At 35.9% G+C, this 72,089-nt stretch overlaps 1 pseudogene across 1 annotated transcript; it reads right to left on the bottom strand.

Moving 5' to 3' along the window:
* Window positions 1–33,945: 33,945 nt before the first annotated feature.
* On the bottom strand, window positions 33,946–55,001 carry LOC145807334 (carboxyl-terminal-processing peptidase 3, chloroplastic-like; annotated as a pseudogene). Its single transcript, XR_014350320.1, has 13 exons — window positions 54,847–55,001; window positions 53,855–53,987; window positions 53,602–53,683; window positions 52,487–52,677; window positions 49,974–50,052; window positions 49,041–49,129; window positions 48,708–48,743; window positions 48,414–48,533; window positions 48,254–48,306; window positions 45,926–45,959; window positions 45,649–45,798; window positions 45,316–45,423; window positions 33,946–34,569 (listed from the first exon to the last, which is right to left on the bottom strand). The product of XR_014350320.1 is annotated as a carboxyl-terminal-processing peptidase 3, chloroplastic-like (transcript).
* Window positions 55,002–72,089: the final 17,088 nt, after the last annotated feature.

Below are 72,089 nucleotides of genomic sequence, written 5' to 3'. Positions count from 1 at the left end.
TTCTATAAAAGGGAGGCCCTCTCTCCCTTCTCTAGGGTCAAAAAAATTGCTTGGAGTTATACATATATCATCTATCTCTATCTTGCTCTTTCTCTTCAAACTTGTGCTTGAAAGTGCCTGTTCTTCACACTTTTGCACACAAACACATAGTGAAACACCATACTCTTGTTGCTGAGGCACCTTGAAGCTGGTTTTGGTGTTTTTGGATTGGTTTTGGTTCAAAAAAGCTGTTGGAGTTCCTTTCTTGAAGTTGTTCTACAAGGGTGAGTCACTAGCACTCTTTTAAGCTTTGTGTTCATTGCTTACTAGACCCTATTTTCATGCTTATTTTGACTTAACTCTCAACTGTAAAAAGCTCTGATTTTTAGTACTTAACATGTTTGTTTAGCTCTCTTTGGTGTTGGGGGTGATCTACTCCCTTGCATGCCTTATTTGCTAAGCTTTTGAGCCATCCCTTTAGGCTTTTGTTTTAGCCTTTGCATGACCTTTCTACCACTGAATTCCAGAGGAATTTTAGTGGTGGAGAGTGTGTTTTGAGGTCTTAAATAGGAGGGGGTTGTCCCCCTTCCTCTTATCTTGTTTGCTTGTATTTGTGGCTCACCAAGTTAGCATATTTTTCTACCTCTTTGAGGCTCCATTTCAGCATGTATTAGGCCTTTTTTTGCCATGATATAACACTGTTTTGGCTTGGTTTGATCACATCATGCATGCTCCTTGCACTTGTAGTGCAAATCCTCTCACTAGCCTAACATACATCATGCTTTGGACCATCATTCTAGCATGTTTTGGCTTAACTCCAAGAAGTTTTTGGCCATTTTTTACCATGATTAAAGTCTGATTTATGTTGTTTTGGTCATGCATGCCATGCTTTGTTTAGCCATAGTTCATTCATGCTCACTAGCTTTGAGTTTCCAAGCCACTAGCATGCATTACTTGGACTATTCACATGATTTAGCATCATTTGGTACATTATTTCAGTGCATGTAGTGTGGTCATACCCTCTCATATGTCACTCTTTCAATGCTTTGGAGAGGCTGTGCTTTATGCCCTAAGTATGAGCCTTTGTGTATGCTATCTTGCCTAGGCTTTTGGGCCACCATTTCAGTATGTATTTGGTTCTATTTTGCCATGATACAACTTTGTTTTTGGTTGTTCAGAGAATCCATCATTTGCTTCTTACACTTGTAGTGTAAGTCCTCTTTGCTAGCCTTGCATGCCTAATGAGTGAGCTTATTATTCTAGCATGTGTTGACTTGGTATTAACCCATTTTTGGTGTTATCTTGACATGCCATAACTCTAATTTTTGTTGGTGAAGTCATCTCATTCTTGGTTTTGGTAGGTGTAGTGTAATCCTCCTTATTGGCCTTGTATACTCCATGCATCATGCCCTTCATGCTAGCTTGTTTTGGCTTTGCTCCATGCATGTTTTAGCATCATTTTGGCATGTTCTAGGACTATTTTGGGTTGTATTGGCCATATGCTTCATGTATTGCATAGCTATAGTGGAAGTGCCTATGCTAGTTTCAAGCTTTGGGCCTCCTAGCATGCTTCATTTGTGACATGTGCATGATTTGGGATCATCTACCATGTTATTTCAAAGCATATAGCATTTCCATATTCTTACTTCTTCTACTCTTAATTTGTGTTTGAGAGTTGAGCATTAATGCCTTGTTTGTGACCTAGCTTGTATGCATGCATGCCTAGACTTTTGAGCTCCTATCTCAACATGTTTTGGTCTTTGTTTTGACCTATTTGAGCTCTGTTTGTGGCTGGTTCATCCATTTGTGCCATGCATTACATGCCTCTTGTGTAGTCTCATTCATTAGCTTTCATGATTAAGGGTTCTTGCATGCTGTACTTGAGATGTTTGCTTGCCATGACATCATTTCACATGATATTTCAGTGCATATAGTGTTGTCACACTTCCATGTTTGTTACTTCTTCATTATGTTTGAGAGTTTTGTTCTTATGCTTAGTTGATGGGCCCTTACATGAGCATGTGTTCTTGGCCCTTTTGTGCCTTAGTTTTGATGCATTTTGGCCACTGTTTTGGGCATGATTGAGGTCTGTCCATATTCGGTTTAAGTCCATTGAGCATGTGGTTTGAATGTTGTTGCATGCTTGTTGCATTGCATGTTGTTGCATGCTTGTTGTTTGCATTGTTGTTGCATTGCATGATATTTGCATGCTTGTTGCATTGCATTGTGTGTGCATGCCTTGCATTATGTTTGGAATTTTGTGCATGCATTGCATTGTGTTTGGATAGGGTGTTAGTCCAAACACGAGAAACGAGGGACGTTTCATACTTGAAGTGATGAAACGTGCCTCATTTCTCGGTCGCCAACCCTCTTGATCATGCGTGATAGAGGTTAAGGCTTTATGTGTTTATTTGTGCATTCATTTACATTGAAATGTGCAAGCTTGGCTTCTCGGCCATCATGCATTGTGATGCTCGGTTGGTGGCCGAGAGTCGAGAACCGCACTCCCTTTAGCTCATGAAATGATAGGGAGGGTGGTTGTGCACACATACCTTGCAAATACATTGTTGTGCCCCTTCTTGTTCTTTGTTGTAGCAAACTGGAAGTGTGCAGAATTTTCTGGTCGGCAGACCACAATAAGTGGCTGGCCGATCACTTTTTCTGGTCTGTAGCAAAGGTAGGTGGTCGGCAGGTGGTCTACACCACCAATAAGTGGTCGACAATGCTCCTGGAGGTCTCCATGTTGGAGTAGAAGCTATCTGGAGCTTTGTGCAGTGATCTGAAATCAATTGCAAACAGAGGCAAGTTGGGGCATCGCGATGGATTTCCGAACGAGGCGACCGAGCATGCATGCACTTCTCACCCTGAGGATAGCTCTTTACTACTTTAATTAGCTGTTTTTCTTAGATAGCTAATACCTTGGTTTTGTACTTAAGTAGTTGATGCGTTTAGCTACTCATTTGTATTCAATTAGCTAGTGTAGTTAGCTAATTAGCTTGTTTTGTAATAATTAGTTAATTTGTTAGTTAATTAGTTTACTTGTAATAATTAGTTTAATTAGCTTAGATTAGCTAGTTAGCTCAATATTCGGACCCTCCATCGAGAGGGCCAACTATTGTAATAAACGTGCGTGTGTGTGATGCATGTCTTCCAACCCCCATTTCTTTCCCCCTTTTACTTACCCGCCTTCGATGGTTAGTGTAGGGTCATGTTTCAATTAGCATACTTATGATTTGCATACGTGCATCCATACATCTGTTTTGCATGCACCGGGCTCGGCACATCATACAAACTGCATTGTATTTCAATACCAATTTGAATACGTGTTATCAAGTTGCATTCACATGACATTCTAGATAGCCTAGCCTATTTTAGTTGCATTAGGCATCTTAACTTAACTAGGATCATGCATTGATTACTAACTAGCTTCTTTTTTGGCTCGGAGTACTAGGTAAGCTTTTATGCTTTAGCATCCTTGCATGTGTGTAAGTGTTGCCATGATTAGCATGCTTGCCATGAGGCTAACTGCTTAAGTGTATAATTGCATGAATGCCTGTGGGTGGAGGCTTGATTGCTTGAATTGGAACAATTCATCAAATGCGAGTTTTAAGCCCACTTTGCGGAGTGGCAAAATCACGTTGTTTTCTAAGCCCACTTAAGGGTGGCAAATCCACGACTTAGCCTACTTGCGAGTAGCAACTTCAAATCATTTTTCAAACAAACAAACATGAGATGTTTTGTTCCAACTTGAGCGATTGAGTCTATACTTGTATGTTGTGCGCATCACATAGTAAGCTAGTTAATAAATTGGAATAAGAACACATGTGTATTCAAAAACAACATATCATGTTAGTAGAAGCCGATCCTTTGATCGGGCAAGCGGGGGTGCTCATTTCAGGACCTTTCCCTCTCGTACCCAAGTTCCTGAGCTGAGGCAACTTTGGTGATTACAGACACATGGCCTTAGGCACGAGTCAGGGTTTCTTAAATTATCCAAAACAAAATATTTAGGTGGCGACTCTGAAATCTGGCAAAGCAGTCCATGTTTGGCGCTTTTTGATTAAAATCGATTTTCCAAAACGATTTGCCGGATTTGGACTCTTTGGTGATTTATCAGTCTTACATTGCACTTTGTGAGATTAGATTCAGAACTGTGACATGAGTCCGAACTGTAGTAGCTAGAACAACAATTTGTGCCGTCACACATGGAGCGGAGTTCAGGGCAGTCTACAGCAAGATTGAAGAGTTTTAGGGTTTTTTTTTTTGTTGGGAAAATTGAAAGAGATTTTGGACTATGATCTGATAACTATCAAGTATTAATGTTCTACAAAGAGTTTCATTATGTTTTCTCCAGCTATGCAAGCTTTTGGGCATGAAATTTGTGTTTCAAAACTCAAAACTCATTTGTGGGAAGCCTAGAATTTGACCACTTCGCTCAAGCGATGAAGTCGTCGCTTGAGCGCACTTTGCATGCTCCCAATATTTTTGCAGACCTTTGAAGTTGGCTCAAGTGACCAAGTGTGCGCTCGAGCTAACCTAACCTAATCTAACTTTGCATTGCACTTGGCTTGAGCGACCGAGTGATAGCTCGAGCCCACTTTGACACCATCCAATACTTTTGCAGTCAGGCCACACCGATAGAGCGACCAAAGATGCGCTCGAGCGAACACCCTGTTTTTAACAAATTTTGACAAACACTTCCATGTGCATATTTTCATCATCATACTCTCTTAGGCATTCTTAAGCATTGTTTAGACATCTTTAGTCATGGAATAAGCTAGAAACACACTTAAGAGAATTGAATTAAGATATAATACTTGATTGTTTATGTGTACTTCAATGTGTATCTTTGTTATGTGTTTGGTGTAGGTGGTCACCCAAAGCCTATATCAGTACCAGCCCGCTGTGAGTAGTATCTTTGTAAAGATATGTTCAAATGTATTTTGAATTACTTATAGAACAATATTTTGAAATGTTATTTTGAGTGAATGGTTGAATGTCTTATTTGAAAGGTAATCATGGCATCCTTTAGTGAGGTCCTCAGTTGGGGGGAAACAATACCATGGCCTTTCGTTATTTGTTTGTAGAGATCTCTGATGTTGACCCCGTGTGGTCCCTTTGCTTGACCTATATGGTCCATTCATTTAGAACTACATGGTTCATTCGTTGACCATGATGGCCCCTTTGATTTAGGCTTGATTGGCCCATTTGGTTTGCTCTATTGGATGAACCACGTATGGGATATGATTCATGAATTTTTGTTATGTCAAATGCGTGATTATGATTCGTTTCGAAACTTATAAGTTATGCTTTGAACTATGCTAGACCTCAATCATTTAACCTCTTTACACTAATATTACTCACTGGGTTTTAGCTCACCTTTCTCCCTTATATATATATATATATATACGTAAGTGAGCAACTGGAACGTCAAGTCTAGTGATGCCTCGAGAGTCCACCTTTTTGTGAAGCTACTTTTGGAGTCCCTTCGTGATGAGGCGTACTTGGACTCAAGTGGAGCCAAGCCTTCTCAACCCTTTTGTTTTATTTTGTTTTTGTTATTTGGACACTTGTTTTGAATGGATGTTATGTATAAGAGTTTAAAGATGTTATGATGCAACTATGTACTTATGAATCTACGTATGAAGGTTGAAGTCTTAACTATTTATAAAATTTGCATATATGCACTGCTCAATGGACGTAATTATATTTTTATTATTGCTTCTGCTAAGCCTTGTTACTTATTAATGATTGTTAGATTTGTCTTTGAGGCTGAGTAATCTAGGATTATTGGTTGGTCGTGGCCTCAACCTCTAGGGGCAAGTTTGGGTCGTAACGGATTGGTATCAGGGCACGAGTTATGCCTCACTCACTAATCCATTTAAGCAATAAGGTGTCTAGAAAAGATTTAAAGATTGCATCCATATGCATTTTAGTACAAGAACAAAGTGACTTTTGTAAATTGTATACATGAATATGTGTTCATACATTATGTTTATTATAATATCAAGTTTATATAGATAACGGTGAGAACAAGAGCGGATGAACTGGAGGAATCTACCTTCACCCGACTTGACCGAATGGAGAGAATGATACATGATATGGCCAAAAGCTTAAGAGAATAACAACAATGGCAACAACAATAACAACCACCCCCACCTCTAATGCCTATACCACTACCAGTGCAGAATCACCAAGCAGATGACTGAACTATCTCACTCACCAAAGAGTTCAAAATGACCACCCTATTCTATGGGGGAGTGGAACCGCTTAAGGCTGAAGCTTGAGTCTTAGGGATCGAGAAGTTGTTTGAAGTGTTCCCATGCATGGAAATGCAGAAAGTTCTATTGGCCGCATTCACTTTAGAGGATGTGGCAAGGAGATGGTGGATGTTGATTTGGGATGATAACAAGGAAATTAGATAGGCTCGATTTTTGGAGATTTTCTACGAAAAATACTTTCCACAGTGTATTCGGGATAAGGTGTCGGAATTTGAGGGGTTAAAGTAAGGAAACAAGACAGTGGCAGAATATGAGGCTCAATTACTAAACTGGCATAGTTTGCGCCACATATGGTCGACACGGACTACAAAAATTCTAAAAAATTTGAAAGAGGCCTTCGTGATTCAATTTTAGAAAAGGTTAATGTGTTGAAACTATCGAAGTATGTTGATGTTCTAGATAGGGCACTTATGTCAGAAACAAACATGGCCACTAGTAATTGAAACTTTGAATGAAAGAACAAGAGGCATAATTTTAATATGAACAAAGGGGCAACATCAGCAATGACTAAGAAAGCAAAATCGGGATATTCTAGTAGCTCAAACCAAAGTGGTAACTCGGCACCTACTTGTCCAGATTGTGGAAGAAATCACCGAAGTGCATGCTATCAGACTATAGGGGCTTGTTTTCAATGCAGAAAGATGGGAAACATGGTGAGGGAACATCCAAAACCACGACATGGTGGTAATTGGGGTGCTACAAGTTCAACTGGATCTGTACTGACATTAAGGGCTAATGTAACACCAACTGCAACGAGAGACAATCAAAGGCAAGGAAGAGTTTTTGCACTCATTCTAGGGGACACCCAAAATACAGAGACTGTGGTTTCAGGTACACTCTCTACTTATGGACAAAGTGCATATGTGTTGATCAATTCAAGGTCTGCACATTCTTTTGTTTCTATGCTATTTGCTCATAAATTGAATAGACCTTCGGAAACTTTGACATATGTGTTATATGTGTCATCGCCATCGGGAGGATCTATGTTGTGATCTTTTGTTTACCCTGCATGTGAAATTTTGCTTGAGAATGCCATCTTGTACGTTGATTTATCGCCTCTGGACATGACTCATTTTGATATGATTTTGGGTATGGACTGGCTATCCAAATACTATGCAACTATTGACTGTGCCTCTAAACCAGTAATATTCCGACCTCTAGGACAAAATGAGTTTTATTTTGAAAGAAAGAGTGTAGTTCCCCCACTATACTTAATTTCTACAATGAAGGCTCATAAATTGATTAACAAGGGATGCCAAGGGTATTTGTATTGCATATTGAGTGTTCAAACTACAGATACTACCTTAGATAATATTCCAGTAGAAAAATATTTTTCTGATGCGTTTCCAAAAGAATTGTTAGGACAATTAATTGATAGGGAGATTGAGTTTGTGATTGATGTGGTACCGAGTACTCAACCAATATCCAAAACTCCATGTTGCATGTCAACTGCTGAAATAAAAGAATTAAAAGTTTAGTTACAAGAATTACTTGATAAGGGGTTCATTTGGCCGAGCATATCACCGTGGGGAGCATCTGTATTGTTCATGAAAAGGAATGATGGAACACTTTGCCTATACATTGACTACCGAGAGTTGAATGAGGTAACCATTAAGAACAAATATCCTTTACCTCAGATTGACGATTTGTTTGATCAGTTACAGGGGGCCTAGGTGTTTTCAAAACTTGACTTGAGATCGGGATACAATCAATTGAAAGTTAGGACTGAGGACATTGAGAAAACTGCCTTCTGAACCAGATATAAACATTATGAATTTTTAGTCATGCCTTTTGGAGTCACCAATGCACCTGCAACTTTCATGGATTTAATGAATCACATCTTTAAACCATTCTTAGATAAATTTGTTGTTGTATTCATCAATGACATTTTGATTCATTCAAAGAGTAAAAAAGAACATGAACAATATCTAGGAGTAATTCTTCAAACACTCAGGGAGAAACAATGGTATGGGAAATCTAAGAAATGTGAGTTTTGGTTGAATGAAGTTACATTTTTTGGACATGTCATTAACAAAGATGGTATATCTGTAGATCCACATAAAATTGAAACAATTGTTAATTGGTTTACTCTGACTAATAAAATAGAAGTCCGAAGTTTCGTGGGTTTACTATCGAAGATTTGTTAAAGACTTTTCCAAGATTGCCATATTATTAACTCAATTAACTCGAAAGGGAGAGCCATTTGAATGGATGGATCAAAGGGGATTGGCATTCCAAGAATTGAAAATAAGACTAACCATTGCCCTAGTCCTTACTTTACCATCAGGTACTGAAGGGTTTGAAATTTTTAGTGATGTGTCTCACAAAGGTTTGGGTTGTGTTTTAATGTAGAATGGAAAAGTAATAGCTTACTCGTCCTGACAGCTAAAACCACATGAGAATAATTACCCGACACATGATTTAGAACTTGCTGCCGTGGTATTTGCATTGAAGATATGGCGCCATTACCTTTATGGAGCAAAATGTGAAGTGTATACGAACCACAGAAGCTTGAAGTATTTCTTTACACAGAAAGAATTGAACATACGTCAAAGGAGGTGGCTCGAATTGATCAAATATTATGATTTGCAGATTCAATATCATCTGGGTAAGGCTAATATTGTAGATGATGCACTTAGTATAAAGAATGTGAGGACTTTGGCATGCTTGCTTGTAGACCGAAGGGAACTTTGGAAAGATCTAGACAGACTCGACATAGAAGTTGTGCTTCATGGGCATGATAGTTTTTGGTTGCAATGCCTGCAAAATAGGCAATCATCGAAGAAATCAAACAAAAACAAAGAGAAGATCACTTTTTCAAGAAACTGTGATGAATTTGAGAGTAAAACCAGACTGGGGTTCACCATTGAAGATCAAGTGTTGAAGTTTTAGGGAAGCTTTTGTGTTTCTAATGATGTAGAATTGAAAAGAAGAATTTTGGAGGAAGCCCACAAGTCAATGTTTGTTATACATCCAGGAAATACCAAGATTTGAAACAAATGTATTGGTGGCCCAACATGAAGAGGGAAATTGTCGATTTAATCTCCAAATGCCTCCAGTGCCAACAAGTTAAAGCTGAACACCAAAACCGGCAGGTTTACTTCAATCCCTTCTTATTCCAGAATGGAAATGGAAGCACATAACCATGGACTTCATCGTTGGCTTACCTCGTACGTCTAGAGGTATGAATTCTATATGGGTTATTGTTAATAGATTAACAAAACTGCTCACTTTCTTCCCGTAAAGACTACTTTCAATGCTTATAGACTAGCTATTATTTACGTTGATGAGATTATCCGCCTATATGGGATTTTAGTATCTATTATTTCATATAGGGATCCTAAATTTGTTTCTAGATTTTGGCAAAGTCTTCAAAGAGCAATGGGCATAGAGTTGAGATTCAACATTGCCTTTCATCCACAAATTGAGAGAACTATCCAAACACTAGAAGATATAATTCGTATCTGTGTCTTGGAATTTCAAGGCAGTTGGGAAACTTATTTGCCATTGGCTGAGTTTGCATACAACAACAGTTTCCAAGCTAGTATCAACGTGGCATCATATAAGGCATTGTATGGTAGGAAGTATAGGTCTCCGAATTGTTGGACAAAGGTTGGGGATAGGGCTTTATATGGGTATGAACTTGTGCAAAAGACAACTAAAAAGATAAAGATCATTTAACAGTGGCTTAAGACTACTCAAAGCCGACAGAAAAGCAATGCAGATCAGAGAAGAAAGGATTTGGAATATGAAGCGGGTGATCATATGTTTATTAGAGTCACACCAATGAAAGGGCAAACGAGATTTAGTAGAAAAGGAAAATTGACTCCACGCTACATCAGGTCATTTTAGATTCTAGAGAGACTTGGCCCAGTTGCCTACCGAGTCACCTTTTTACTAGGAATGGAACAGGTGCATAATGTGTTTCACATATTAATGCTTCGCGGTTATCTTCAAGATCCACTTTATGTGATAGACAACCACCGGATAGCCTTAAATGATGATATGAAATACGGAGAATGGCCAGTACAGATCATTAATCGACAAATGAAACAACTGAGAAATAGATCAATTCCAATGGTAAAGGTAGAGTGGAAAAAAAAACACTACGAACAAGAGGCTACTTGGGAGAAAGATGATGAAATGCAACAATGGTACCCACATCTATTTCCAAATGGAGGTAACTAAGTTTGGAGGACCAAACTTTCTAAGGAGGGGAGATTGTGACGAACCCGACGTACATTTGCATAATTATGCGTTTAAATTGTGCTTATCTATTTGTTTATGGAATATCTATTAGAGTATCGACTTTAGAATTATAGAGATACAGAAACCAAAATTGACTAGTTCAATAGGCTAAATATATGGAATTATAGGGTAAGTTTGATTAAAATTTCATTCGCATTAAAATAATTAGAATTGATTTGGATTAATTAGGCTTAAGTTAGATTAATTAGCCTTAATCCTATTTAATTAGCCTAGCCTAATCAAGCCTATATATATGTCATATAAGCTTAATGAACTCATTTCTCATCATCCTTGAGCTGAAAATTTATAAAGAGAGTTGAGAGCTCAACTTCTAAGAGAGAAGAAGAAGAAGAATGGTGGAGTTAAGAGGGAATTTGAGAGGATTAAGCAATCAAACCTTCAATTCAAGCTCTAGGTATGGAATTTAACCATAATTCTTGCAAATAATTCATGTAGGAGTTGGGTTCATGTAATAATAAGAGTAATATCCATGTAATTGACAATAAGATGAAAGAATCAACTTGATTATGGAAGAAATGAGCTAATTGTGCACATGTATGCATAATTCATCATCCTTAGACTTAATTTTCAACAAAATCATTACATGCATGAAGTTATATGTGCTATGTTTGGAGATCCTTCATGATTTCACACTCACCATCATCTATGAACATGTTTTGAAAAGGAAAGAGTTGAATTCATTACATGTATGGCAAGATTGAAGAGTTTTAGGTTTTTTTTTTTTTTTTGGGAAAATTGAAAGAGATTTTGGACTAGGATCTGATAACTGTCAAGTATTAATGTTCTACAAAGATTTCATTATGTTTTCTCCAGCTATGCAAGCTTTTGGGCATGAAATTTGTGTTTCAAAACTCAAAACTCATTTATGGGAAGCCTAGAATTCGACCACTTCGCTCAAGCGATGAAGTCGTCGCTTGAGCGCACTTTGCATGCTCCCAATATTTTTGTAGACCTTTGAAGTTGGCTCGAGTGACCAAGTGTGCACTCGAGCTAACCCAACTTTGCATTGCACTTGGCTCAAGCGACTAAGCGATAGCTCGAGTCCACTTTGACGCCATTCAATACTTTTGTAGTCAGGCCACACCACTGGAGCGACCAAAGGTGTGCTCGAGCAAACACCCTATTTTCATCAAATTTTGACAAACACTTTCATGTGTATATTTTCATCATCATACTCTCTTAGGCATTCTTAGGCATTATTGAGACATCCTTAGTCATGGAATAAGCTAGAAACACACTTAAGAGAATTGAATTAAGATACAATACTTGATTACTTATGTGTACTTCATTGTGTATCTTTGTTATGTGTTTTATGTAGGTCACCTGAAGCCTATACAATACTAGCCCACTATGAGTAGTATATTTGTAAAGATATGCTCAAATATATTTTGAATTACTTCAATAACGTTATTTTGAAATGTTATTTTGAGTGAATGATTGAATATCTTATTTGAAAGGTAATCGTGGTGTAATGCCTTGATATTACATCACAATTTTCGATGCTAATACAAGGACCTTAGAGTCAACAGCATAAATCAAGCATTTAATAATCAATTATGTGACTCAAAAGTTCTCTCTTTCCCCTTGAACTATTCATGCGATTACAACGTTGTTTTAATACATTAATAAATAAAAAAAAAATTATAATAGTTTAAAGCTTAAGAGATAATACAAACAAAATGCCCAATGGGCTTACATCTTTTGAAAGATTTTCCTAGAGTACACAAAAGATGGAACTCCAACTCTACATAAAAGTAGCCCAAGGATTTATCACATAACATAAGTAGGAGTTTCTGTGTGACGATCCCACCACATATAATATTTGGCATTTAATTAATTAAAGAGATTTGGATTTTAATTAGTCATTATTCTGATTTAATTTGAAATTTATGAGAATTATGGAATCTGATTCGTATGTGATTCTATTAAGAATTTATATTGGAATTGAAAATTGAACATCTAAATGGCTTAAAGAGGTAAAATTGATGAGTTGAATCAGTTTAATTTCAAGTATTGGACCATAAGGAAGTTTAATTAAATATTCAATTCAGTTTAGTAAAATTGATATGTGATTAATTGGGTCCGAGTTGGGGTTAATTAAGTTATGAGGTAGTTATGAGGATTGAGAATTTTAATTATTATGAATTAAATTTGCTTATGACATGTCCAATTTGAATATGTAATTTATTGACAAGAATTTTGGGTGTGATATGAAATTGAAGGCCTTAATGATTTGGGAAACCAAAATTGATGATGGCAATAAATTTAATTTGATATTTGGAGTCTTTTGAGAGTTCAATTAAAAATCTGATTCAAACTAATAAAAATTAAATATAATTAATTGAGCTTTAATTGGGATTAATCAGGTTAATTTAGTTACGTGGGAATTATGATTAATTAAGCTAATGGATAGCTAGTGTTTAATCTAATCTTAATCGTAAAATAAAATGATGGAGTAAAATTAAGAAAGTTCTAGAAAGATTGGGTAGGGAGTTGTTTTGTTGTGTTGGAGAAATCCTATATATGAGAAGTAGTGGTTTCATTTATTTATTATTGAAGACTTAGAAGGAGAGTGTGTGCGCATTGTGTATTCATTTGTGATGAAAAAAACAGAGAGAGAGAGAGAGAGAGAGAGTTCATGTTTGCTAGGAGACTCAAGGAGAAAAACAAAGAAGAGTGAAGTATTGAAGAGTTCAATAACTTATCAAGAAATTCAGCCATTGAAAACTTAAGGTAAGAAATTGAAACTTAAATTTTATAGATAATTTAGTTAAAAGCTAAAATTAAGAAGTAATTAAATTCAATTTCATGTAATTAAAAAGAAATTAGTAAGAAGATGAAGAAAATTGAGGTAGGTTTAAGATTATAGAATAAATTTGGAAATTAATTATTTTGGGTTTAATTTTTGTAGTCATGCATAAGTTTGAGTCTCATTTTTACATGCATGTAATTTGGAGAAATTAAAGAATTAATTCATGAACATGGTTAAGATTAATAAACATGGAAATAATTGTAAGAATTATTCCAATTGAGCTTGGGTTTGGAAACCTTGATATATATATATAAGATGTATATTTGCATACACCATGAGTTTGGAAAGGATTTGAGCCATTCAAGTTCATATTTTGAAGAGAAAAAGAAAAAAAAAATTATAAAAATCAAGTTTAATGAAATTTTGAGTTAATCCTAAAGTTAAATAAGGTTTTGATTTTATTATGAAAATTAGGAATCAGTTTGATTTTGATTTTTAATCTATGTATGTAATTTAATTTAAAAGATTTATCAATTTAAACATATTTTGGAACATCTATGATCATAAATTAAGTTTTCGATTAAAAATTGAGTGAAAGAGATTGATTTTGTAATTCATCATTTAAGTTTGATTTTTGTTATTTATCATGAAATTGGATTCCATCTTTACATACACAATAGGTTTTGAAGATTTAATTCATGTTTTAAAGGAAGAAGAAAAAAAGTTTGGAAAAATTATAAGTTTATGAACATTAAGTTTAATTTTGAAATTAAAGGAGTTTCAATGTAAATAATTTGAAATTGATCATATATTTAGGTTTTCTGAAGTGTTTTCATATTTTTAATCAAGCCATGCAAGACCCCAAGTTTTGAAAATGTGTTTGGAAACTATTTTTGTTGATTTTTGAAACCTAGAATTTTTTAGACTGCTTGAGCAGTATGGTCACCGCTCGAGCACACTTTACGAGCTCCCATCATTTTTGCAGACTGTGCAGTCCGCTTGAGTGACCAAGTGGTGGCTCGAGCAATCAAGCCTCTTCAGCATGTTTTTGGAAAATTTCATCTTGTTCATATTTTCATCCTTATCTTTTCTTGAGCATTCCTAGGCATTGAATTATGACTCACTGAGGATTAATAAGTTAAGAACCAACATAAGTTAATTGATTATGAAGCAAAGTAAGAAATCAGTTTATTTGAAAAGAAGAATAAGTAAAGTAAGAATACGTGAAATAAGAATTCGGTTTATTTGTGAAGAAACGAATAAGACAAGTTATATGTGATCAAGAGAGTAATATTGTGTTTCGATATGTTCTTAGACCGCTCAAGCGATATAGTCACCACTCAAGCGCACTTTACGAGCTCCTAGCATTTTTGCAGACTGTGCAGTTCGCTTGAGCGACCAAGTGGTGGCTCGAGCAATCAAGCCTCTTCAGCATGTTTTTGTAAAATTTCATCTTGTTCATATTTTCATCCTTATATTTTCTTGAGCATTCCTAGGCATTGAATTATGACTCATTGAGGATTAATAAGTTAAGAACCAACATAAGTTAATTGATTATGAAGCAAAGTAAGAAATCAGTTTATTTGAAAAGAAAGAATAAGTAAAGTAAGAATACATGAAATAAGAATTCAGTTTATTTAGGAAGAAATAATAAGAGAAGTTATATGTGATCAAGAGAGTAATATTGCGTTTCGATATGTTTGTTTGTGAACTTTGTGTAGGTTGGGAGTCCGATGAATTATATTCGAGTCAATCCCACTATGAGTAATATATCTATAAAGATATGTTCGAAAAGTATTTTGTAAATTGTTACATGAATCATGTTTATGAAATGTTATTTTATATGCATGAATGAATGTCTCTTTTTGAAATGTATTTGTGGCATCCATTAAAAAGCCTTCGCTTGGAGGAAACAATACCATGGCCCTTTATTTGATAAGGCCGTTGCCTAGGGGAAATAATACCAAGGCCCTTTGTTATATGAGTACAAAGATCTCTGATGTTGGCCCGAGTGGTCCCTTTGCTTGACCTATAGGGTCCCTTTGCTTAGACTCATGTGGTCCCTTTGTTGACCTTAATGGCCCCTTTGATGTATGCTTCCAGGCCCTTTGCTTTGTTAACCTTCACGGTCCCTTTGATTGTACCCTTGGGCCCTTCGTATTCGACTGGATGTACCACATATAATGTTTTGTTAATGGAATCGATATAGAAAAGGCTTTGTTTGATTTAGATATATGTTTCATTTGAAAAAGTATGGATTTCGATACGATAAATGATCGTTTTGAAAATGAAGTTATATGATATTTGGAAACGTAAAAATATGGCAAATACTTTGTTTTGAAAATGATATAAGATTCACTTTGGAAATTGTAAGACATGCTTTTAAATTGTTATGGACTTCATTCATTAACCTCTTTATTTTGGTATTACTCACTGGGCTTTAACTCACCCCTCTCCCTTATGTATATGTAGGCGAGCAATTGGAAGATCAACATTAGAGTTTGCTTCGGAGTTTGCCCATTCGCGTAAAGCCACCCAAGAGTGCCTTCGTGTTAAGGCTTTAAATTTATTTTGTCAAGCTTGCTAAGCTTTTTATTTTGTTAGAAGTCTCATATGTAGTGTGTGAGATGTTTAAGATTTGTATATGTATATATTAAAAATGTGTCTGAATGTTTTAAATATTTCGGTTCAACATGTACGCATAGCTCAATGGACAATATCATTTTGTTTTGCTTTCACTTCAGGCCCCGATATTAATTAAATATTTTTGAAAATTTGTCTTGAAGGCCTAATTACTGGCTGGTCATGGCCTAAACCTTCAGGGGCAGGTTTGGGGCTGTGACACTCCGCACTCCCATCTACAATTACTCCTCAATGTTAGTCACTTCGGTGGCACATCCACATCATTCCCTGAAAGGTTGTTAGTTTTGAGGTGAGCAATAGCTCAATAAGAAATTCCATTAACAAATTATAATTAATTAAGATACATATGATCATGCTATGCAATAGATGCAAAAACCCATGTCCAATCCTTTATGAAAACCATGGAGATCAAATTAAAAAAAAAAAATCATGAAAAATTTATTTCTTTTCAAAATCGCGGGGTATAAATATGTCATTATGTCCAGAATAAAATCCATAAGCTACAAGTACAATATATATATATATATATATACACATAGAAGTATCTCAAAATATAATCCCACATTTGCCGACTCCAAACATGGTGGGACGTTGGGCACCCAAGACCTCATTTCTCCACATTTGCCTCCTCCAGAAACAGTAGGCTCGTGAACACCCAAAATCATGTTTTCCACATTTGCCGACTCTAAAAATGGCTAGCTCATTGGCACCCAAAAATCCTTCACACATTTGTTTGGCGATATGCATAAGACAGGGCAATTAGGCACCTTGACTCCCCACGTAGGTACCAAAATACATAACTCAAACCAAAGACCCGACTCATGACTTGGCCTCATACACTATTTAACTCCCTCCACATGTTCCAAACATCAACAATTCCAAGCCTTGTATAAATAATGAATGTATATGATGCATGGTTTTACAAATCTCAATTTCTCTAAGGTGGTTTCAATTTACAACAATCCAACAATTTAAACATTTCCAATTAGGGTAATTTTCCAAGTCATATATACCCATCATCATTTCAAGATGTTGAGATAAAAGTTTCCAACATTTCATGTTCCTACATTAGAACCAAATCAATCTATCAAATTTCATGATTAGAAGACCAATTGAACCAAATCCCCTTTATTGAGCCAATTTGAAAGCTAAGGTTTTAAGAAATTTGGGGCTTTTCCATTTCAAAGCATTTAAAATTCAATTCTCATCACCCATAACATAATCATCAACACAAAATATAAACTCTTTAAGTATTTCATAAGAGATGTCCCCTTTTTGGTCAAACCCATTAAATAACACACCACTCTTCACACAACAAGATATCTATATAGATACAATGAAAATACCACATATTTATCTCAAATCAAAGATATAATGAGTTAAAAGTACCCTTACCTCATGATTTATGACAAAAGATGAATACCTAACTTCAAACTTGAAGAAATGAGAAAACAATCGGTAGGACTTTTGATCTAGGCTTGTTCTATAACCCCCTTTGAAGATCTAAGGCAGATCTTGGTTGAAATCAAGGGAATCAAGTGTTTAGGGACTAGGGTTTCGGAAATGGGTGACAGAGAGAGAGAGAGAGAGAGAGAGAAAAAAAAAGATATGGAAAAAGTGAGTAAAAAAGCGTTTGGATCGACTTTTAGGTGTACTGTCCCGAACAGACCGCTCGAGCTAACTTTACACCACTCAAGCGGCAAACGCAGGGTCTTAGAAGTTTTGTAAAGCTATAGTGAAAATACTGGGAGTCTTATTTCTACGCTTGAGTGACCACTTCACTGCTCGAGCGGTATTGCTTGCAAATAGAAAGATATTAAGAGCTTCATATCTCCACTCGAGCGACCTATATACCACTCGAGTGGTGTCCCAAAATAGATCGTTAGACGTGGCATCCTTTAGTGAGGCCCTTGCCTGGGGGAAAAAATACCATAGCCCTTCGTTATTTGTTTACAAAGATCTCTGATGTTAACCCGTGTGGTCCTTTTGCTTGACCTATATGGTCTATTCATTTAGTACATGGTCCCTTCGTTGATCGTGATGGTCCCTTTGATTTAGGCTTGATTGGCCCCTTTGCTTTGGTCTATTGGATGTACCACGTATGGGATTTGATTCATGAATTTTTGTTATGTCAAATGCGTGATTATGATTCGTTTCAAAACTTATAAGTTATGCTTTGAACTGTGCTATACTTCAATCATTTAACCTTTTATATTGATATTACTCACTGGGCTTTAACTCGCCCCTCTTATATATATATATATATATATATATATGTAAGTGAGCAATTGGAACGTCAAGTCTAGTGATGCCTCGGGAGTCCACCCTCTTTGTGAAGCTACTTTTGGAGTGCCTCCATGATGGGGCATACTTGGACTCAAGTGGAGCCAAGCCTTGTCAACCCTTCTATTTTATTTTGTTTTTGTTATTTGGAGACTTGTTTTGAATGAATGTTATGTATAAGAGTTTAAAAATGTTGTGATATAACTATGTACTTATGAATCTATGTATGAAGGTTGAAGTCTTAACTATAATTAAAATTTGCATATATGCACTGCTCAATGGACGTAATTATATTTTTGTTATTGCTTCCGCTAAGCCTCGTTATTTATTAATGATTGTTTGATTTGTTTTTTAGGCCAAGTTATCTGGGATTACTGGTTGGTCTTGGTTTAAATCTCTAGGGGCGGGTTTGGGTCGTGACAACATGAGTGGTGTGCAGAGTTACCCGATAAACTACAACACCCATTTCATCCAAAGCACCCACTTCTATTGGTCATAAATTTTCATCTAAAAAGTGGATTAGTTTGCAATTTGATTAAATTCCATTATAATATGTACAACTTTTGCCTCGATATTACATGTGCATCCCTACTATGCACAATCAGACATGAAGCTCACAAGCACGCCCTTTTCATGTGATTTTTTTGTTCAATTCGGGTTCGTTGTATGTGATCCTTGCAAATTCAATCTATGCATTAGGTGTACCCTTTTGCCAGGTATGGTTAAGCATAGATAAGACGAACATCCATTCATCCTCACTTATTTCCTCATCAAAGACAAGGCAGAGGATGAGTATTGATGTGAGATTTTCAAGGAAGAAATTAGCTCAAAATACTGGTTTTATCACTATGGCAAATTGCGACTAGTATCTTCATACAAAATGCATCTATCCTGTTGATCAGTATTCAAATGTCAAGTATCGAGCCACCTTTAACATTGAAGATCACCTGCACCTTCTCACTTTTGTTTGAAGTCCTAAGGACAACTCTTCTTGTGGACGTTGTGATCAACCTTTCCAAACTAATTTTATTATGGCCTTGGTAAAATACAATATATATAGGTAATACTTTTCTCATAAGAAATCCATGAAAACTTTCAAAGAAAATTCTTTCATTCATTTCAGTATCATTCTAGGATGGTTTTTCAAAAGTTCTTTCAAGAATCCCTTGTTAACATGAGTTACAGGTCAACCATACAGAAACCAATCATTCTACCATAATTCACACCAAGCCATCACCCCATCATAACCCACCTAAAATGAATCAACTCATTCTCAGCTGGTCAACTTTGCACAATTAAACTATTCATTTCGCATTATCACAATCACACATATAATCTCATTATAATTGTTTCACATAAATCCAAATAGAAACTGGCTCCATTACCAAACCACATCCTCACACCACACACTTTTCCAAGCGCTACTTTGGAAGGAAAGTGGAACCTCTGTTAAACACCATGCTTTACCAATCACGAGCTGGAAGGAATGTGGAACCTCACGCTTTACTGGGCACTACTCTAGAAGGAAGGTGGAACCTCTATTAAGCGTCACGCTTTACCAGTCACGGGCCAGAAGGAAACGGACCCTCAACATATCTCAACAGACCACACGCTTTACCAGGTGCTACTCTAGAAGGAAGGTAGAATCTTTATTAAGTGCCACGCTTTACCAATCATAAGCTGGAAGGAAATAGACCCTTATTCCAATATCACCATCCATCAATTTATCACGTTATTTATTATTACAATTCCGACAAGGCCAACAACACCATTCATTATTTTCCATCACACATTAATCTAACAACACATCCACCATAAGCATAAAGGTTATCTTTAGAAACAATCACTATTCTTGTTTTCCATTTTTCTCAATACTTCTCCACATTAACATCAAATTTTAATATTCAATTATGCAACATAATTATTTTCATACACTTCTCAAATTGTATTGATTAAATTTCTAGATTTTAATTTTCCAAGCACAACCTTTATATCCTATGATTATTCAAGCAAAAATTTTAGTCTCATTACAAGTACTAATTTATTCCAATCATACTCTCAATTTCATGAAATGAAAGGTAATTAAGGAAATTTCTCATATTTAAGTAAATCCATAACTAGGGTTAAACTAAATTTTAGGACTTTTAATCTTAAATTTCATATTTTAACTACTCCACACTTTCATCATCCTTTTCAATTCCACACGTAATCTCCATAAATTGAAAACCCTAGCTTCCTTTGCATGTGTTTAGAAAAGTCTCTTCAAAATGAGATTTTTATGCAATAGAAATTTACCATCCATCTATCTATGAGAGTATATTATTGAGAAGTAAAGAAAATCCCTACCTTAAGCAAGAAGAGGAAGAACCCAAAATTCCAACTTCAATGAAAATGCCATTCACTCGAATGGATAGAAAGCCCTCGACATGCTATTCGTTTTGATATAAGGAACGTGGGGTAGAAAATGAAAGAAAATAAATGAAACCCAAGATTGAAAGCTTGAAACCCACAACAATGATGGAAAAGAGGAAGAAGAGAGAGAAGAAGCAATAGAGAATAAAGAAAAAGTGGACCAAATGTGACTTTTAAATGTGCTGAATTTGGACACTTCACTCAAGCGACCAATCCTTCACTCGAGCAAACAATATGAACTCCCAAAAGTTCAGACCAGATAAGGTAAACCGCTCGAGCGAACATCGTCAACTCTCAGAATCTCAGACTTGCAAAAGACTGGGAGCTTCATGAGACCGCTTGAGTGACCAGTCTATCGCTTGAGCAATGAGAAAAAGAAAAAGAAATTTCTGGAGTGCTACAATAGACAATGAAATTTGATGGTTGTTTACCATAATAGTTGAGATGGATTGACATTATTTCCTATATATACATATTCAACAGCATTAGTTATAGAATCTGCTACCTAAGGAGAAGAATGAGTTAGAAGTCGACTAAAGAGAATATTTTTAGCTAACTCAACAATGTTCTTATTATTTTGGTTTCTCTTATTTTTTATCTAGCTATGTTCTTGTTGGAAAATAATGATTTTTTGACAACTTTAATTCGAAATTAAAGTGAGAGATCCAACCGCTGGTTGAGGTGGATCTAAGTGCTTTTGTATTCTCTTAAGTGAGAAGGTTACAATACAGAAATAATGAGTCAAAACCATTGAGTTTTGAATGAGAATTGTCTCACAAAGTGGGTATCAATAAAAGTTGGGCTTAGATTTAGACTTAGTCTTGATTTAGACTGGGCATAGACTTGTTCTTGTGCTTATGCATGTGCTAGGTTTGGTCTTGGACTTGGTGTTGGACTTAATCTTGAGCATAGGCTAAGTTGTGCTATGTTGGACTTAACTTATGCATGTGTTTGAGATTGGGCTTTGTGACCCAATACCTGTATCCATTTTGTGACCCATCTAGTTTAATTCTCAAAACTTATGCATTATATACACATTATGATTTATATAATGTTTTTGGAGTTTTGAACATTTGTAACTCTAACCCTAATGGCTAAAGTTGATGGCCTTGGTTAATGGGATTTGATGGCCATTATGATGATAGCCTTCATGGCTAGAGACTACCCTACTTGTATAAATTTAGGCATTTCCCCTCCAACTTGAGAATATAATTTTTGGAGAGATATAATTTTTTGAGAGATTTTTTTTATGGAAAATGATATGGTGTTTTGAGATAAAAAAGTTGGAGATGGTTTTTACACCAAAGGAAAAATTTTCCTATCTTCTTTGCTAGTTCCTACTTTGGTTCTTATTAGAAAAAGAGTGCTGCCATTATCAAATTCGCCGAAGCTATTCAGAAGGTGCTTCTGCATTAGCTGGTTTTGACCGTCGTATCTTGGGAGAAAGATGCTAGTGTACCTCCAGGACCCATCGAGAGAAGGTGAATCTATTTTAAAAAAAACTGTGATATCACACAGGTTTTGGTTTACTTTTTTTCTTATCATTTGTTCTTTAATTTTTCAGAATTTAATTTACCTCAATGAGTTCTAATATTTAGTTATCCATGTTAATAATTTGTTCTATTAGTAATATAATATAATTCATTTTTGTAATTTTAGTTGTGTAGTTTATTCAGTATTTCATTCTTTAATAAAAAAAATAAATTGTTTTGTCATTCTATTTAATTTATTTGATATATTTTTCTTGTATTATTATGAAAAAATACCAATAATCTTAAAACATATTTTTATACATAGTTTTGATAAAATAATTTAGTTTTTATTTTAAGTTATTCTAGTAACTCTTGGAATTAAAATTAATTTAATTTCCTAGAGTTATTGGATTGTTTTGAGTTGTTTATTTCTAATAATATATTCATGCAATTTATTTGATATTAATTAGTTGTTATTGCATGCGTTAATTAATTGTTAATGCTTAAGTTGTTAGGAGTTTAAAAAATAAAATAAGAATTTTATTTCTTAAGATTCTTACTAATTTATTTGATTTGTTTGTTAGTTATTTTCTTCTGTAGTTAACATTCTCTATAGATTTACCTAAACGCGAAAGGAGGATATATAATATGAACAAATAAAATAAATTGGAATTAGTAAGTGGGATTACTAATTTTTGTTTTGAACAGGATAACCTAAGCATGCATAAGACTTTTGGATCTTCAAATTTTTGGACATATTTGTGAGTTTAATCATTCACTTTAATATGGAGAATTATTTTGGATTTATTTTGTACTGTTTCAAAAGTTTTTTTATATTTAATTTGATTAATTAAATTATGGGAAAATCAAAGTGTTGGAATTCGTGTTGTGAGAATTTCAAGAGATTTGTCTAGTCAAAAGGTTTTCCATGGTATAAAATATCTCCAAACAAGTTTTTTTTAGGAGAAAATTTAGTAAAACAATTTCGATTTTTCTATATAATGGTCTTATTTATGAGCTTGCTTATGATTTATGTTGTATTATCACATGGTCGTATAGCTTGGTATTGTAATGATATTAACTCTTATTCATTTTTTGGTTGTATCGATTGTGAGTTCTTTCATGTCTTGATTTGTAATAAGGAAATTACTCTAAAATATTTTTGTATTCATAGAATTATAAGTGAAAGTTTAACTTTATTGCTATATATATTTGATTATAGTTGCATGGTTGAAATACCAACATTATGACAATAATATTCCTATATATATAATTGATTTATAGCCATGCAACTCATGATATTCTCATAACTGTAATGCATCTATAGCCGTTTGAATTACACATTGCAAGTTATAGCTGAAATTACTTATGTAATATTCATTTTATTGGTTCATTAACTCATCTTATATCTAAGTGTATATATAAACAGTGAGATTTAGCGACAATGAGGATAGAGTTTTGTAATGTGTTTAATATAAAGATAAGCTTTACAGATAGAGAAGTATATTCTTGGCTAAACAAATGATTCTGAACACAATCGTGAACTCTGTTTTTGCAAATTTGGATAATTTATAATTTTAATAGTTGTATCTCAATTTGTAGTAGTTTTAATTTCTAATTTGTAATAGCTTCACTATAGTGAAAGGAAAAGAGGAAGAGAAATTATCAACTTTTGAGTTTAGAGAAAGTCTTCGGAATTAATTTTATTATTCCTAAAGTGTTTTGGTTTTCTATAATAGAAACCAAATTTTAGCCTTGGCTAAAGTGTATTTCTTATTTGTATTTAGAAATGACATCTGAAATGGATTTGGTTTCAAACCTTTGGGGTTTGAGAAAATCTTTAGGTTTAATCTATTTATTCCTAAAGTGTTAGAAAACCAAATTTGGAGAAATTCTTTGGTTATAATTTGATTATTTCAGAAGTATTTTGGTTTTGGGAAAAGAAACCAAAATTTTAGCATTAGCTAAAATATTTTTGATTTTTCTTCAGAAATAACGAGCTTGGTTCCAGGAGTACCGGTTAACTTTATGATTGGTGTAATTCTGGTAGCAATTTTTATTTGCTTAGAAATTGGTTTTTAACCCGGTTTATTCCCTGGAAACTTAATTCTGAATTTGTTTCCTATTGACAATGAGTCAATAAGCTCTTGAAATTTTTGTCTAAGGTTAATTGGGTTTTAAGTGAGATCGTTGTGACCCCTCCAGTCTTCCTGGAAACTGTCCTGACTTTGTTTGATTTTGAAGTTAGTGGTGAGATTAGTTTTGAATTAAATTTCAGTTTTTGAGATTTCCTAGGTTCATTTGGTTTCTGAAGAAACGAAATAATTGAAATTCTATTGTAGTTTTCATAAATAGTTTCAAAGGTGACAATAAAAAATGTTGTTCCACTTGATAATGTTAAGCATTGCGAGGTTCTTAAAGGAAGATCAAGAGAGATCAAGGGTGATTAGAGGAAATCATAAGATTGTATGATAATATCTCTGAATTAATCAAGGCAAGTATATGTTATCCTTGTGTTAATTTTAGCACATGCGATTGGTATGTGACTTTGCTTAAAAGCAAAGAGGAGACAACCCGTTAAGGTACATGATTATATTTTTAAATTTTTACAATTCAGAATATATTCTTGAATTGGTGGCTCCTAGTGAGTGCAAGATCACTTATCACAGAGATAGGAAATTGGTGGTTCCTAGGAGCTGTTAGACCACTAGCTACACAGTTATGAGATTGTGGTTCCTAGTAATAAATAGATTACTGATTACATGTTAAGACGTGATGGTTTTTAGTAGTGGAGAGGCTACTGATCATATGTCAAGACATGATGATTCCTAGTAATAAAATAGTTTATTGATCATATGTCAGGACGTTGTGATTCTTAGTACTGAAGTGACTACTGATCACAAGTCAAAACATTGTGATTTCTAGTAGTAGAATGTCTACTGACCACATGCTGAGAAATTAGTGATTCCTAATGATAAGTGTAATAACCCGACTCTCATATGCTTTAAGTCCCTAATTATATGTGTGATTATATGTGTGCTTATGTGTTTGATGTGAAATTACATGTTTACATGTGTGAATTACATTATATGTGTGATTATATATGTGCTTATGTGTTTGAAATGAAATTACATGTTTACATATGTGAATTACATGCTTATGGAATTGTATCTGCCGGTTATAAGAAAACCTATAGAAATTAAGACCTTTGGACTGAAAATTGAAAGTTAGAGGCGCGATAAACCGAAATCAACTTTACATTTATGATTAGCATGATTTTTAGGACATAATATAAAGTTTTGTAAAATTTTGATTCGTAATGAATTAATTAGATTTATTTGGGCTCAACCCTTAGATAAACTTGACTTAGGCTAAAATAAGTTTAACTCTTAGATATATACTTGAGCCTTAGTGTTAAGACTTAGACTCAAACACAAAATATCTCCTAGAAAGACCTTCTAGAGGAAGAAGGAAGAGAAAAGAGAGAAAAAGAAGAGAATTCAACATAGGAGCTTGGAGATTGAAGAAATTGAAAGAGGATTCAAAGAATTAGCTCAAGGTAAGAGTAAATCAACTAAACTACTCTAAATCTTTCTTCAATTAGTTAAAATCAAGCCGTAAGATGAAGCTTCTACACTCATAAAAGTTAGGGTTTTTGAGTTATGATCTTGCTTGAACCAATATCATGGAATTAACATAGATTCCTTTCATTTGTTTGATTTGAGAGTTGATTCCTTTATTTTTAGTTTGACTTGAGTTGGATTGTGAGAAATTGTTATCTAATCTTGAGTCTTTGCATGCCTTGCACTTATGTAAGCATATACACACATATATCACATGTAAAGATGGGAAAAATTAAGGAAATATGGAGATTAGGGTTTTATATGGAAAATTAAAGTTATGATCTAATTGGGCTTGAATGACATGCTTAGCATGTTCATATATCATGTTTTTGAAGTGAAATTTCTTAAATTGGGCCTTAGAAATGCATTTGGAAAGCTTGAGTTTGATAGATTTTTGGATTGCACAACAGAGCCCAGAATCGCACGTGTGGGGCTCATAGCCGCACGTGCGAAAAACAGGGCAGGCAAAACCGAACATTCTGAAATTAAAAGCACATGCGGGCCGCACATGTGGCACCTTTTCCGCACGTGCGGTGGAGATCTTCCGTATGTGCGGGAAGCAGGGAGAAAGACTACTACATTTTGTTCATCTTTTCAACCCTTTGAACCTATTAATGTGTGTATTTACTACCTCCGAAATACTTAAAGATAAATAGAACTTGAATGAAATGGAAAAATGAGTAAAGAGAAGAAGCTAAGAAAGAATGAATTGCTTATCAAGTTGTGTGTGTGTAATGTATAGGTCACTCGTCGGAAGGGACCATTGCATGACCAAATCACTTTGAGTAATAATAGTGTAACGATATATTATAACTTATGTATTTTCGATTGTGAATGGCATACTTTATGTAAATTGTGTTTTGATTGGAATGATTGAGCATTTGACAACAATGGCATATGAAATAGACCTAAGGTCGTTCTGTTTTTGTTATGTCTGATGGGTCTGAGGCCATTATGTCTAATATGGATTACTTATGACATGTGGCCCTAAGGCCGAGGGAGATGGAGGCATGTTGATGTTCTATCTACCCTATGATGTTCAGAACAGCTGTTGACATGCCTAGGGCTGTTCCGTCTTGTGTTGGGCCCAAGGCCGTTCTGGAATGTAACTATGAATATGTACATGTTATATATATTCTTCAAGACATATGCACATTCATATGAACCTCCTTACAATATTATTACTCACTGAACCCTACTCACTACATATTTATATATTTATGTAGGTGATCTGCTCGGAGGCCAGCCCTAGGTCAGCTTCAGGAGTCTTTTTGGTGGACCTGTTTTGTTAAGCCTCCAAAATGGAGCCTTTTTGTCTTTTGGGGGCTTGCTTTTGACGTTACATTTTGTTAAGGCTTTGGTTACTTTTATTGGACACTTTGTTAATATGTAATTTTTGGATTGCTAACTCCTTGTATATCCCTACATGACTCGTACTTGCATGTATGGACTGTGTATGTGAACTTTCTATATGCGACATGATGTTTAAAATCCTGGCATATAAGCATTGCTCAATGGACGTTCTGTTATTTTATTTTCTTCCGCTTAGGCCCCATTATTATTAATTCTTTGTAATCCATCTGAGGCTGTAGGTAATCAAGAGATTACTGATCGGTCATGATCCAAACTTTTAGAAGCGGATTTGGGTCGTGACAATAAGACTACTAGCCATGTTATGAAGTTCCAAATACGGTTGAATCTAGGCTCTGATACCAAGTTTTGATACCCCAAAAATTGAAAACATCATAGAATATATTAACAAATAAATACAGGGTTTATCTAAGGTTATAAGAGTAGGAAACATCACTAATAAGTCCTTTGGCTAATAACCAAGTAATATCCCAAGAAGGTCGGAGGAGTTAATATAGCCTCCTTTCTAAGTCCAACCACCTTAGACAACAAAGCTACCTTTTTTAAAAATCTTGACAAAGTATTAACACAAGACCTACATTAGTTGACGGAGTATAAGGATAGGTTACAAATGATATATATAATAACTACAAAATCATGTCTTAAATACAACAAGCGATTAATCACTTACAATCTCAAAACATATTTACAAAACTAGTTCCTAACTCTCATAGGGTAGCCATACATCTTCAAATACTTCAGCTTTGCCTTTGATTGGTCTAATAGTCTTTAATACCTGGCATGAAATGTCATGAGCTTTGAATGCCCAGTAAACGCACACACACTTCGTCCCTTTTTCCCAATCCAATGCACTATCACAATTATAACAAGCAAGTAATGAAGCATGATAATCATTCAATAATAAAGGATCACAAGGTTAGATGTTAGTAATCTAGAAATCTCCCAAAGAGATTTCATCCTCCCAATCGCAAGAATTGGACACCGGAGTATTTGGAACTTCCTTTTTTGCTGCTTTGCAGAACTTACCACGAATATCTACAACGATTAAATATCGCGTAGCTCTATTGGTTGACCTCAAAAGGAATAGTGAAGAGAAAAAGGTTTTTCATCCTGAATCCAACCTTGTCCTTCCAAAAAAAAAAAAGTTTTATCTTCTTGAATGTCTTATCTGGACCCAACTTTATCTCACCAAATCAAATAATCGCAAAGAGTCCAGATACGTCCGTTCCATTCTGGGGTTTATGTGATAACTGCTTGCGCTATACTTAACCTTCAATTAGGGCGCACATCTCATCAATCCATATATAACACATTATAATCTCTTCATTATTCAAGTGATAGAAAACCCAAAGGTTTCCGTTAAGTTAGATGTCTTAAATTAAAGTTAGAACAACTTAACGAGATAGTAATATTCACATAAGCATGAGCATCACCAAATGAAGAAGATAAGGAACATAACCATAACACATGCAATAACATACCAAGACATGAACAAGTGATAATAAACACATCCATGAAGTCAAAAACATAAATTTACCAACAAAAGTAAATTTTCAGATTTGGTGTACTTTAAAGATTGCAATTAAAGAGGCATTTTTTAGATTTTTCCTAACCTTTGGATTCCTAAGGTTTGTAGAAAATTTCATCTACTTTTTAGAAAATCTTTCAAAAGTGGCATAACTTTCCTAGATTTTTAGTTAGCCAACAAATACTCCAGCGCTATCCAAATTCGTCGACCGTTACGAGAATCAGATTTTCTTTCAAACGGCTCACTCTTTTTCAATAAAACAAATTTTTCTTGAAAGATAACTCTTTAAGGAAGGTCTTGACAAAAAATTGGAGGTCAAGGAGATTTTCCTACAGTTTTCTAGAATTTTTTAAAGTTGGTTGTAACGACTGGTTTTTCATGCATAGTACTCAAAGTAAGAAGATTGGTCAGAAAAGAGGCCAACTAAGGGAAGATTTTCACTTTTTTTGTGATGAAAACATACTAAATAATGTGTCAATAACTCATATTTTTAGAGTGATGGTGTGCCATTGGAAATGATGTGAGATATGGGAAGAAAAAGGTAGTTTTGCATCTATTAGGAGAAAATATGAGCAGAAGAAGGATCAAAGCTCAACTCATCAACTCTGAACATATGAACACCTTTACAACACATCCGAAAATATGATTTTAAATTTCTAATAACATGTATTTGAAAAAGGAAATAAAAGGAGAGATGGTGATGTGTCTTACTTGAGGCTTGGTTGAATTGCTAACAAAACTTTCTCTTTCTCTCCTTTCCTTCACCAAGCTCACTCTCTTGCCCTCTCTTCCTCTCAACTGAATATTTTTGTTTGAGTGTGTGTTCTTATGTGAAAAAAGCCAAGAGAGAGGTCTTATTTATAATAAAATTGGTGTAGAAGGTCTAAATTGCCCATTGGTTGGAAATGGATTAGATATTTTGGATTTAGTTTGAACTTAATGGAATAGTGGATGATTAGAGGCCTTAATTATGAAATTAATCATGATCTAGTTAGGCTTTAGTTACGATGGAATGTGAGGTGGAAACAAGATTCCATGTTTTAGGGTGTACTAGAACACTTTTTTCCATGAATTCATGGATTTGTTTGAAAAGTTGTATACATTTCTTTTCCCTAGGGTGGCCAGCCAAGTGAGATTGATTTGAGGAGATTTTTATTTTTATTTTGTGTGCAAATGAATATATTTATTATAGATTTTGTGTACAAAAAGAATTGAATATGATTAAAGGTACATATATGTATATAACGGTACTAGTTTGGGGTCAAAATGTAATTCAAGAAAAATATAAGGGCTAAAATCTTAGTTTATGAATTTAAACATTTAATTAAGTGTAGTATTTAATTTATTTAAGGTCTTGAAATTTAATTCGGTTAAGGTTTCTTTGTTTCGGATTGAACGGTGAATCATACTGAGAATTGAAAACCTAGGATTTTTGTGTGTAAAATATAATTAGAAAAACTAATTTAATTATTATTAGGGTTTTAGAAATGATTCCTGAGCTCTGTGTTCAATTAGGGTTTTCAAGTTTTCGATTAGCGTGCATTTTTGACTCTATAACTAAAATTGAAGACAATTAAGGATTTGAGGGTCTTTATTGAAAGAATTCAAAAGTCAAGGACTTAATAGGTTTTACAAAGGTTAGGGCCTCACAACTTTAGAGTGACAGGTTGGATCAAATATGTTTTGGTGTCTTGAATTCAGAAAAGACCTAATTCGGTTGATGACAATCTAGAAATGTGTTTTTTGTGAAATGATTTTGAGAGTATCATAATCAATGTGACACAATGAATTTTTGATCCAACCCACAAGGTATTGTATAAAAATCCTCAATGAATTTTTGTAAAGGCCAAAAGCCTTTGTATAAATTCTACAAATGTAAGGGTGTCATGCAAAAGATAGCAATACCTAAACCTAAGTGGGTAGGATAGGCCTAAAAATCTATTGACTTTGTATTCAATGGTTATGCACAATACAGTAGTACATATCGGTTTCCTTGTGGACAAATCTGATATTCAGATTTACACAAGAATACCATCATCGAATTGAGGAAGCAGTTTTTCATGAGAAAATAGATGAGCATAAAAGATGTTAACAGACTAGGATTTTAAAGTTCTTCTGTCTAATCTTCTCAAACGTATATGGTGGCTAGTAAGATTAGAAGCTTCTTTGAAGCTATGATTTCTCTAGAAAGAAGTCATTAATTTATCTTGCATAGGTAGTAAGCCTTGGGATGCAAGTGAATGAAAGCCGATGAGACAGGCTTGTTATCAAAGGATACCGGCAAAGAGAAGGCCTGGATTACTTTGATATGTGATCACCAGTTATGGTCGCAATTGTGCGAAGTCTGGAAATACATCAAGATGGATGTTTAGATAGCTTTCCTATATAAAGATTTAGTTTAATAAATCTACATGAAATAACCCAAAGGGTTTGTTGGTTCCAGGACGAGAAAAGTTTATAACTTTGAGAAATCATTACATGACTTGAAACAAGCACTGAAACAATGGCATGAGAAGTTTGACAACGCTATATTGTCAAGTGGGTTTAGAATCAACGGGTGTGAAAAATGTGTGGATGTCAAAGACACTGACAAACAGATATGTCATTTTGTGTCTGTACAATTGGTAAATATGAGAAGATGTTCAGAATTACCAAGAGGTTGATGTTCAAAATTACCAAGAGGTTGTTACACTTAAGTTTAAAAAAGAAGGATGGGCCTTGCAGATGTGATTCTTGGTATTAAGATTACCAGAACATCTGGTGATGTTGTCTTTTCTCAGTCTTATTATGTTGATAAGATATTTAAGAAATTTAGTAAATCAAATACAAGTGTGTCGAGAACACCGGTAGACTTAAGTCTACATTTGACCAATAATAATGGAATATTCTCGGGTCATTGGAAGTTTAATGTATCTAATGAGTTGTATAAGGTCGGATATAGCCTACTCAGTTAGCAGGCTAAGTAGATACATAAGTAATCCCAGTGCCTATTTTTAGAAGGCATTTGTGCAAGTACTAAGGTACTTACGATAAAATCAAGATTATGGGTTGCATTACACTTGATATCCAGTTGTACTAGCAGGGTACAAAGGCGCTTACTGATATCTGATATAAAGACTACGAATCCATTAGCGGATATGTTTTCTCTAATTGGAGCTACAACCGTGTCTTAGAGATCTTCCAAGTAGATGTGTATCATGAGATCAATGATGGAATCGGAATTCAGTGCTTTAGATAAAGCTACTGAAGTAGTTGAATGACTTTGCCATTTTCTTGAGAATATTCCATGTTGATCGAAACTTGTGCTAGCAATTTTGTATACCTTTGCGACAACCAATCAAGTATTGGTATGGTACAGATGGAAAGTCTAGACATTTTCATCAAAAACATAATTTCATACGACAACTACTCTCGTGTGTTGTCTCTATAAACTATGTAAAGTCTAAAGACAATATTGCGGATCCGCTAACCAAAGGGTTAAATTGAGAATTAGTAAGAAGTTATCAAGAGGAATAGGGCTAAGGCCTTTAACGAATGTTACCAGAATAGAAAACCCAACCTAGTTAACTGGAGATCCCAAGATCTAAGTTCAAAGAGACAACCTAATTGCGTGTAATGACTGAGTCACTGTGGAAGTAAATCCTCTTGCCCATTCCTTTATATAGTGATACCCTGTAGGGTAGAAGGTTAAACTGACATTTTTAATAACTTACATGCTATGAATAGTCAACCGTGGTATAGCGAGATACCTTATGTAGGTCACCTATGTGAGTGCGAAGTGGGACCGCTTCTTTAAGAATTGACGAGGCCGAATTCTTTAAAAACACTCACTGAATCAGGCTAGTATTCTAAGGCCAAACCGGACAACAATGAGAACAAGAACAATGTTTGGAGTAACTTCTGTATGAGGTCTATTGTCTCGGATTATACAAATGACAGAACAGTTCAAGACATCACGTTCACTAGTCAGCCAGTAAATCTAATAGGCTTTCACTACAAAAGGTTCAAAACCAACAATTACCTTTTCTGATGCAGGGTTATTCTGTGTGCTCTCTCTCTGGATCTTTATTGTTTAGCATTGTCTTTTTTTCTTTATTCGGTCAATTTTATAAATGTTGGGGATTGTTGGAAAATAATGATTTTTTGGCAACTTTAATTCGAAATTAAAGTGAAAGACTCAACTGCTAGTTAAGATGGGTTTAAGTGGTTTTGCATTCTCTTGCATAAAAGGTTGCAATACAGAAATAATGAAACGAAACCTTTGGGTTGTGAATGAGAATTGTTTCAAAAAGTGGGCATCAATAAAAGTTGGGCTTAGATTTGGACTCAGTCTTAGTTTGGACTAAGCCTAGGCTTGTGCTTGTACTTATGCATGTGCTGGGTATGATCTTGGACTTGGACTTGGACTTAATCTTGAGTATGGGCTAAGCTGTGCTATGTTGGGCTTAACTTATGCATGTGTTTGAGATTGGGTTTAGATCGGGTTGTGACCCAACAACCGTATCCATTTTGTAACCCATCTAGTGTAATTCTAAAAACTTATGCATTATATACATTATGATTTATCTAATGTTTTTGAAGTTTTGAACCTTTGTAACTCTAACCCTAATGGCTAGAGTTGATGGCCTTGGCTAATGGCATTTGATGGCTCTCATGATGATAATCTTCATGATTGGAGACTCCCCTATTTGTATAAATAAAGGCTTTTCCCCTCCAACTTGAGAATATAATTTTTGGAGAGATTTTTAATGGAAAATGAGATGATATTTTGAGATAATAAAGTTAGAGATGGTTTTTGCACCAAAGTAGCCCCTTCTTTGGTTCTTGTTGGAGAGAGAGAGTGATGCCATTGTCAAGTTCGCCGAAACTACTAAGAATGTGCTTCTGCATTAGTTGGTTTTGACCGTTGTATCCTAAGAGACAGACACCGAGGTACCTTCAGCACCCATCGGGAGACGGTGAATCTGTTTTAAGGAAATTATGGTACCACACAGGTTTCAGTTTGCTTCTTTTCTTATCATGTCCTTTAATTTTTCAGAATTTAGCTTACCTTGACGAGTTCTAATCTTTAATTATCCATGTTAATAATTTGTTCTATTAGTAATGTAATGTAATTCATTTCTGTATTTTTAGTTGTGTAGATTATTCTATATTTCATTCTTTAATAAAAAAAGATTATTTTGTCATTTCTATCTAATTTATTTTATATATTTTTCTTGTATTATTATGGAAAAAATACCAATAGTTCTTTCTTAATTTCCATTGAAACTTGGCTGAGACTTGTTTCTGCTACATTGAGCATGAGAAACCAATTTACTTCCCGAACATAGAATTATTCTGCTAGTAAAAATAAAATAAATAAATAAATAAATTCTAAGTAACTCAAATGCCTACAACCACCACTCTGAAACAGGAAAATTGCTACTTACAAGTTAAAACTTCCTGCTGACTGCTACTTCCTCGACATCCAAAATAATGCAAGAAGTTATCTACACTGCCCTTTCCAACTTTTCTAATTTCATTACTTTTACCTGTAGAAATGGTAATGGTGACTTTCTTTTCCATTTTCTTTATTGTTTAATTACATCCAATTCTATATTTCAAATGTACTTTCTTTTTTCTTTTTTTGATCAGCATATTTCAAATGTACTTCCACCTGTTCAAAATTAAAAAAAAAAAAAAAAAAAAAAAAAACACTACACTACAAAGTCAAATGGCTTTTAAGAGGCAGCACCTTTGGACTCCTGAATGTCCAACTCATGCTCTGCTACCATGATACATGAATCTGCTTCCAAAGGTGAGGCCATGCTCTTACTCTTTTGTGGTGAGTTGAGCATTTCAGTTGTGCACTGTACATCAGGCGTTATGCCAACCTATCTATGTCATGAAGTGCTGGTGATAAATACTTTGCAACGGTGACAAATAGAGCTGATCCATCATGCAGCTCTGTAATACTCTGTGGCACCAAAAAAAAAAAAAATTATATGAATAAATAAATAGAAGATTTTCGTATGTTGAGGTACCATCAGTGTTGAAGTCTCACAACTAACAGCAATGGCTACAAAAATAAGCATATAAAGGTGTCTAAACAAACATCTGAATCAGAAGTTGCAGTGGCGGTTCAAATAATACCCCCTGCTATTTCTTATGTTAGAGTTGAAACAATCAAGCATTTTTTTATTTATTTTTTATTTTTTGCAAAGTCATCAGACCTGTTTGGTTTCCTACCAGTCTTGGCCTGGGCGTGGAATACTCAAAACACATCTTTCCCCTAATCCTCTTGGCATTGGTCATCAACCCATGACCATCGTAGATAGTATTTTCTTCTCTTATCACCAATCTCAATTCCCTCTTACCCACCTAGTTATCCTCATTTTCCACATCAAATATTCCTATCCCCACTGCTTTCATTTTTATTCCTCTCCTAGTTCTCTCATCGGTGGTAGCAACTTGGCGTGTGTTTAAGGGACAACTACAGATCAGGGTATTTGACCAAAAATAATTACAGATACATGAGGGTGCCAGTCTTTTTTGTGTAGAAAAACACACCCAAAAAAAATAATAAAATTTGTTGCATCCCACAATAAATCCAACCTTTTGGTAATTATTTGCCCCACCACCTCCCACTGATTTGTAGTTTCCCCTTTATTTTATTAGTGTGTATTCACTCACAGTTCCTTACACCGGCATTGCTTGGGTTGCTAAAAAGAAGAATGTGTTCTTGGACCCTCTTTCTCCTCTAACCACTGTCTTCCTAATAGTGCCACAGGAGCCTCATTCATTGCTTGTCTAAGGCCTTGGAATGGGCTGTATCTCACTATCTTCTTCAAACCAAACCAAACTAAGCCTTTTCAAAGGCCTTGGAATTTGTTATGAGTTCTAACTCCACCTGTGTGGTACCTAGTGTTTAATCTTTTACACAGTTGGTACCAAGCCCGGATAAGGAGGGTAGTGTGTTAGGTAACCAGCCAACACATAAAAATCTCCATCAGATCCTTATGAAGATGAAACCTAATATCTCATTCTCTTCTCCATTTTATTTTATTTTTTTCAGCTAATAGCTTGTATAGCTCCTGTCATAATATCCTAATTTTTTATTTTTTTCTTTTTTTCATTTTATCCTGGAGCTTACACTGTTATAGTATCTCCGTAGTCAGACGCTACAAGCTTTTTGGAGATTACTCTCTAGCTCACTCAACTGTAAGCTCAGGGATCAAATCATCTATGTAAAAGTCTTTTGCTCTCGATGGATGGTGTCACGCCCTCAAAATAAACCCATTATCTATATATCATCGACATGCAATATTTAAAGAAAACAATTTATTAAATCATTCATCAGAGTATTACTAAATAAAAGCATTACATGTAACATCAAATTAAATGCCCTATGGGCTTACATCTTTCCAAGCCAACACTTGGGCACAAAAATATGAGTTCTAACTCAAATACACGTAAAGCCCTAGGCTTGAATGTTTACATGTACTAACAAATAAAAACAATTAAATAAAGATAGTCTTCAAAATCCAAAAGCCACATCCTCCCAAGTTAAGTCCTTGGAGGTAGCTTATCACCTGAACCTGAAAATGATGTTCCCATAAAGGGTGAGCCACAGCCCAGTAGAAAAATACTAAACCAAATATAAGCATTGAATAAAGCTATAGCATTCAATAGATGGTTAACCAAGGTAATCAATTATGACTCAATACAGTCTCATGACACCAACGTCTATGACATGTTTCAATTCCCATTATTATCAATAATGCTCAGAACCTGGCCAAACTTACAACAGTGAACTATATAACATATTCACATTACTTCCAATATCAACAACACAGATGAGACTCAGGCTCATATCATAACACTTCATACTTCCCGTTTGATACACATTTTAGTGCTGTATCAACAACATGTAAAAACACTTCAATATAATAAGCACACATAATAGTGATGCTAATGGAGTCCATCCCCTATCTCCTCCCAAACAAAATCCGGTTTAGAGGTCCACCCCCTATCTTCCCCTAAACCGTGGAGTACATCCCCTATCTCCTCCCACACAATATGCAAATGCAATGCTCAATCAATACACGTATTTTCTGTATTAATTCAATAGTCAAAATTAATGACTTGACCAATGTTATTAGTTTCAGTTATTCCTAATCCACATGCAATGTCTACAACAATCACGACTATCCTCCACCGATAGCCCAAAACAGTTATTTCTAGACTGGAAATAAATATATCAACAATTCAATAGGCGAGTGATTTAAATTATCCAACTACACCATTTAATCAATGAATTCCTCAATTTCATGAATTTAACCAAATTCCCCAATTTCCTTAAATTAATTGCACAAATTAATTTATTAAAACAACTAGGGTTTTTCCCAAAATTTACCAAAGTGCTCCCAACATATCAAAATACCAAAACTTAGAACAAAACTTATAAGATGGAGTAGGAAATCCCTACCTCGAAGAAAATAACCCGAATGGAGAAGACGGAGATGAAGACCCAAATTCCAAAGTGCTCCAAACCACCAAACGTTCAGATTAAATGGAAGCCCTCGACTCACTCTATCTTTTTAATAAAGGATCTGGGGTAGAAACACACTCTAAATAGATCAAACCTAAGAGAGAAGGTGAGTAGAGGGAGAGAAAAGTCGGACCTAGGGTTTTGGAATCAAAAGAGAATGAAAAACTGATTAAAAACCCGCTGCTGCCTATTTAAACTAGACAGGCTCGCTCGAGCGAAGACTTGGTCGCTCGAGCTACCAGACACAAGAAATCCTCGCTCGAGCGAAGAAAAGCTCGCTCGAGCCAAGAATGCAATGCTTCAGGTCTATACTGGACGCAATCGCTCGCTCGAGCGAAGAAAAGCTGGCTCGAGCCACCAGACACAAAATACAACCCTCGCTCGAGCGGCCAAGTACTCGCTCGAGCGACCAACCAAAAAACTGGACAGCAACACTTGGTTTCCGAACCCAACCAACCTGAAACAAACGTGCCCAACACATCCCATAACACCAAATGAGAAAATAAAGAACGACAACAACAATTATACAATGACAGAATCTACGGAACCTAAGTCCGGATACAATAACCAAATGGGAAAAGACCGGGGTCGCTATAACCTCCCCCCTTAACAGAATTTCATCCCCAAAATTAAGCATAAGTTTTTGAAAACAGGTTTTTTTTTTTTAACAGTTCTCAGTATCATATTCAATTTCATGATAGAACTCTAATTCAACAATATATATTCAACATATGCAATGTTACCATAAACTTCCATAATGAGGCAAGTTTCAATGTACTTCCATTAAACCAAAACATTTACAATGTTTTACAACTTAAGGCATATATATAATGTTCTTAAAGTTCATTAAAATTACGAAATTTCGACACATGATTACACATCAACAAACAAGTCCGGATATTTCTCGCGAACTTCCAATTCACGTTCCCAAGTGGCTTCCTCCACTTCGTGATGCTTCCACAGAACTTTCACCAAAGGGATGGTTTTGCCTCGCAAAACTTGGTCTCGCCTATCCAAGACCCGAACCGGTCTCTCCTCATATGAGACATCCTCGTCAACCACTAAATCGGTCCAATCCAACACATGTGATGGATCCGGCTCATACTTCCGAAGCATACTCACATGAAACACGTCATGTACTCCGGACAACTGCGGTGGTAAAGCTAAACGATATGCAGCCTCGCCAATCCTCTCAAGGATCTCAAAAGGACCTATGAACCGAGGGGACAACTTCCCGCTCTTCCCAAACCTCATCAATCCCCGTCTAGGTGATATCTTCAGAAAGACATGATCACCCATGTCAAACACCAAAGGTCTCCTCCTACGGTTGGCATAAGATTTCTGACGACTCTGTGCTGTAATAAGCCTCTTACGGATAAGCTCAACTTTCTCCGTCGTTTCCCTCACCAACTCCGGACGCAACAGAGGTGCATCACCCACTTCGGCCCAACAAACAGGAGATCTACACGGTCGGCCATACAAGGCCTCAAACGGTGCCATACCGATACTAGACTGGAAACTGTTGTTGTAGGCAAACTCCACCAACGGCAAGTGCCTCTCCCACGACCCACTAAAGTCTAGAACACAACCCCGAAGCATATCCTCAAGGATCTGAATAGTACGCTCGGACTGCCCGTCAGTCTGAGGATGATAAGCCGTGCTAAAAGTCAACTTAGTGCCTAAGGCATTCTGCAAACTCTGCCACAACCTGGTAGTAAAACGAGGATCTCTATCTGAGACGACCGTCACTGGGACCCCGTGCAACCTCACTATGTCCCGAATGTACAAGTCGGCAAGATGATATACCGAATCTCTCACGCGCATAGGAATGAAGTGCGCCGACTTAGTCAACCGGTCTACAACCACCCAAATAGCATCACTACCTCGCTGAGTCCTCGGAAGACCTACAACGAAGTCCATAGTGACATGCCCCCACTTCCACTCGGCAATAGGCAAGGGTTGTAACAAACCCGCTGGCCTTTGATGCTCGGCCTTCACTTGCTAAGGCACTTAGACACGAACGCTGCCACATCTCTCTTCATACCCCGCCACCAAAACTGGCGACCCAAATCCCGATACATCTTAGTGCCTCCTGGATGCACCGCAAGGCGTGAATGATGAAACTCTCGGAGTACCTCCTCTCGACAAGACTCCGGCACAAACAAACGGTCTCGGTATCTCACACTCAGGTCGGGATACACCGTCAAACCCTTCTTAACTTTCCCACCGGAAATCTTCTCACGGAGGGATTCTACCTCAAGGTCACCCCTCTGAGTCTCTAACACTCTAGTCACAAGTGTAGGCTGTGCAACAACCAAAAACAAGGCCGCAGCCTCAACGGATTCACCCAGAAGTAAATCAAACTCCCCAAGTGCACCCAACATCTCCCATTCCCGGATGGCTAAACTAGCAACGTCACCAACAGATTTCCTGCTAAGGGCATCGGCCACCATATTGGCCTTCCCCGGATGATAATGCAACTCGAAGTCATAATCCTCAATAAACTCCATCCACCTCCTCTGCCTCAAATTCAAGTCTTTCTGTGTAAACAAATATTTCAGATTCTTATGATCCGAGAATACCTCGAACCTCTCACCATAAAGATAATGCCTCCAAATCTTCAAGGCAAATATCACAGCTGCTAACTCTAAATCATGCGTAGGGTAATTTTTCTCGTGAATTTTCAACTGACGTGAGCCATAGGCAACTACTTTCCCTTCTTGCATCAACACACAACCCAAACCCTCTCGTGAGGCGTCACAATAGACTGTATAACCCAATCCTCTCTCCGGAATAATCAAGACTGGAGCGGTGGTCAGTCTAACTTTCAACTCCTGGAACGACTTTTCACAAGTCTCACCCCATACAAACTTGACTCCCTTCTGAGTCAATCTAGTCAAAGGTGAAGCTAACCTGGAGAAATCCTTCACAAACCGACGATAATACCCAGCTAACCCCAGAAAACTGCGGATCTCAAACACACTCTTAGGATGTGCCCAATCTTGCACTGCCTCAGTCTTGGATATATCAACAGACACTCCTTCCCCAGTAACTACATGGCCTAAGAACTTGACCTCTTCTAGCCAGAACTCACACTTCCCAAACTTAGCATAAAGCTTATGGGCTCTAAGTAACTCAAGCACCACTCTCAAGTGTTCCTTGTGCTCCTCCTCAGAAGGTGAATAGATAAGGATGTCGTCCACGAAAACGACTACAAAACGATCTAAAAATTCCCGGAATATCCGGTTCATCAAATCCATAAAAACTGCCGGTGCATTGGTGAGCCCAAATGGCATCACCAAAAACTCATAGTGGCCATACCGCGTACGGAATGCCGTCTTCGGAATATCCTCCTCCCTGACTCTCAACTGATGATAACCCGATCTCAAGTCTATCTTCGAGAAACAACGGGAACCCTTCAACTGATCGAACAGATCATCTATACGAGGCATAGGGTACTTATTCTTAACCGTAGCCCGATTCAATTTCCGGTAATCTATACAAAGTCTCAAAGCACCACCTTTCTTTTTAACAAAGAGAGCCGGTGCTCCCCATGGCGAAACACTAGGACGTATATAGCCCTTATCTAACAACTCCTGGAGTTGGATCTTCAACTCAACTAACTCAGCTGGGGGAAAACGATAAGGTGCCATAGAAATCGGCGCCGTGCCGGGCACTAAGTCAATAGAGAACTCAATCTCTCTGTGAGGTGGCAAACCAACAAGGTCCTCGGGAAAGACGTCCGAGTACTCACAAACCACCCGTGGCAACACAATCTGGGTCTCATCACACTCACTACTCAAAAAGCTAGCAAGTAGACCACTAAGCTCACTCCGCCCTCGCGAATCATACCCCGGTGGCAAAACACTACCAACCCGGTCCCCCAGAAAATGAAAACACTCCCCGCTCACGGTACAACAAGTGACCCTCTGGCAGTAGCAATCAATAACTGCCCGGTATGACGATAACCAGTCCATACCCAAAATGACATCAAAGCCCTTCATGGGCATAACAACAAAAGGAAACGGAAGTCTATGATCGGCGACCCCTATATCACAACCCCTGACACCTTGTTTCAAGATCAATTCACCCCCAAGAGGTGACACTACACAAATAGGAGATGCTAACTGTGCTAACTCCAACTCCAAAATAGATGCAAATGCAGCAGACACAAAGGAATGAGATGCAAAACAAGAAGGTACCTCTCACAACTGATGGTGCCGGCACAAGATCCTGCGCGGTAACAGCGTACACACGCCCAGACGACCTCTGATCAACCTGCTCACCCCTAGGAGCATAAGATTGCTGCACCGACTGGGACGATGAAGCCCCCTGATTGGCCCTCGAGGCCTGACCCAACTGAGCTGGCTGCTGACCCTGAATCTGCCTCAAACTAGATGCACCAGGTGCGCCACCCAACTGCGGGCAATACCTCTTCATATGCCCTGGCTGACCACACTGATAACACGAGAGTGGCTGGCCTCTACCCTGACTCTGGCTCTGAGATCGAGCCGAAGATGATGCTGCTCTCTGCACTCCTCCCCTCTGAGGACAAACTGGAGACTTGTGGCCCAACTGGCCACACTTGAAACAGGTAATGTCTCCCTGACTGCCTTTCCCCGAACTAGCACTCGGCACAGGAAAAGTTGATCTAGAAAAGCTACCCTGAGACTGCTGAGGATTAAAACCCTTCTGTCTCCTACCATCACTCTGACCATCCTGACTTCTCTTGGAGCCCTTCTGTCCTTCCTCCTCTTCCTGCATCATGATTTCCATGTGGGCTGCAGCATCAACCATACGCCCATAATCCCGAATCATAGTTCCCCCAACTCGCAGCTTGAGGCCACGCCTCAACTTCTTCTCAAACTCGATACAACGGCGTTCCTCAGACGCCACCAACTCAGGTGCAAACCTGGACAAACTAGTAAATGCAGCCTCAAACTCGGCCACTGAAGAACTCGACTGCTTAAGCTGGCAGAACTGGTCTCTCAGCTTCTCCCTAACTGCTGGAGATAAGAACCTCTCCTGGAAAGCATTCACAAAAGCCTCCCATGTACCTCCTATACGACCCTTAGTGAACTTTCACCACAGACCCGCATCCCCCTTCAGCTGGAAAGATGCCAAGGTCACTTTCAACCCCTCGTCTTCGATGCCAAGCATCTCAAACGTCTTCGTTGTCTATTCGAGCCATTCATCTGCCTTAAGCGGCTCTTTAGGATCACCCACAAATTCATCCGGGTTAGACCGGAAGAACTCCCTCTTCAGAAAGGAAGGTCCTGCATCTGCAACAACAACCCGAGCTTGATTCTCAGCTCTGAGAATGCCTACTGACTCCCTGAATGCCCCTGCTATTTCTCGGGCTAGAGCGCCCATAGCCTGCTGGCCTACTGGCTCGGCCACATTGGCCTGGCCAATTCCCTCCTGAACTGCCGGAATCTCCTCTGGCACAGGCACCTCCTGCCTACCCGGCCTACCACGCCTACCGCGTCCTCGTCCTCGTCCTGACATCCTAATAAGGGAAACAAAGACGTTAGCACATTAATAAATGTGCCGAAGCAAAACACTCGCGTCCTAATGCATTGGACAACAATAATTCATTCTACGTAAGCACATAATCACATAAGCACCTACGAATTTCATTCCTGGATGATGATAGTCCCGAAGCGTTACTATAGTTCCGGTTGGAAGCAGCATTGATCAAGTGCCTTTCCAACAAGACTACTAGAAACTCAAAGGTCCAATCAACATCCAGAGAACTACATTCCATACCCACATAGTCACATAAACATGTTATCATGTAAGCATATAACATTACACTAAGTCTCTAACAAACGAGACGAACCCATTGTGATACTAATCACTTCCCACGTACCCAAAGTATTCAAACCCGGTACGCTCTGATACCAAGTTGTCACGCCCTCAAAATAAACCCACTATCTATATATCATCGACATGCAATATTTAAAAAAAACAATTTATTAAATCATTCATCAGAGTATTACTAAATAAAAGCATTACATGTAACATCAAATTAAATGCCCTATGGGCTTACATCTTTCCAAGCCAACACTTGGGCATAAAAATATGAGTTCTAACTCAAATACACGTAAAGCCCTAGGCTTGAATGTTTACATGTACTAACAAATAAAAACAATTAAATAAAGATAGTCTTCAAAATCCAAAAGCCACATCCTCCCAAGCTAAGTCCTTGGAGGTAGCTTATCACCTGAACCTGAAAATGATGTTCCCATAAAGAGTGAGCCACAGCCCAGTAGAAAAATACTAAACCAAATATAAGCATTGAATAAAGCTATAGCATTCAATAGATGGCTAACCAAGGTAATCAATTATGACTCAATACAGTCTCATGACACCAACGTCTATGACATGTTTCAATTCCCATTATTATCAATAAGGCTCAGAACCTGGCCAAACTTACAACAGTGAACTATATAACATATTCACATTACTTCCAATATCAACAACACAGATGAGACTCAGGCTTATATCATAACACTTCATACTTCCCGTTTGATACACATTTTAGTGCTGTATCAACAACATGTAAAAACACTTCAATATAATAAGCACACATAATAGTGATGCTAATGGAGTCCATCCCCTATCTCCTCCCAAACAAAATCCGGTTCAGAGGTCCATCCCCTATCTTCCCCTAAACCGTGGAGTACATCCCCTATCTCCTCCCACACAATATGCAAATGCAATGCTCAATCAATACACGTATTTTCTGTATTAATTCAATAGTCAAAATTAATGACTTGACCAATGTTATTAGTTTCAGTTATTCCTAATCCACATGCAATGTCTACAACAATCACGACTATCCTCCACCGATAGCCCAAAACAGTTATTTCTAGACTGGAAATAAATATATCAACAATTCAATAGGCGAGTGATTTAAATTATCCAACTACACCATTTAATCAATGAATTCCTCAATTTCATGAATTTAACCAAATTCCCCAATTTCCTTAAATTAATTGCACAAATTAATTTATTAAAACAACTAGGGTTTTTCCCAAAATTTACTAAAGTGCTCCCAATATATCAAAATACCAAAACTTAGAACAAAACTTATAAGATGGAGTAGGAAATCCTTACCTCGAAGAAAATAACCCGAATGGAGAAGACGGAGATGAAGACCCAAATTCCAAAGTGCTCCAAACCACCAAACGTTCAGATTAAATGGAAGCCCTCGACTCACTCTATCTTTTTAATAAAGGATCTGGGGTAGAAACACACTCTAAATAGATCAAACCTAAGAGAGAAGGTGAGTAGAGGGAGAGAAAAGTCGGACCTAGGGTTTTGGAATCAAAAGAGAATGAAAAACTAATTAAAAACCCGCTGCTGCCTATTTAAACTAGACAGGCTCGCTCGAGCGAAGACTTGGTCGCTCGAGCTACCAGACACAAGAAATCCTCGCTCGAGCGAAGAAAAGCTCGCTCGAGCCAAGAATGCAATGCTTTAGGTCTATACTGGACGCAATCGCTCGCTCGAGCGAAGAAAAGCTGGCTCGAGCCACCAGACACAAAATACAACCCTCGCTCGAGCGGCCAAGTACTCGCTCGAGCGACCAACCCAAAAACTGGACAGCAACACTTGGTTTCCGAACCCAACCAACCTGAAACAAACGTGCCCAACACATCCCATAACACCAAATGAGAAAATAAAGAACGACAACAACAATTATACAATGACAGAATCTACGGAACCTAAGTCCGGATACAATAATCAAATGGGAAAAGACCGGGGTCACTATAGATGGTCTTCCTTTGGGCATCTGGGTGCCATCCTTCTTTGTACATTGTACATTCTGACTGTTTCTTCTAGATAAGTGCTTTAGATAGATGGGGTGGTCTTTTGTTCATTACTCTTTTATTGTCTGAACTCCAATTCGGTATAATCTCATTTATGGTTGGGCCTATTGTATTAGCTGAACTCTTGTATTATCTTGTTGTGCAATGAAGATCAAATAAACAAGCAAACAAACAAAGATTTGAACCATGAAGGTGAGATACACATTTGATGTCTGATTCACATTTCCTATATGAAATAGGTACTTTCAATGCACTAAGGCTTTGCATCTTAAGTGCAGGATTGACAAAATAAGCTAATAGAAAACTTCTCACTCTTCAAAGTAATTAGCAATACCTGAATTTTTCCTTTCCCGAAGGTTTTGTGCCCAACAAGGACAGCTTGGCCATTGTCTTGTAGTGCTCCTGCCAAAATCTCACTTGCACTTGCACTTCCTTCATTCACCTGTTCCAACGAATCAAAATGTGACAGTCAACCTTTAAGGCCATTATATTCCTATTGGAGGGTAAGGGAAGGCTTTTTAAGCAACTGAGGAATTTGAAGTACTGTAGAACTTTGTAAAAGAAAACATCACAAGAAAAATAAATAAAAAGAATACTATGAAGATTACAACAAAGAAATATGGGTTTCCCAAAAAGAAGAAATTTAAATTAAAAGTCCAAAACTTACAAGCACAACAAGCGGATCATGTGTTATGGCATGGCCATTGGCCATGTTGATAGGTGCTATATTACCATCCCTATCAATTGTGTTTACAAGAGTCTCATTTCCATCTAGCCACATTTGGGCAACATCAAGTCCTGCTTTCACTAAACCTCCCTGTAAAAACATTTTTCAAGGATTTAGAAGAAATATTTCTAAATAACATAAACAAATGGCAGCAAAGCAAGTGAATGAACTTCAAAAAAAAAAGTCTCAATCAAGCTCCTAAGAATTAGGAAGTTACTGGATTATTCGTTAGGTCCAATATGTATGATTGTTGTAACGCCCTCAAAATAAACCCATAAACCAACCAACATTAGCATGCTCAAACATAAGAGAATAAAGCATAATTATATTTCATCAGAGTACTTATAAATGTATTACAAGTGAACAACAAAAGTAAATGCCATATGGACTTACAACTTTCGAAGTCAACACTTAGGTTACAAAAAGAGTACTAACTCAGATTACAGAATAAGCCCTTGGCTTGATATACACGTAATATAACAAAATTAACAAAAGAAGAGTCTTCAACTCCCACAACCATCCAAGCTAAGATCTCGGAGGCGACATAATACCTGAACCTGAAAATGATGTCCCATATAGGGTGAGCCAACGCCCAGTAGAGATATGCTAAACATAGTATGAACAATAACTAAAATGTTAGCAATTGATAAATGTTCAACTCATACACGACAACTGATAATACATTTCAATTCCATAACTAATATGATCATGCCCTATTCCCGTTTCCATTTCTTATCCAATTCCCAGTTCATAACTATGGTTCAGAACCTAGCCAATCAATTTAAATGAGATCATGTTTCATATCAACAGTACTTCTATTTCAGGTGAGTTAATAACTCATTTTTAAACATTTCATACTTCATAATAGATACACATTTTGGTGCTGTATCAAAGTCAAACAAAAACATTTTCATACTTCTCAAATGATATACATTTTAGTGCTATATCAAATCAAACAAAATACTTCCATACTTCACAAATGACACACATTTTAGTGTTGTATCAGCCTCAAACAAAAACACTTATATACTTCACAAATGATACACATTTTAGTGTTGTATCAATTTCAAACAAAATCCGATTTAGAGGTCCATCCCCCATCTTCCAATAAACAGTGGAGTACATCCCCATCTCCTCCCACACAAAACAATGTATATAAGCAATTATCATATACAAATTCAATCAATCAATACAAAATTTTGATGTATTATACCAACTGCCATATTCAATAGCATACTCAATTGATTAGTTTTAGTTTGCCTAATCATCATGCATTGTCTACAACAATCAAGACTACCCTCCACCGGTAGCCCAAAACAATTATTTCTAAGCAGGTAATAATTGTAATAACAGATAAATTGTCAATATTTTCAAAAGTGAATGATTAATATAATCCAACTCTACCGTTCCATCTCATAATGAGCCAATTTCATTATGTTCAACTCAATTTCATATTTCCACAAAAAAAAAAGCCATTAATTACACTAATGACCCAAATATACCCAAACATGGCATTTTCCCCCCTTTTTTCTCAATATTGACCCAAAGGTCCAAATATTTCTAAAAACATCAACAATCTCTATTTTAGGCTCAAAACACGTATGGATGAGTCAAATAAACAAAACCCCTCTTTTCAAAATAGTACATTTCAAAACTCTAACTTCCCCAAATCAAACCATTTAAACAAAATCTCAACATCTAGGTTAAAGCTCATAAAGATGAGTAGGAATCCCTACCTCAAGAGATGAAACCCAAGGGAGATGATGGAGAAATCTCGAAATGCTCCAAACTAAGAAATTTTGAGATTGATAGGAAGCCCACACCAAGATCTACACTTTTTACAAAGGCACTAAGGGAGTAGATCACTCTAACTAGATCAATCCCTAGAGAGAAGGGAGAAAGTAGTGAGAGAAGCTCTCAAAAAGGGTTTCTAGAAAAGTAAGAGAGAGAAAGGAAATGTGAAAAGTGATTTAAAATCACCCAGCTGCCAACTGATATACGACTCTCCCGCTCGAGCGGAGAATAGGATGCTCGAACGTCAAGCACAAAAAAAAGGACCCGCTCGAGCGCTAAGACACAGAAACAAAATACACCCGCTCGAGCGTAGATTCTCCTTCCTCAGTATTTTCACAGACCAAGAACACCCGCTCGAGAGCAAAGAAGCCCGCTCGAGCGCTACCCACTCGAGCGTAAAGAAACCCGCTCGAGCGTGAAAAATGAACCTGCAGTACTTTTGCAGAGGCACGAAATACTGAGAGCATGCAAACTCCGCTCGAGCGCAAAGGTACCCGCTCGAGCGGACCACCAACAAAAACAACTCCGCTCGAGCGCAAGAAGGCCCGCTCGAGCGTATCACCAAAAACCTGGGTAACAAGGAATGGGACCAAGGCTCAACCAACTTGAAACAACTCTGCCCAAAACATCCTAAAACTCAAATACAAAGTATTGAAGGACGGAAACAAGATATAATCAACAGTCAATACTACAGAACCTAAGTCCGGAACACTGTACATAAAGCGGTAAAACTCGGGATCGCTATAATTGTACACCCTGGTTCTCCATATCATGAATTGTGTTTTCCATATCAACAGCAGCAGTCTGTGATATTAGAACACAGAAATTTTACTCATGATTAACACATAATAACATATCTGAAGAAAACAGAACCTGTAAAGATTAGAAAAAGATGACTAATCTAAAACTACCTGGGAGAATGCTAACAGCTTTACATATCCAGTCTTCAATAGATGGCCATCTGGAGTTGCATGAGGGATGATCGAGCTGGATATAGGGGAAAGCTTAATGATCTCGCGAGTTATATTGACCTTCAAGCAGATGGGGGAGAATTCTGTATCAGTTCCATTAAAATAAGTTGACAAATTTCCAAAATAACAACATCAGAATTAATTTCATATACTGCAACACACCACAATCAGTCTATTAGATGTTAGGATATGAAACCAATTTTGTCAATGCAATACATGGTATCAATTTAATACCTCTCTCAAACCAGAATTGCTTTCCCAATCATTATCCTGAAGAACAAAAAAACATTAGATCAGATGATAAACCTATAAATGATGAGAAATTCTGACTTTGATCAAGAATGATAATATCAGACTTTAAGTGCTAAGTTCCTACTGTCAATAGCTTGATAACATCGGCCGTAGAAAATGTGTTGGATATATTATTGGTCTACCAATGTTAAAACCCTTTGAAAAAAACCATTTTGATATTCTTCATTTATCACCGTTGGCGAATGACACATGCATATTGCAAGAAGGATAAAAAAACAATGCCCAATTAGTATACATTAAAAGTTGGATGATTACATTGTGGAGTTTGACAGTGACACTTGTTCCAACACGCCCTCTCAATTTCTGTGCTGCTGTTTCACTATCAATACCATCCAGCTTCTCTCCTGGAATCCCAAAAGCAACGTTAGGAAAAATTAGAATAAACCCCATACAGCTAAGATCGTGTCCTTCATAAGGAAATTAGAATACATACTAAAAGTGAGCACGAGTTTACCCATTGTTTACTTGGGCAATCCATAGCTAAACTAGAAATTTTAAGCCAGGGACGTTAACAGTAAGCCTTATTGTTGGGCCAAGTCGCTCTTTTCAGATTGAAATGTTGGATACGAAAAAAAGTATAAACAAATTTGGGAAATATTTTATCAAGCTAAAAGGATAACAGAGTGAAACCAAAAACTTGTCATTGTGAATATCAGAGGAAACTTTCACTAAGTTTTCCTTTTGAAAAACTCTTCTTGTCTGTCCACTAAAACTAATCAGAACTCTTAACAACCATCGTTTCAGTTGTTAACATGAATAAAGCTTTTTTTTTTCATCCAGAAAGACAACCTCTATTCTATGACAATACTGAAAAAGTGACCATTGCCCACTAGTAAAAAACCATATTCTGTTATTTGTGTGGGAATGTTGTTCGTGGAATGCAAAAGTAAAAAACAGGGAGGGGTGAGGAAAAAAGATGAAGTTCTATCTACATGTATCATGATTACAAATGAATCCATCTTAATCCAAAAATCGAATCCTGCTTGAGCTAAAACATTTTATGAAACTAACTAAATAGTCAAAGTACTTTATGCTAAATAAGATTAAAAAATTCCCAGTAGCAATTGTCAACAAATGATTGTGGTGCGCAGGATAATAAAATTGTTCATTTTAAACACATCAAAAAGAGATAGTAACTGTATTTCAGACTCATGAATTGGTAAAGGTAAAAATGTAATCAGTACACACCATTGATCTCAACTAATTCATCCCCTTCATGTATACCAGCGCGAGCAGCTGGACTGCCATCTACGCAAGACATAACAACCTGCAAAACTAAGAAAGCATCTAAGTCCATTTGCATCTTAAGAACTTATGTCATGAAATATGAGCAAATTACCTAGATGGACAAAAAGGGAGAGGAGAGAGAAAGAGTGAGAGAGTAGCAACATTATTAATCATCCTTTCCAAAACTCTTGTGTACAACATGCAAAATAAAAATCAAATAGTGCTTTGCTAATTATCAGAAGAAAGGAAACTAGATGTGTCCTTATTAAACAAATAATGCATCTAATATGTCACGCCCTCAAAATAAACCCACTATCTATATATCATCGACATGCAATATTTAAGAAAACAATTTATTAAATCATTTATCAGAGTATTACTAAATAAAAGCATTACATGTAACATCAAATTAAATGCCCTATGGGCTTACATCTTTCCAAGCCAACACTAGGACACAAAAATATGAGTTCTAACTCAAATGCACGTAAAGCCCTAGGCTTGAATGTTTACATGTACTAACAAATAAAAACAATTAATTAAAGATAGTCTTCAAAATCCAAAGCCACATCCTCCCAAGCTAAATCCTTGGAGGTAGCTTATCACCTGAACCTGAAAATGATGTTCCCATAAAGGGTGAGCCACAGCCCAGAAGAAAAATACTAAACCAAATATAAGCATTGAATAAAGCTGTAGCATTCAATAGATGGTTAACCAAGATAATCAATTATAACTTAATACAGTCTCAAGATACTAATGTCTATGACATGTTTCAATTCCCATTATTACTAATAAGGCTCAGAACCTGGCCAAGCTTACATCAGTGAACTATATAACATATTCACATTACTTCCAATATCAACCACACAGATGAGACTCAGGCTCATAACAAAACACTTCATACTTCCCGTTTGATACACATTTTAGTGCTGTATCAACAACATGTAAAAACACTTCAATATAATAAGCACACATAATAGTGATGCTAATGGAGTCCATCCCCTATCTCCTCCCAAACATAAATCCGGTTTAGAGGTCCATCCCCTATCTTCCCCTAAACCGTGGAGTACATCCCCTATCTCCTCCCACACAATATGCAAATGCAATGCTCAATCAATACACGTATTTTCTGTATTAATTCAATAGTCAAAATTAATGACTTAACCAATGTGATTAGTTTCAGTTATTCCTAATCCACATGCAATGTCTACAACAATCACGACTATCCTCCACCGATAGCCCAACACAGTTATTTCTAGACTGGAAATAAATATATCAACAATTCACTAGGCGAGTGATTTAAATTAGCCAACTACACCATTTAATCAATGAATTCCTCCATTTCATGAATTTAACCAAATTCCCCAATTTCCTTAAATTAATTATACAAATTAATTTATTAATACACCTAGGGTTTTTCCCCAAAATTACCAAAGTGCTCCCAACATATCAAAATACCAAAACTTATAACAAAACTTATAAGATGGAGTAGGAAATCCCTACCTTGAAGAAATAGCCCAAAAAGAGAAGATGGAGATGAAGACCCAAACTCCAAAAGTGCTCCAAACCACCAACAATTCAGATTAAAATGAAGCCCTCGACTCACACACTCTATTTAATGAAGGATCTAGGGTAGAAACACACCCTAAGTAGATCAAATCTAAGAGAGAAGGTGAGCAGGGTGAGAGAGAAGTCGGACCTTAGGGTTTGGAATCCAAAAAGAGGATGAAAACTGATAAAAAAACCCGCTGCTGTCTAATTAAACTGGACAGGCTCGCTCGAGCGAAGACTTGGTCGCTCGAGCGACCAGACACAAGAAATCCTCGCTCGAGTGAAGAAAAGCTCGCTCGAGCCAAGGATGCAATGCTTCAGGTCTATACTAGACGCAATCGCTCGCTCGAGCGAAGAAAAGCTGAGCCACCAGGCACAAAATACAACCCTCGCTCGAGCGACCAACCCAAAAACTGGACAGCAACACTTGGTTTCCGAACCCAACCAACCTGAAACAAACCTGCCCAACACATCCTATAACTCCAAATGAGAAAATAAAGAACGACAACAACAATTTTACAATGACAGAATCTACGGAATCTAAGTCCGGATACAATAATCAAATGGGAAAAGACCGGGGTCGCTATATAATATATTTGTGAGAACTAGACTACTTGTCTATAAAAGTAAGCAATTCAAATATAGATTTCCTTTACAAGATGCTACCATGTGTCCTATTGAAATTTCAAGGATCCACACCTATACTCACATACCTTCTTCATCCCTAACTACATAACATAGATATTTATAATCCATGTTAATAATGGGGTTCCTGTTTTAAAATCAGAAACATGTACTAAGTCCCACTAGCAATGCTGCAATTCAATTGATGCATTAAATTTTTTTCTTCTTCTTCATAAGTCAGTTAAAACATTGGATAATGTATATGACAATGAGAAGAAAGTACTTTTATGGGTATCACTTACCAAATGCCCACTTTTCGGTTCTACATTTATGAAGAGGCCAACTCCTTGCAAATTTCCATCACTACCAACCCTAAAACTCTGGTATTCCTGGAAGTAAAAGACCAAAGTCAGATTGAAATTGAATCTTATTTTGTTACGGTTGGGTAAACTCGAGGGAAATTCCTCTGCAGTCTGAATAGTTTGCAAAGGTTCTATTTGCATAAAAAGACTCAACTTAAAAGTAAAATTTTCAAAGAAGACAATTGAGAAAATTAAGATTCACGAGATTCATGACAACACCACATTGTCAGGTCAAGTAATCATAATATTTTTCCCTATTGAAAACCTAATCAAACTAAATATTTTATCTTGAAGAACAATGGGAAGTGAGTAGAAGACCTTTGGGCTGACAATCCGAGTAAAGGGATCTCCACCATTGTTTGTTGCAGCTTCAAATCCCAGTCTGCAAAAAAGTAGATGCTGTCAATTTAACTTTTCTCTCTGTTTGGTTGCTGAGAAACTGGGCGAAGGCCCCGTTTGGTAGCACTTTTAAGTCAACTTATTTAGTTTATTTGATTAAAAAAAAAAATAGTCAGGGGGGTTTGGTTGCAATTTTAAATTATAATTTATTTGACTTTTTCACCTTATTTCGCCCAAAATATATTTTAAAAAAATAAAAAATAAAAAAAGGAGAGATTTTCTTTAACTTATAATTTGTAACCTTTTTTTTAAAAAAAAAAAAAAAGAAGCTTATTTGAAGCCTTTAAATACTTATATAGACAAAAGAGCCCCATTTTTGTTTTCGTAATTATAACTTTTGAGGGCATCTTAAATATTTGCACAACAAAAAAACTATGCAATAACTTATTTAACTAAACAAGCTAAACTTTTTTCTTTTATATACATATTATGAGAAGGTCTACCAAACATATTTACGACTTATTTAAAATCTTTTAAGCTCTAATAATTTAAAAAGTTATAATAATAAAAGGTAATTTATAAATATTAAACAAAAAAGACACATGATGAAATCGTTTTTATTAGGGCAGTTTAATGGGGATAGGTTATTTCTTACTTTCCACTGAATCACTTGGTTTCTTGGCAACCAAACAGAGGGAGTTGTGGTATATTATTACCTAGATGATTAAAAGTGGGATCAACAAAGGTCTCTCTAATCAAACCCCAAGCTTCCACAAGAGTTCTCTGAACTGCATTCACCTATCAATGAAACTCCACCAAATAAGCAATAGCCATTACAAAAACTGACCCAATTGTGAATATAGCAACCCAATTGACTTAATCAATCAGGCTCATAAAAAACAACAACAACAACAGCATCAAACAAAAAGAAAAAGAAAAAGAAAAAGAAAATAAAGAAACAGAAATCGCCTGAGGAGCACGAGAAACATGAAATGCAACCATTAAAGACTCCGCAAGAGCCGGCGGAGGAGAGTCGCAGGAAATGGAAATTGCAGCCACTGCTGCTGCTGCAGCCAAACTGACAACTCCTATTGCGATGGATCTAATCACATGTTTATCATCTGTCAATTTTTTATTATCTTTAGCCAACTCGTCACAGTTAATTTGTGTATCACACTTTGAAATTTGAGGGATAGATACTCTGCATTTTCTGAGAATGTGATGATTCGAGCATGGAAATTGATGCGAGCACAGCAGACCTGAACTGAGTTTTGGTAGTTTTGAAAAGATTGAAGAGAGATGGGTGTTGAGATTGAGATCATCCCATGTGAAAGGGGTGATTCTCTTCTGTGAGAACACACCAAAGTCAGCTACAACATTTCATGGATTGCGGCTGCTAACCAACAAACCGCAATCAAGGAAGACGGCCACCAAATGAGCTGGCCATGCCAACCTCTCCACCTACCTCCTCTGGAATGTGTATATATAGAGAGGGTGAGAGCAGAGAGGATATAGAGTGAGTAGTGAGTTATATAGAGAGACAGAGAGTGTGAGTTGTGTAATCCTCCTCTCGTTGATATATATAGTGATATCACTCCCGTGGACGTAGGCCGGACTGCCGAACCACATTAAAACTCTTGTGTTTTTGCTTGTGTGTGTTTCCTGGTGTGTCCCCGATCCATAACAATTGGTATCAGAGCTCGGGTGATGAAAAATCGAATTTTTTTCGAAAGTGCCTAGATCTCGAAGTGCTCAAAATCCACTTTTGAGCATACCAGGAGGAAGCCTTTGAGGAGAGGAGTCCAGAATAGCAAAAACCATCCCCAGAAGAGAAGCAACGCGCCCTCACGCGCCCTTGGAAGGACGCGCGTGAATTCCAGTCTCACCACGTGCCCCACGCGCCATCCAGAGGAAGAAGACGAGTGGAGCGCGTGTGTGTATGACGTCAAGCTGACGTCAACCTGAGCCAAGCCGAGCCGACCGCGCCGTTGACCGCCGCCGCTGACCAAGCCGCGCCGCCCAGAGCCGAGCCGTTGACTAGCCAGTCAAACCGCGCCGCTGAGCCGCCGTTGACCGCGCCATTGACCAGCCATTCCGGAGTAATTATCTGGTGCATCTCAGACGCACCAGACTCTGCAGATCTGAACTGTCCAAACTGTTTTAGCCAGATCTAAGTCATTCGGAGTCCGTTTTTGACGATCCAATAGTGCTTTCTAACTATTTGGAATATTCCGGACACATCCGTACGGTCAAGTTTTTTGAATCGGAGTTTCTGTAAAAAGGAAGAAATTTAAAATGGCAGGAAAATGTGCAAGTTTCATGATAGAGCCTTTTAATGGCAATAATGACTTTACCTTGTGGCAGCAAAGGGTGAAAAATATTCTAACACGAGAGGGTCTGGTAAAAGCTCTTCTCAAAAAGTCCAACAAACCGGCAGACATGACGAATGACAAGTGGGAGGAGTTGAGAGAATTGGCAAACAGTACAATCCAGTTATATCTCGGGAACAACACACTCCGAGAAGTCATCAATGAAGTAGATCCGGCAGAGCTATGGGCAAAGTTAGAAATAAGGTACAAGTCAAAGTCTTTAACAAATCGGCTATCTTTGAAGAAGCAGCTATAAACACTTCAAATGCTAGAAGGTGCGAACCTTACAGAACATCTGGACGAGTTCAACAGGATCACAATGGAATTGGACATCATTGGAGTGAAGACCGAGGAGGAAGATAAGGCTATGATCTTGCTGGTCTCTTTACCTTCATCATATGAGCATCTCAGAACTACTCTATTGTACGGGAAGGATGCTCTTGGACTGGATGAGGTGGTTGCTACGCTCATTTCTCATAAGTCGATGAAGAAAAAGGAAAGTAGCAAGCACCCAGAAGGAAATGCCTTGGTTGCATCAGAAAATTAGCAAGGCAGAGGCAGGTCCAATGATAGACGGAGTAGATACAAATCAAGAGGACGTTCGCAATCAAGGCCAGGCTACAAGAGAAAGTGCTATTATTGTGATCAGGAGGATCACTTCATCAAAGACTGTGCAAAGCTCAAGGAGGACAAGGCAAACAAGGAACAAGCGAGCTCATCAAATGTCGCTGCTGCAGTAAATGCTAAGGATGAGTATGCATTCACAGTTTCATCGAGTATGACGAAATTTGATTGGATTTTAGATTCTGGAAGCACATACCATATATGCATAGAAAGAAAACTTTTTTCCACCTATCAAGCAAAGGACAGAGGTATTGTTCGAGTGGCTAACAACACTGTGAGTAAGATTGTTGGCATAGGAACAGTACGGCTCCGAATGGAAGATGGAAAAATTTTCACGTTGGATAGAGTCCAACATGTGCCAAGGCTGAAGAAGAATCTAATTTCCTTAAGTATGCTAGACTTGAAGGGTTACAGCTTCTCTTCTAGCAAAGGAAATCTCAAAGTTATCCATGGAGATACGGTGATGCTACATGGACGACTAGAGGGAAATCTGTACAGGCTTGTTGAAAAGGTTGTGACAGAAGGAGCTACTGTCACTTACCAGGCAAGAAGTACAAGACATGCACCGAAAAGATATAGGGCTCAGCAGACGTGGCAACCAAAGTGTACAAGAACGCATGGAGGCAGTTCGAAGGTGCACAAAACGGAGCCATTGCAGCCAATTTTAAAGACAGCTCAGAGCAAAGAGACCAAGACAGCAAAGCATGTCCCAGGGAAGAAAAGAGTTTCTTTTGCTCCTGAATTAGAGACATATTGCGATCTCTCCAAGACTGTATGGAAGGGAGAGATGCAATCACAAAGAGTTGCAAAGTAAGCTTTGCATGGCACCCCAATGAGGGGGTGCCGGGCACTCCAAGCAGGGGGTGCAGGACATCCAATCAGGGGGTGTCAAGATATCTTGGTTACGCAAGTTCAAGAATAGCGTCTCAGTAAAGGCATCCGAGACAGAAGCGTTGAAGAGATCTGTGGGAGATAGGAGTAGAGGCTCTCTCCAAATCAGAGAGTGGTGTGAGTTGAGTTGAGGATGTGGGATTCCCTCCTCCTCTTGTATCTTTGGTTTATTATCTCTAGCTTCAGGGGATGTAGTGTCTCAGTGAAGAGATGCAGACTATGTTGAAATTTGGGCGTGACAAGATTAGTAGCAGTGTGTGCAATAGATCACCTCACATGGGTTGAGGGGGTGATTTGTTGAGATTGAGATCACCCCATGTGAAAGGGGTGATTCTCTTCTGTGAGAACACACCAAAGTCAGCTGCAACATTTCATGGATTGCGGCTGCCAACCAACAAACCGGAGTCAAGGAAGACGGCCACCAAATGAGCTGGCCATGCCAGCCTCTCCACCTACCTCCTCTGTAATGTGTATATATAGAGAGGGTGAGAGCAGAGAGAATATAGAGTGAGTAGTGAGTTATATAGAGAGACAGAGAGTGTGTGTTGTGTAATCCTCCTCTTGTTGATATATATAGTGATATCGCTCCCGTGGACGTAGGCCGGATTGCCGAACCACGTTAAAACTCTTGTGTTTTTGCTTGTGTGTGTTTTCTGGTGTGCCCCCGATCCACAACAATGGGTTGGGTTGAGGTCAAATTTTGGGCGCTGAGCTCCCATTTTTGAGTTGAGCAAGTAACTCTGCTTCTTGGGAGAATTTTTATTGAGAGACACAGAGACCATTTTGGTTGCCTATGTTACCGTTAAAATGTTGTGATTTTGGCAGCAACCCACTTGAATCTTCCTTTTGTGGTTGTGGAATGTGTTGCGTTGCGTGTTCGACTATCTCAAGAATTCCACAAACATCCTCTAATTTTAATGAGGTGAAAATTTAAAAGAAAAAAAAAGAAAGAAAGAAAAAGAAAATTTAAGACCAAAACATTACATCAATAAATAAGGTTTATCCTAGAGTTTCTTTCCATTGTGTGTGATTGAGAGATTTGAGGAGGAATTTGGAAAGACAAATAGAAAAGTTAAGTGAAATATGAATAAAATATACTTACATTTTACTTAATTTCATAAACTTTTTTCCTTTCTATTTTCAAATCCCTCCTTAAATCAATCAACTAAACACAACATTAGAGTTCATAATTTAGACCTCCCAAAACATTTTTTTCTACCAAAGCCTCAAAAAATTTTGGGGACAGAGACTACTAAGGCACAAATCAAATTTATTTTAATTTGTGTTTGTATCTATCACATCACAATAATGAAAAATTATTAGTTTATTGTTAAATTTATAGTCGTTTTATTGGATGCACAGCTCTTGTCGTCGTTTACTAGTCTCATATATTCATACCATGTCCTGTTCAAGAACTCTTTGATAGTCTTAAATTTTCCATTTGTTTAGACGGATTGGATATAGAGGATTATAATTTATTAGATTGTTAGTCATAAAATATTTTGTTTTCGAATTATTTAGTTAGATTTGATTTGTATTTTATATTTATTTAGTAATGAAATTAGATATTTTGATTGAACTATTCTATTGAATGATATTGTTTAGTCATGAAATTAAATATTTAGATTGAACTATTTTATTAAATCCGATGTACATCTTATTTTATTTAATTGTTTTACTATAACTTTTAAAAAATTAAATAAGTAGAACATTAATAAAAATTATATAAATTTATTTTAATTTTTAATTGAGATATTTGAATTTTATTTTAATTTGAACATTTAAATAAATTGAACTTTTAAATAAATAAAATGAATAAATTGAACTTTTAATTTTAATTTTAATTTACTAAAATACAATTTTATTTTATTTTATTTTTATTTTAGTTGAGATTTTAATTTATTTCAATAAGCTCAGGATAATCTCAATCCTAAGCTTATTTTGAGTTTTTTGTCCCACACTCCTTCTGTGATAGAAGTGTCCCATATATGAGGGACTATTAGTCTGTTACAAAATTTTTGAACCAAACAATAAATTATTCCATCCTCTGAAGAGTGAATGCTCCTATACCTCCAAACAAACGTGCTCAATGAGTACTTCACCATTAGGGGAAACTAGGCGAAATGTTAAAATATAAATAACTTGACAATGATATCAGAAAATATTAATTATAAAAAAGTGAAAAAAATTATAAATATTAATAATTAAAATTATTAATTTTATTTAAATTTTTACTGTTGTAATTGTCCCAATTTTAAAAAGGTGTTTATAAATTTTTTTTTTTTTTTAATCAGCAAAAAAACAGTTGTTTAGATTAGCATATATGGGAGTTAACCTCCCCGCCCTTACAAAGCACTAAGGGCATGTTTGATTGACAAGATTAGAGTATGGAATTGTGATTATTAATCCGTGGACCCAATAATCCTGTGTTTGTTTTAAAATTTTGTTTTAGGATTATTAATTTAATGGATAATTAATCCAAAAAAATTATAAGATTATTAGCAATGGGGTAGAGGCGAGATTATATATCTTGAGCTGAAAAATAAAATAAAAAGCCTCTTTTACCCTGGACTAAAAATTAAAACACTTATTATTTTTAAATAAATTTATATTTTAGAAGGCTAAAAATAATTTTTGAAATTTTAAAAATATTTTTTGATATTTATTTTATCAAATTAGTTTATATTTTTTAAAAAAAAATTAAAAACAAACCAAATATGGCCTTTATATTTTGTATTTTTATTTTGCTTTTACTTATTTATTTATAATTTTTTTCAAAACCACGTTTATGAAAAAATTTTGATAAAGTAAAAATTGTGAAGAAACATTGATAAAGAGTAAGATTGGAAAAAAAAGATAAATATAGTTGTAATCTTACATTCATATATTTTTTTATCCAATGCAAGTCAAACAATAGACAATGGGATAATTTATCCTACTAATCCAATTAGATAGTGAATAACACATTAATTTAATAAAATTATTAATACATTCACAATTAATCTTGTGAATCAAACATGGCCTAAGTATTTGCCTCCTAATTCAAGAGTTGAACACATAACCTCTTATTTAAGAGTAAGCCCATAGTGGACAACTAGGCTAGGCCTAGTTGATTTAAGATGTGTGCCATATGTACCATATTGTATACTTTTTGTAGTATATGTTATACATTTTTTTGGTAAATGTTACGTCATTTTTTTGATAAAGTTAAAATAATTTGTTGTTAAAAAAATAAAGTTACACATTTTTTGTGGTAATGTTATATATTCTTTTATTTAAATATTTTTATAATAAAAAATATGTAACGTGACCACAAAAATACGTAATATTGTTACAAAATGCATTACTTTATTTTTGAATTACAAATTGTCATATTAAACAAAATACGTAACATTATTTACTACAAAAATACATAACATACCCCACAAAAATGCGTAATAGGTATGCATATGGTACACACCTTTTGAGGGATATGTACCATAGCATTACCCCCATAATTAGAGAAGGGAAATTCCTTAGGGTGTACCAAATGAACCCCTTGTTATAACATTTGTACTCTTTGATTATAATTTATTGTTGTGTCACATATGACTTGATATTTGTTATAATATTATTTTAATTATAACTCAAGTACTTTTTAGTTGTACCTTATTTAGGCGGTGTTTGGGAAATAGTGGGATAGGCTATTTTAGCCTCAAGTTTGAAAAAAGCCTTTTAGTTTTACTGTAGCTAACCCGTTGACTTACATGAAAAAATAAAAAATAATTTGTAACTCGGCAGCCTACATTTTTTGGCACTAATAGCCTATTACTATACTTGGCAGGCTGTCCCACCGCTAGTAAATTACACTTTTGCCCCTTTATATCAATTTTGAAAAAAGTGAAATTAGAGACAAATTTGTCATTTCAACCTCAAACATTATTTCAAACACAGTTTTCAATACAACAACTCAAATAAAAATTCATCCCATCTTCCCAAATACAAAAACTAAAAAACCTACTAAAATAACCAAAAAGCCAAAAAACTTAAAAAATAGTTACTTGCCAAACACTCACTTAGTGTTTAGTTATAATTCATATTTTTATATATATGTTTGATTTTACAAAATCACTTCATGGTACCAATTTTCAAGGAATTTAAATCTCTCTCTCTCGACTAATTTTCTCGTACAACAGTTGTTTGGAAGGTAGGTTAGAGGCTAAAACAGTCAATAAAGATAAAATAGAATAAAATAGTTGATAAGACAAAATGTTACATTTAATTCATAATCATTTCATTTTTTCTCACAACTATTAAATCAACTACAAAAAAAAAGTCAACCAATTTCTTAAACACAATTTTTTTTAAATAGTTAAAAAATTAACTAAAATAGTCAACTTTTCAAACGAAGCCACAAATTAATCTAATAAAGTTGTTTTTTTTTTTTTCACCTCATGGGTTGCTTTCTTGTTTATCAATTATCATGTTTCATCCAAGAAGTGGAGGGCCTTTGTTTTATTTTGGGTTCCAAGTGATTTACAAAGAGGGTGAAGTATACAAGGCAAAGTTGAAGTGTCTGGTCAAATTCGTTGGTAAGTGTCATGTTCAATTCACATTTATCGCTGGTAAGTGTCATGTTCAATTCAAAAAAAAAAAAAAGGTGTCATGTTCAATTCACATTTATCATTATTAATGGTGGAATTAGAAATTCAAAACAAAGGAGAGCATATTATTCACATCCAAAGGGAGAAAAAAAAATTATAATAAACAATAATGAGATATTATTATATTTTATTTTATTTTTTTAGTCTATTGTTGAGATTCAATATTATAATTAGGGAGATTTGGTCAAAATCTCCTCATAATAAATTTTAATGCATTAAGAACAAGTACAAAAAGTTTTTCTTAAAAAGTCCAACACATACCACTATTAACAAAATATTAAATTTTAAAATAATATAATTTTTATCTAGATGTCGATTTTTAATAAAATTAGTATTTTTAGAGTTCTCTCATTAAGATCTATTAAATAAAATCTATGTTGACTATGAAATTCTTCAAAAATTTAAAAAATAAAAAATTTATTATCATCAAAATTGATGTAAACAGTAATATGTTACTATGTTTAACAATAATATGTTACTCTATTTCACAGTAACATGTTACTATGGCAATATCATCCAAGAAAAAAAAAATTATCCTTACTCAATTATGCGCCTCTTTCTTAGGGAGTTTATGAAGCAAAATAACTGGGACTATCATTTTCATCAAACAAGGGTCCAATGGAGGAGTTTTGGCTAAATTTCCCTTATAATTATCATGAGAATTACATCAATATAGTTTAGAAATCCACAATCCACAATCCAACTGAATTTATGATTAACAAATTTGATGTAGGCTAAAAAGTACCATATTGAGACCGCTTAAATTACATTTTCAGTCTTTGAATTTTTTTATTTGGTGGAGATGATGTGTTTTGTGCACCTATACAATTTGGCAGACAACACGCAAATTCAAGCAAAAAGTGGCACAAAAGCAGATTCTCTGTACGAGTAGTGAAAATTCCTAGCCTGTCACCTCACTGCACGTGCAGCCAGGCTCCACCACATGTGCAGCCAGGCTCTTTTCTTCCTTTTATGCCCACCACTGCTCAAGCAGAAATTAGGGCCGCTCAAGCGGCCCACCTAGGGTTGCGTGCGTGAAAATTTCAATCTGTTCTACTGGGCATAAAAGGAAGAAAAGATGTTGCTTTTAGGGTTGGAAAATATTTCAGAGAAAAGAAAAGAGGCTAGGGTTTGGAAGGAAAAGAACTTGAAGTTTGAAGAATGTCTCCCACGATGGCTTTTTCTATCTCTACTTCTTCCCACTCTTCCATGAGTGGCTAGACTCATCTTTTTAGGGTTTTGATGAAACCCTAGCTATGTAAACAAATTTTCTTTTTGGCTTTCTTTTATGTAATGGTTTGAACAATTGTATGGTTTTTAAGAAGTTTCAAATATATATTTTTCATTATTTTTTTGAGTATTCTACTTTCTGTGACTGTTGAATGCTTTGCATACCATAGTTTTCTCTATTTTCATATTCAAGATATGAGATGAGCCATACTACGATGGACGAACTATTTTGCTACCGTAGTTTAGAGCAAATGATTTGTACAACTTGAGATGATTCGTGCCTATACATTAAATATGATAATTTTCTTGATCAATGCTTTGAACTTGTAATTGCAAAGTATTATTTCGTTCAAACCAGAACATAATTTACTTTCAAATTGAAATCTTATTTACGTAACTAGTGGTGGATTCATTATCCTAGATTTTTCCCAAAATCAGTACTTCATCCTTACTTTTAATTAATTGTTCAATCAATTTGTTTAATTTAGTTCTCATTAGATTATGAACCAATCATCTTTTAATCAAGATTAATTTAGGAATTTAACCATTAAATTAGTCTAATTTCTCATTTATCCCTGTGGATCGATACTTGGACTTATTCTAAGGAATTTGGTATAGTTTAGTGTTTAATTTTGGTGTGTGAAACAACCTATCAAATTTTAGCATCGTTGCTGGGGACTTTTGGCGAAATTAATTAATTTAAAGTTATATTCTTATTTAATTTTTAGTTTAGGATTTTATGCTTTCGTGTTGTTAAGTGTGTAGAGTTTTTGCAATTGGAGCTATCACTGAAGTGCTAGCGGAGCACAATCGAGCTTTAAAAACAAATCGCAGCACCAAAGTGCATTAAAAAAAAAAAAAAAAAAAAAAGAGAAGAAGAAGAAGAAAAAGAAAAACAAATACTTGCAAGCAAAGCACCAAAGTGCTAAACATAGAGAGCTCAAGTGGAGATTGGAGACAACGATCTATACGTCAAGCACCCACAAGACGAGTAAAGCGTTTTCGTTGAATCGCTATAAGTATTTTCTCCTTTGGTATTTTGCTTTCATAACTTAGCGCACAAGAGTCGGAACCTAGTGTGAGTGGTGTATGAACGAGCGTCGTTCTTGCAGCTCTGAATTAGGTAAATATGTTGGCTTATTTAAAATGGAAAGAATCATAACCTCCATCTAACCTCACTCTTCTCAAAAGAAAAATATTAAATTTTACTCAGGAAGGGGATGCGTTATTTTGTCATTGTTGGGAACGATACAAGAGCTATGTAGATGCTTGTCCACAACATGAATACAAAATGACTCAACTCATTGCTTTCTTTTACAATGGGTTGAACTCTCAAACAAGTCAATTTGTAGACACAATGTGGTCAATTGAAAATTTTGAGGTGTTCCCAACTAAGGTGTGGATTTCTTTTGACCAACTCATTCAAGACTTTCATAAGAGTGATTGCTGTGAGATTTTTGAAAAAGAGTTGCAAATTGAACCTAGTAAAGCCATGACACATCTCTCCAGTGATCTAACAACTGATATGGAGTTAGTATTTTTGTCACTTGAACCTATCGTTGCACCCAAAGATATGACGGAAACTCTCCTCATAGTTTTGGCCTCTCATGTGGACGAAATTGATAGGGATTTAATTGTAAAAAATTATAGTGATAAAGTAAGTCAACATGGGTGGGATTTTATTTTTAGTTTTGATCTTATTGTTTCCACCCGTGAGATTTCTTTATACACTATACTTTTCACACACATATTTCTCCACTTCGTTAATCATTCTCCCACAAGTCATTTACAACCTAGCCCCGCACTATTGGACGGGTTGATTTATTTTCATTATAGGGACCCATATCTCATAAATTGTGTTAGGTTTTTATTGTTGGCAACTCCGTTTGACAAAACTCCTTTCCGTTGTATTTATTTTCGCACTTTTTATTTCAGTGAAGCTATGAGTTTTTAGATGCGAATCCAACCCTAATCGAGCTTTGCAGAGAAGTTTGTATTGTTAATGCTTTCAAGATTGCCACTTCCACCATTGCTCGCTCGAGCCAAGGAATGCTCACTCGAGCTAAGGCTTTCTCGCTCAAGCCAAGGAGTTATCGCTCGAGCAACGGATTGCGTCCACACAAAAACCTGAGAGAATTGATTGGTCGCTCGAGCCAAGGATTCTTCGCTCGAGCCAAGGCACTAGTAGAAATCATGAAAACTAAGCTCCTCGCTCGAGCGAGCAAAGCTTCGCTCGAGCGAGCTTCAAAATTCGGATTTCTTAAAGAGTTGGTTTTCTTCAAAATATAGGATTACTTTTGGTTTTCTATAAATACTTGGTTTTCTCCCAAAGCTAAGTGTACTTTTTCCAGATCTTCATTTTGGTTCTTAAGGTTTATATCTGGAAATATTTTGTTAGATTTTCTTTGATATTTTTATTGAGTATTCAACTCATGGTTTAAAAGAGAGTACATCAAAGGTTTTGTTTGTTATACAAAAGAGAGAGTTGTTCTTCGGTGGATTCTGAAGAATTCGAGCCTGAAGCTTCGGTGGATTCTGGAGTGGCTCATCAGAAAAACAATTCCGTGGTGAAGATGGGGTTGGAAGAGGCACAGAGAGGTTGGTTCAATTAGGCGTTGTGGATTCGCTAGATAATTGAGAGTATACCTGTGTAATTCCTTTAAATCTTCTTAGCGGATTGTTTTGTGGATGTTGCCCGTGATTTTTTAATCACAGTTGGAGGTGTCCAATTGTGGTTTTTCCACGTAAAATCGGTGTGTCGATTTGTCTTTTATTGTTTGATTGGGATTGTTATTTTCTGCTTAAAATTGGTACATAATCACAAATCAACATCTAGGGTTTCTAGATTTTTCAAATTGGAAGAAAAGGAAAAACTAAGTTTGTGTTGATACTTGGCTGAAGACAATATATTTAGCTCTTCTTGGGAGGAAACCTAAGCATTTTAGTTTTAGTTCTTTATTTTTTATTTTGTATGTTTTTAGTGTGGTGTGTTAGGGCCAAATAGATAAGTACACCTTTGAATGGAGCTGCTGAGTATAACCTAACAAATTTGGTTTGAGGTAGATTACTTAAAGGAAGATCAACATAAAACCTTGGATTCCCAAAAAATAAATAAATAAATAAAAATAATAATAATAATAATAATAATAATAATAATAATAATAATAATAATAATAATAATAATAATAATAATAATAATAATAATAATAATAATAATAATAATAATTGTTGTGTTTATTTTCTAACCCTTTTGCAAGTATAGTTTCCTTCCAGTTGAGGACATCTTTCTCTGCATTTCAGGGATGTATATTTTATTGTGTTTTAATTCCCTTTCCTTTTATTGTTCTTATCAGTCCTTTTTCGTATATGCCATTGAGTCCATTGTCATTTAAGTTGGGGGAAAAGGCTTTTGTTTTTGGTTTAACAAATATTTAGATATATTGTGTGCTATTGTTTTTGTCTTTAAAAAAATGATAAATAAATAAATAAAATTTAAAAAAATGGACAAAAATAGTGTTTTGTGTAGTGTATGTGATTGCGTTTCGTGTCTAAGAGACTTTAAATCCTCTAAAGGTGTAATTCCTTTGGTGTTAGCCATTCTCAAATGACATCTGACGGTCTGGTATAGCCACCTAACTGTGTTTGTAGTGAGTTCCTAGGAGACCAACTGAGATGGTGGAAACTAGAGCTCGAATAGCAAAACCTAAAACGCAAAGGTTTGGAATTTCCGAGACTAAAGTCTGGTTTAAATACCCAGGCATGTAGAGATTCCTTCAAACCACCTCGGCTTGAACTCTATATGATAGTCACATAGGTCAAATTAGCTTCAGGCGCCTCGATTCTGGATACCAAATCAACCTAGTCTGTCACCCTGTTAGAGAATAGGGAAAGTTACAAACATAGTTAGGGAGAAAAGTAGTACCCGTGGTTTTCACGTGAAGATTATACCTTTGTTGAGCATTTAGATGTTTTCGAAGTGCTATATTTATTTCAAATGTGCAATGAAGGCAAAAATGGTTTGAAGTTTTCGAGTTGTAATTGGGTTTAAAATATATATATATATATATTTGTGTTCATATCTTCCTAGCTAGAGGTGCACTTACAATATCTGGTAATATTCTCTCTCTCTCCCTCTAATTTACTTCGCATTTGCTTCCATTGCGGATAATGTCATATTCAAGTTGGGGGATGAGGGCATTTTCTTTTGTGTACTTGCACTTGGCTCCTAATTCATAATTCATGTTTATACCTGCTTCACTTGATGTTGACTTTTTGCTAATATAGTGGTGATATAAGCATATGTTAATTGGGGAACATAGTGGACTTGTATGAACATGGTTTATTGGGTAAATACTCGCATGTGATGTTTGCACTAGGAGAGTTGTTTGTGTTTGTGGTATTAGTATACTTGTCATGAGTATGCCTTGATCCACATGAACACACTTTCATAGCGGTGACCTCTGTATTCTAATGCCTGATGTACATCATTGATAATTGCTAGTGTTGCAGAAAAGAATAAATAAGTAGCCTTGATTCTCAAAAAAATACAAAAATAAAAATAAAAATAAAATAGAATAAAAAAACTTGACTTGTTTAGGTTTGTAGCCTTTTTACCTCGAGTTATTAAGCCCGTAGGGGTGTTTCTACACCTAGTGCCCTAAAATCGTCTGGTTTGGGAGTCATTGGCCCAATGCTTGCTACATGGGTTAATTAGAAAGCTTAAGGGACCTAGACATTGCACAGTTGAGGAAAAATAATGACTTGTTTGGATCCATAGCCTTTTTAGCTTGAGTTATTAAGCCCATAGGAGTGTCTTCACACCTAGTGTCCTAAAACTGGCTGGTTTGGGAGTCATTGGTGCAATGCTTGCTACATGGATTGATTAGAAAGCTTAATGGATTAGGATATTGCACAGCCAAAAAAAAAAAAAAATTGAGAATCTTAGTTGCAAAAGTTTAATTTTTTTTGTATATGTTAGGTGATATTATGAGTTACACTGGGCTATTATAGCGAACAGTTAACTAGTTATGAGAATTGCACTTTACACCAAGGGCATTGATGGTGTGTTTACGAGTATTCGCAAATATAGGGGACTTAACTTTTGTAATAATTGAATTGTGGTTCTTGCTCAATAGATTCCTTCATGCTTGTCCATTGTGCCTTCAATGACTCATCATGTCTTAATATCACACTGTAGTTGGCACATAAGTTAATTGATAGTTGGAGTAGTGTGATTACTTATTGTTGTTGGGCAGATGTGAATATATTAATGTTTGTGGGTATCATTTCTGGAAACCCTCACGAGACTATACTCATCCACTTGGGGTAACTTTGTGGTTTAAAGACTTGTTGCATATGCTAAAAGCAATCGTGATCCCTACGAAAGTGGCTTAGAGTATTTTATTTTTTTTATTTCTATGGTTTTGCTCGAGGACTCGTAGAATGTAAGTCGTGGGATGTGATGTAGGCCGAAAGGTATCACATTGAGGTCACTTAAGTTACATTTATAGTCTTTGAATTTTGTTTATTTGGCAGAGATGATGTGTTTTGTGCAATTGTACAATTTGGAAGGCAGTACGCAAATTCAAGCAAAAAGTGGCGCAAAAGTAGATTCTCCCTGCAAGTAGTGAAAATTCCTAGCCTGTCACCTCACCTCACGTGCAGCCCACCACCGCTCAAGTGGGAATTAGGGCCGCTAGAGCAACCCACCTAGGGTTGCGTGCGCAAAAATTTTATTATGTTCTGCTGGGCATACAAGGAAGAAAAGAGGTTGCTTTTAGGGTTGGAAAATATTTCGGAGAAAAGAGAGAGGCTAGGGTTTGGAAGGAAAAGAACTTGAAGTTTGAAGAATGTCTCCCATGGTGGCTTCTTCTCCCTCTACTTCTTCTCACTCCTCCATGAGTGGCTAGGCTCATCTTTCTAGGGTTCTGATGAAACCCTAGCCATGTAAATAGGTTTTCTTTTATGTAATGGTTTGAACAATTGTATGGTGTTTTAGAAGTTTCAAATTTATATTTTTCATTATTTCTTCGAGTATTCTACTTTCTGTGATTGTTGAATGCTTTCCATACAATAGTTTTATCTATTTTCATATCCAAGGTATGAGATGAGCCATACTACGAGGGACGAACCGTTTTGCTACCGTAGTTTAGAGCGAACGATTCGTATCACTTGAGATGGTTTGTGCCTATATATTGAATGCGATAATTTTCTTGATCAATGCTTTGAACTTGTAGTTGCGAAGTATTATTTCGTTCGAACCGGAACATAATTGACTTTCAAATTGAAACCTTATTTACGTAACTAGTGGTGGATTCATTATCCTAGATTTTTTCCAAAATCAGTACTTCATCCGTACTTTTAATTAATTGTTTAATCGCTTTGTTTGATTTAGTTCTCATTAGATTATGAACCAATCATATTTTAATCAAAATTAATTTAGGAATTTAACCATTAAATTAGTCTAATTTCCCTGTGGATCGATACCTGGACTTACCATTATTCTAAGGAATTTGGTACAGTTTAGCATTTAATTTTGTTGTGTGAAACGACCCATCAAAATTCAACACTATCAACTCAACAAAAAATCCCACAATGAAAAATAATAATAAACTAAACGAATCTCATAATAAGAATGTAATGTTTAATTAATTAAATTTTTACCATTAACTTTCCATTTTAGAGTGCAAAAGAATGAACAAAAAAAAAATACATAATAAAGCATTTTTAGAAATTTTAAAATACAAAAGAAGTTTACATAATTTAAAAAGGGGGCACTATTATAATTTTATAAAAGATAAATTAAATATAAACTTCATATATAAAAGAAATAGTATAAATATAAAAGAAACTAGGGGACACGTGACCCTTGGTCCTATATTGGCTTCACTTCTGATTATCATGTTCCATTACCACATTTTATTTTTGAGTTCAGTTATCAGATAGAATAAATGAAAAGTAATAAATTTTCTATCTTAAAATTAGTGTTCATAGAGCAAATTTAGGGAGAATGAGAGGTAATAGATGTGTAGTTTGTTTGGCTCTTCGATTCGCTAAAATCAAAGAAGTCTGCAAATGAAGACAAATGAAGGAGTAGAAAATTTAGGCTGAAAATTCAACCGAGCTACTCCATGGTAGGGTAATTGATCTTCAGTATTTTGTTGATGGTTGCCATTGTAAATAATTTATGGTGTCATGTATATAAAAACCTTTATAATCCAAGATTGCGAACTATTATGATCATTACAAACAATAACATAATGCGGGAAATAAATAACGTACCCAGATCTATTATGCTGAACATAAACTTAATATCAATATTAGTAGAAAATGTTTCTCTCTCTTGACCCCTTTAAAATACGTTATATTCAGAATAATTGATGGGTGATCTAAATATTTACTTTTATAGGTAGAAAGATAACTAGTTTCCTAATACAATTTTATTCTACTTGCCCATCAAAATAGGAGACTTGGAAACTACTCCATCTATTGACCAATTAGATAAATCTTTGTAGTAAAAGATATGGAACCATAATCTTAATAAATTTCTAATTCATATTGTCGTATCATGTGAATCACCATAATGACTAAATAATTGATTAGTTTTACATTCTCCCACTTGGCCCATATGATAACTTACATCAAGATTTAATAAGGTTAACATTAGGTGCAACAAACCATATCCAATCTTATATTTAGTTTGGTCATCATCATAATACTATAATTAAACAGTTTACTAATGTGAGTCATGGTGACTCACACCAATAGTGCGATATAGTCTCTTTCATGTACCACAATACTAACAACTAGCTTAATATAGTCCTTATGTAAAGAGTGTATTTAAAAGGTCCAATTTTTTTTTTTTTTCTCCTTATCAAATACCATTCATGTTATCATTTATAACGGTTCTAGTTTAAACCCAACCCTTTCATGTCCTTAGATCCGGAATTCCATACCTTTAATTGTTGTTTATACCTTTTCATCTTGTTGTTAGTTGAGTTAGGCTGTTTGGAGTTGTTGGTTGTGTTTGAAACAGGTTGTGAGTTAGTTTTTTAAAAATGTTGTTGCCCATTTCATTTCTTGTTCGCTCAATCGATGTTTATCACTCGAGCAATCTTTGAGATCTCCCAATATTTTTGCAGGTCTGTAAAACTTTTGAGAGCAGGGTGATCTTTGCTCGAGCGGTCCTTTGTTCTCTCGAATGGTCTTCTGTAGTTTGCAAAACTTCTAGGAGGGGGTCATTGTGTGCTCAAGCCATGTTTTGGTCGCTCGAGCAATGTCACTTATCATGCCTGACACTCAATCGGTGGTTTGGTTGCTTGAGTGGTATGTGCGTATATTAGATCGAGGAAAAGGCTTTTTTTTGTCACTTTTTCATTCCTCTCTCTCTAAAACATTTTTAAACCTAATTTCTTCACTCTCTCTCTCTAGTTCTTGACTAAATACCTCAATTACACCCAAATTCGCAGATTTCGCCGCTCTTGTGCTTTGGAGAAAAATGTAGAGCTCATTAAGGAGAACATTTTAATACGTGAAGACTTCCATTTTTGACTCCGTCTCAAGTTAGGAATTGCTCTCTTCTCTTTCTAAGCTTGAAGTAGGGATTTCTTCAACCTTCTAGCATGATTCTTAGCGTAGTTATGTGCTCCTCATCAAGTACTGAGATTTAGGAAATGGGGGCTTTGATTTAGGGTTTGATTTCTGACATGCGAAAGAAGGGTTTTCAAATGGGTTCTTGAGAAATGTTGTGGAAGTGTGAATATTGTTATGTTGAAATGTTGAAATTTCCTTCTTTAATTGTGTTTTGGGAAAAAAATGGATGTTTTCAGTAGAAAATCATTAATGTTTGATTTATGAAAGAAAAAGAAACGATGTTGGGTTTGAAAGGATAAGATGAATGTATCTATTGATGACGAGAGAAGAGTTGGATATATATATTATCATTCCTATTTTGAGATTTATGAGATTTTATCTGTTGTTGGATATTTTTCTGTTGAAGTAGAAATATCTGGATCAGACTATCGGTGGAGGATTGCTTTGTTTGTTATAGAAATTGCATGAGGAATAAGTTAATTGAAACTAATTACTCATACACCTTGCATTGAGCATTATTTCATACTTAAACATTGAAAATATATTGTTTTGAGAAAAAGAGGTGCATACCTTGGTGAATTTGATTATGGGGTGTGAAAGTCTAGAAACCAGTGCAGTTCGGTGTCAATCCTTTTAGTTAGTATCGGTAAAATGGCTTTGATAGTGCTGATCCTTTAGTTATAGCCTACTGACAGACATGTGTTTTGTATCTAGTACCCTATTTTCTAATTTAAAAAGTATTTTTTTATGAATTGATGTACATATAACTGAGACACTGCATTGTTTTGAAAGAGTAAGTATAATGTTTTGGCAAAATGGCATGCATTGCATTCACCATATGACTTTGTTAAACTC

Source organism: Camellia sinensis, chromosome 14 (genome assembly GCF_055761805.1).
Source record: "Camellia sinensis isolate YWXY chromosome 14, ASM5576180v1, whole genome shotgun sequence".
NCBI lineage: Eukaryota > Viridiplantae > Streptophyta > Magnoliopsida > Ericales > Theaceae > Camellia > Camellia sinensis.
The sequence above is the reverse complement of the archived record's forward strand: the minus strand, read 5'-3'. Positions and strand labels throughout refer to the sequence as shown.